Below are 71905 nucleotides of genomic sequence, written 5' to 3'. Positions count from 1 at the left end.
TGGAGCCAGTCCTGGTACATATTATGCTAATATTTTGGCAAGATGCTTCCAAACTGTTATCAAGACGGCTAAGCCAAGCCCAAGCTGCAAGGTTCTAATCTTTGGTTAGCCATGCCTCTTGCAGAAAGAGGTAAGACTAAATTCATAGCCTGACTGATAATGAAGCAACTTTCTCTTATGTTAAAGTCTCACTGCTACATACTAAAAAGCAGCAAATATGAGAACAAGTGATTCTCTTTTAAGTAAGATCTAGAGAAGGCAAAGACAGTAGCCTTGTGATTTCTTTTCAGTACTCTCTTGGTTCCCTTTAACATGACATTAGATTGTCCCAGGAACACACAGCTCTGTCTCTAACAGGTTACAGCTCTAAGAAGCAGCCTGAAGATTTGTTTTTTCCATGGTAGGGAACCATTCCTCTGCTCAACAAACTGGCGCAGTTTGGTTCTTCGCGGACCAAAATCCCTGTGGAGAGAAACTACCCAAGGATACAAAGCAAACATAAACCTCCTGCAGAACCCTGAACACACCCACTACGCAGGACTGTTAGCAGGGGTAAAACCCACAAATGAACGTGAGCTAAAATCAAAGCTGTTTAATGTTGCCATCAAGCAATTCCTTCTATCTCCAACAATAAGGGTCCTACAGCATCATGTGGATCTGGGTCACCAAGGAGCTCACTATTTCTCCCATCTACCCCAGGAAGAAAGTGGCTCTGTACTCATCCCCTCAGCAAACACCAAGACAGACTTGCCTCCAGTAAGACAAATCCATTGAGGATTTTGCAATAGAGGCCTGTCCCAAATTGGGTGGGATTCCATTAAAAGAGGAAACACAAGTGCTCTGGTACCAAGGCAAATACATGGCCCAGACTCTTCCCACCTCCCTACCTCCTGTTGGTTAGTAATTGTACTAAAGCTGTTTCATTACCAACCTGTGTCTCTCCCTAGGACACAGTAGGGATGTTTCTGGTATACACTGGAACCTCCACCACTAACTGCTGAGCTCTTTCATGTACTATCAATAAACAATTCGTTGAACTCCATAACCCTTTGAAGCTGAGGCTACGCTTGTTAGCCAGACTGTGTTGTGGCATACATCTAAGGTGTATTGCTCTTGGGGCCGTCGGCGCAGTGAGCAGCGTGGACTCAGCACTTCCCAGAATAGTACTCTTAACAAGTGTTCATTTTCGTTTGAACAGTTGCCACGAGCAGTGAGGCAGACGAGCCTCCTCCATGCTGTGCATGTTTATGTAAAAATGTAAACCTTTCTTACCTTTCATCTGTGAAAGCTGAAACATCACCAATGTCCTCGTTTACTGAAAACCCACATGCTGCTGCTGACAGAGAAGCAGCTTCCCACCCAGCATTACGTACGTTCCTCTAGACCTGCACTAAATTAATTTTGTTTTGTAATAAAAAATTGCAGTATTATTTTTACTTGAACCAGGGTGGCGATCACAATATATTGTAGTTAATGTGTTGTATAGACAGTGAAACACAGGAATACTTTTGGGGACTTCAAGCCATTTAAAAGATTAATCATCTCTTTTTAGAGTAGGTCTAGCATGGGGCAAGTATGTTTGGGTTAGGAAAGCATTTCTGGGCTGTCTTTTCACCTCTGCCTAAGATGCTACCGTTTCGTAATGTGTTTTGCATAAGTAATTTTGGCAAATTGCACACACAGCAATCAAGACAGTGAATTTTGCAATGGGACATATTAAAAAATCAAATCAGAAATCATTATGCCTGTTTAGCGTGTTAATCTTTTCACTTGTCACTTTTAAATAGATGGTGAGATTTCACCCCACAACAGTGTGTCTAAACAATAACAAATCTTCTGCTAACATAGAATCAACCCTACTTAGTGTCACTCTGCCTTAGGTTCAACAGTCTATCATGCTCAAGCAAATTCAGACCAACTACACATAGAACAAACACCAAGTAAGAGCAATAGCGGTAACTAAAATTAACCTGACATTTGACAAGAGAAAAAGAAAACCAGTGTCAGGGCCTTTTCCACACCCTACCTCTCAAATGCTACGCAGTGAGCCATGGTTTCAGTTTGTTCATAACATTGCTTCTCACAGGGCTTCTAGAGAGAAACTGGCCTTTAACATAGGCCACCTGCAACACGGTTAACTAAATTTTGAAAAGCACTAGTGGCATGCTTAGTAATTGTTGTTAGGTGTTATCTGGAAGAAGTCAAAATCAGGGAGGTATTGACCATAAAATTGCTTGTTGTTCATGAAAAGTGAGCTGTACAGTTTACTGTACACATCCTTGTGCCAGTGCAGGCTGTGCCACAAGATCCAAAGAGTCATCCCACTGTCCTCTGGGGAAGAGGCATATGGGAAATAAATTTTCCCACCTGGGGAAAATTTCAAAGAAATTCTCCACTCCAAATCAGGATAAGAACTGTTCATGTCAATAAAAAAAAAAAAAAAGATGAAATTACTTGGCTTTAAAAAGATATTTCAATTCAGTTTTGATGATTTTGTTTTTTTCACCATACAGTTTCAGTAGAGTTGTCTACATATACATTTTGAAATATCTGATTTCATATCTCCAAAACCAATGGTTGTTCAGATCACATGCCTCTGACCGTGGCATCCATCTATCTTCTCTTGTTCTAAATTAGGTGCTATGGAGGGGACAGAGATCCTTTTTTCATTCTGTGTTAGTACAACACCTAGAACAAGTCCTCAATCTACTACTAATAAGCCTTTAACTGTAAACAATACAAACAATAAATAATAATTGAATAATGAGGTAATTCTCCCCCTCTGTTTCGCTCTCGTGAGACCCCACCTGGAGTACTGCGTTCAGCACTGGGGCCCCCAACAAAAGAAGGACATGGAGCTGTTGGAGCGAGCCCAGAGGAGGGCCACAAAGATGATCAGAGGGCTGGAGCACCTCTCCTATGAAGAGAGGCTGAGAGAGTTGGGGCTGTTTAGCCTGGAGAAGAGAAGGCTCTGGGGAGACCTTCTAGCAGCCTTCCAGTACCTGAAGGGGGCCTACAGGAAAGCTGGAGAGGGACATTTTACAAGGGCAAGTAATGATAGACGAGGAGTAATAGTTTTAAAATGAAAGAAGGTAGATTTAGATTAGATATTAGGAAGAAATTATTTGCTCTGAGGGTGGTGAGGCACTGGAACAGGTTGCCCAGAGAAGTTGTGGATGCCCCCTCCCTGGCAGTGCTCAAGGCCACGTTGGATGGGGCTTTGAGCAACCTGGTCTAGTGGCAGGGGGTTTGGAACTAGATGATCTTTAAGGTCCCTTCCAACCCAAACCATTCTGTGATTCTATGATTCTATAATTCTATGATTCTATGAACTGGAAGAACCAGGTTATCCTTTATGTCAGCAAGTCCTGAACAATGTAAAGCTTTACAAAGACAAAACTCACACCCGAAAGGCCATGGAGAAACTCAGAAGCAGTTAGTACATCACAATAAACTGATTCTGATTTGCCAATAACTTAATTTTAAAACTATAACAAGTAGCGGTAACAATAGTAAGAGTACTGCAGGAGAGATTTATTAATGAATAACAATATGGATTCAAAGCACTTTGCAATATATGGTACAAGTGGAAAATCTTGCATATTATTAGACAATATCATAAAGCAGAAGGTATCTAATCAAGATGTTGATCGGTCTTCAATTTCAGAATCACAAACCCAACCAATTCTCACAAGGTTTCTAACATAAAAGCCTTCAGTCCGTATGTCAGGTCACACGCCATAGCTGGGACTCACACAGGATCTCGGCTCTGCAGTAAAACAACTGATCAAAAAGCCCACTCCAAGCCTCCAGTGGGCCCTGCCCTGAGAATCTGGAGCTGCAAGAACAGTTCAGACTTGAAAATCTAATTCAGCTCTGTCTCCATAGAGAGGAGAATGTCCCATCCTTCCTCTCAGATGATTTTGAACCCAAAACATCAAAGCAGTAGGAGCTAAATATGCTTCTAGATGAACAAACAGTGGCAACAGTGTATGAAGTAAATTTTCTGTCTTTTGTTTTGGTTTCTATCTTTCAAACTGTGATGATTTTAATGTGAAATTCAGAATCCCAGGTTACATGTATGTGCATTATGGTCATTATTAGTATCACAATGCTATTAAAATCAAGGTATGATCAAAGTGGCATGGATTTACTGCAAATGCGATTTGCAGATACTCATGCATTCTCTCCCACTCCTAATATCAGTCTGGTTGTTTGCATTTTCTTTGTATTACCTTTGACCTGAGACAACTCTCTCTACTTGAAGTTTGTTCTGTTATTCTCACAAAACTGTTCTTGAGTTTCTTATAGATTGACACATGAACAATTAGAAGATTCAGAAACAATTATCCTCCATCATAAGATGTACTATAGTAATAAGGATTTTTTTTAAGGAACTATTATAAATCATTTAAGCTGTTTATAAAAATAGAACTGAAAAGAGTAATATTTCTGAACACTGAGCTACAATGGAGCATATTTTTAGATCAACTTGCTTTTTAGATATATGCAAAAAAATCCTCTCAGTATTCCTCCCCCACACATGAACTTGAAAATTTACTCCACAACTTCAAGAATGAAGGCAATACCTTCTTAAACTAGCGATCGAGATAATAATAAAGTTTCTTAAGAGCAATTCTGATGTCTTATTTCTGTGAGCATCTTTTTTAAAGCATTGTAGACATAAATAATCAAGAAACAGCCAGCACACTTTTGCTTACATGATGCATGCTGATTTTGATACTCTCCTACCAGGCCGTGTGGCTCACTGGTATTCAGCGCTCAGCTTTACAGTAAGTATAGCCTGAAGCGAGCATTACACAGCTGCATGTACTGCTTTTGCTTCAGTGGTGATGTAATGGAAGAGAGCTTTTCCTCTGATTAAGTTCCCCAACCACTGTCCTAAAAGATAAGCTGGGGTTCATGCAGTGGACATTTAATGCCATGCAGTCTCTCTTCCACCACGTGTTTAGTTTCGAGTTCCTTATTATGAGAACTACGTGAACCAGCTGGAAGGAGTCCAAAGAGGAACAAAAAGGATGATTTGAGAATAAACAGTGTTTAAAGAAATAGTGGGCTTGTTTAGCCTATAGAAGCTGAGAGGCAACATGATAAATAAGGGTAAAGGGTACAACAAAGAGGAAAGGCATAAATGGCACTCCATACCTGTCCAATGGATGAGACAGAGCGAAATGGCTTTCAATATAAGTTAGACATTAGGGGTGCTCTTTCCATCTCACATGGCTCTCATCATTTATCTGTAGACAACTGAATCAAGATCCAGATCTCCACTTCTTCTAGCAAAAACTTAGAAACCTACAGTATTTGTAGATATATACCAGTAGACATCTACACTTAGAGAATTAAACCCACGATGACTATTTTAAAGACTTTTCCCAGGGAAATTATTCAAACAGCACAGACCAGTCAGTGCTGGAGCCTTTTGACTACAGAGTATATGGTGTCTTCATCACCAGGCATTCTCAAGAAGTAGGACAAACACCTTCAGGACTAATTTAGGTGGAGATGATCCTGCTGTGGAATATAAAGATGGGCCAAATTATGTCTCTTCTCATACAGTTTCCTATGATTTCCATGATTCTGCTTATAAGCATGTACAAGGGTGGCCAGGATTGGGGGAAATAGGCCCCAAGATGCGCAAAGACTGGAGCAGATAAAAAGAATTATTGTATAAAGTCATTATTGCCTCCCGACTAAAACATAGACACTGGAAACTGTTCTGTCGGTTCAAAAATTGGAAGACAAATTGTGAACCAAAAAAGTGAACCAAAATCTGAGAACACGGATGCTCGGTCCCAACTATCATAGTGTTGCTATCTCAAATACAATGAATAAATAAATACTGAGACAATTTAATGCTTGTTTGCTTTCAGGGCTTTGTTCAAAAAAAGCAGGCAGAAAAATTATATAAATGGAAGGAATAAAGAAAGTAGAGATTCTCATCTCCCAGGAGATGAGGTATAAAGAACAGCAACCATTAGGAGAGAAGATATGACTGCTATCTCATTAATGATACGCAAAACCACTAAGAAAATGATAGCGTATAGTTAGCAGCTTTTGGCCAAATTGCGTGGTTCCTGAAAAAAAAACGAATTCTCACTGAAACTGAAAGCCATTTTTTTCATTTGTGGTAACTTGCTGACTTCAGAGCCATCAGGAAGCAGAACTATATACGAAATATGCTTCCCCGCGCCCCCCGAAAGAAAGCACAAGCATTGATTCTTTTTTTGCGTCAGTAAGATCAGACTTCAGCAAAACGAAGGAAACAAAATGGTATCACTTCATCTTACAAAAGCACCAACTACCCACGGCACTGAGCTATGAAACTTATAATAAAAAATACTGTCAGGTGAAGTAGCAGAATATGACTAAGAGGCATATTGGCTGCAGAAGGACAGAAAAGAGCTTGTTCCCCTGTAGTACTCTGCCAATTTTTGCCAGCTGTGAAGAAAATAAAAGATCTAAGGTTAACATTTGATTATCTGAAGATTATCACCCAAGTGCTCTTCCATTTTAATTTTTGGCATTTAAAATATTTTAAGATAAACTAAAGGAAATTTCAGAGTGAAAATTTCTTCCTAATCAAGGAATCAAAAAACCCAATTAAAGGTGGAAACACAAATTATTTTACTTAATGAAAATTCTGTAAAATTTATACATCCAAAAGTGCTCAATGTTTTAAGGTTTTTGACTCAAAATCTGAAAGTCTGTAGCAACTACTTTTGTTTGAATTTTCATTGCTTCAAAATACAAACACCAAATAGTAAATAAATGGGATGAAGGCATTCTACACTCCCATATCCTTCTCTCCCTTGTTCATTAAACAGCAGCATGACAGTAGAAATAGATGAATACATGGGGTAATAAAGACCTTCCTAAAAATTCTTTTTCTTATGCTAACATTGGTTTTCTCCACCACCTTCTCCCAGCGCTCTCCCCAGCCTAAAGGGGATCGTAGGTATGAAAAATCCTTCAGCACTACTCTTCCTCCTCTGGCTATACAGTGTCTCACAGTGCTCCAATGAGCTGCTGCCCGAGGTGAATCCTGTCCTTCCTGGTCTCCAGAAGCCAACATGTATGCATCCTGCTAGCTGAAAGCCTGTTTAATATTCCTGTCAGTCAGACTTCTTCAGACATCAAACTCTTGCTTTCCTGTGCTCTGCTGGGAAGAAGATTCCCATGCTAGTTTTCAATCATGCCTCTGGATGTGTTGACAGCGGACAATTCTCCTTCTTGCTGATGCTCTGGAAATTTTGAGAACAGCGAGCATGACCCCTGCCCTGGCCCACTTCAGTGACGTCTCCCAGCTGCAGAAAGTAGGTTTGCATCTGCTTGATTCACTCTCCAGCAAGCACAGCAAGGGAATTTCTTCATTGCTTCCCCCACCCCCAGCATTACTGACACATTTTGTGGCCTCAGAGTGCCTTAGGATTTTGCTTGGCTTTTTCATGATGGAGGAAAAGGTGATAATGGAGTCAGGTATCTGTCCACGCTTGTCTGTGTCCACGGATGTAAGAGGCAATCTTTTTTTTTTCCTGAAAAAAAAACCCCCTCTGAATTATCAAAGGCAGATTTCTGCCTCCTGCCTATTCTTTTGATCCCTTCCCAGGCTGTCTCCCACTGTGCTGCAAGGTTGCAGAAGCACAGCCCTGGACAAGTCAAAGGGTTTCAGAGCTTTCTCAGTGAGCAGGCTAATAAACAACAAAGTAAGAATGCTCACACTGGGACATGAATCTCGGTCCAGCCCAGGGCCGCTCTGTGACAGCAGCCAGCTGAAGACATCCTCTGCCAAACACAAGAACTAAACAAATGTATAAAGGCTCCAGTAGGGCGGGAACTTGGGGCTTAGGGCTGTCTTAGGCACTTGCTGAAAAAGAGAGCTCTGCACCTCAGTTTTTAACAGCTCTAGATGGATTTTTATTCCATGAACATATCCACTCGCTTTCCAAAAACACTGGTAGTTTCAGGGAATTTCTTCTTTTGTCTCTCTGAAACCTGCCATCTTGACAATTTTATCTGATGCTCCCTAACTCCTATATTAAGAGAGACAGTTGGTCTATTCATGGGGTTTATGCCATCCATGGTTTACAGATCCCTCTCACACACTCTCTTGGCTGTGTCCTTTTCAGGCTGAAGAGTCTGTCTATTCAACCACACCTCATGGAGAAGCTGTCCCGCATCCCTGGTCATCTGTATCACTCTTGTCTAGTTCTACTGCATCTCTTCTGAGAGATGAAGGCAAGAGCTGAGCTCAGCATTCAGAAAACTGGAGCACCATAAACTTGTACCGTGGCATAATGATGCTTTCTGTTTTCTGTTCTTTCCTTAATACCTATTTCTTTCATCCACGGCTGAACACTGACATTTTCATTACAACTCCAACATCCTTTGCCTCACATGAGGTCAATAGTTCTTCATTGCTGGATTTTAGATTTTATGACCCTGAGAAACACAATATTATCACAAATTTTTGCCACTTTATTCCCCGCCTCTTCTTCCACATCACCTATGAATATGTGATCAGCACTGGTGCATGGGCAATAGAAGTTTTGTGTAGAAAAGCACACTATTAATCTTTAACAAGAAAACAGTACAGGGAGAAAATCCTCATTCTCTGAAAGGATGACTATACAATTTGCCAAAGTTGTCCTTAAAGGGAAAAAAGGTAGGTTTAAACTCCTGATGGACATTGTCTTTAAAAGCCTCTGCAGTAATAGATTCAGCATTGGCAATATTACCAACAGCTTTTTATTCTAGGGTGCCCAAAATGTGCATGGCTCTGCTCTCACAGACATGCTGATTTAAGGCTATAACAGAAAAAGTTTGTAGAAAGAAGTAATATCTAATTAGACTAGATAACATGGTCAGAAAAATAGAAAACCTATCAGGCATGCGGTCTGTTGATTAGATCTGCCAAGTAAACAAATGACAATTGTTCTTGGTATAAGCTATTTATGTATAACTGAATGTTAACTACATTTTTTTAAATATACAAGACATTGCAAAAACAAATCATGCCTAGGAAATAAGTAACATAGTACAGTTCACATTAAAAACTTCTATGGGTTCCTAGCAGTGAAGACTGGACAATTTAGGATTGTGTGCATAAGGTAGGTCTGGGATATAATAACATTTTATGAATCAAGTAATTTTATCTAGTATATGTCTAAAGAATCTCAGATTTATGTTAACATTATGTGGGGTTTATGTGGAATGTGTTTGAATAGACCAACAACAGTCATCTAAATAATTTTTATTGCATGTTTGACTCACATGAAATTATCACAGTAACCTCATCAGCTCACTGTAGTACAACTCACCAGTCTGTGTCCATTGCGGGCTGCCAGGAAAATGAGAAAGGCTTTGGTCTTCAACTATACTCAGAGAAAAATGGGACAAAACATTTTTTGTCCTCCAAAGAACACAGGAATGACATGGGATCCTACTTGAAAACTGAATGTACAATGGGACTGGATAAAGGAATGATGATTAATGAGAAGCCTCAGATCATATATAATCATAGAAAAATAAGTTTGGAATGGACCTTAATTAGTCACCTAGTGCATCCTCCAATTCCAATGCCAGATCCATAGTACTTACTATTTGTCCAGCACATATTTAAAGACATCCAGTAATGGAGACACTATTACACCCTCTGTAATATAAAGCTCTGCCTCACTAATGTTACCATTAAAAAAGCTTTTTCTCCTTGATGCAATTTAAGTCCATTACATCTTACCCTACCTACCAAGAATAGATTATTCCCTTTCTCTTTGCAACAGCCTTTTTAAGTATATGCAGACTCTTAGCATGTCTTTCTTCTGCCTTCTTTTCTTTAGCCTGAACAACTCCAGCTCCTTCAGTCTTCCCTTCTGCTCATTCTTGTTGCCACCTGACCTGTCTCGTGTTAGTTCACATACTTCTTGAGCTATGGTGCACAAAAGTAGCCCTTTCACTGGTGTCCTACCACCACTGCATAGAGCCCATGGACTGCTTCCCACGCATGCATCTTCCTGGGATGTTTACTGTTTTTGCCATGAAAACACATTGCTGACTCATATTCAGCTTGCGACTTACGGTAGACTCCATATTCCTTTCTGGAAGATTACTTTTTCATGAGCTGTTCCTTTCCCTGAATTTGTGCAATTCTTTATACCTGCCTAGGTTTAGGAGCTTGCTTTTGTCCCCACTAAGTTGTGCCTTATGTTTTCTAGACCAGGTTTGTGTTTGCCAAGATCCTAATCTCCTCCTCCAACACGCCTGCAATTCCTCCAAGAACCAAACAGAACTGGGTTTAGATTCTAGAGGATCCTACTTGGTAGACCCATTTTGACACCAGCTGTTGATACCTACCCTGTAGGCACAGGTATCTACCTTGTTAAGCCCCAGCTCCATAGCAGCTCTACACAGATGACGTTTCCCTAGCTTCTTATCAAAACACCAAGGTACCGTACCAAACAGTGTAACATTACATTTTCACATGACTCAGTTGCTGTGGTAACATAAATTAACAAAATGTACATTGTCATAGCAGCTTTGTCATATCAAGTACGTAGGCTTTTCTATGCAAATAATGGCAGAAGCAGCACAAGATTCTGAGATGAAAAAGTTACTGGACAAAATGGGGTGGCTGAAAAGGGAAAATAATGGCAGGTGGAGGTTAAAAAGCAAGCTGGCAAATCATCTAGACATTTCAAGGATGCCAGTTTGGAATCAGGGATCATAACTGTGGCTAAGTGAAGAAAGGAAAGGATAAGGGTCTACCTGCAAAAGGTACTCAAAAGACTGAAGCAGAAAGCCAGCAAGAAGTAGACTTAATGTTAAGGATCTTCAAGTAACGCAGCAGTTATTTAAGAAGACAAAAACAACAGACACTAATAGTCATGGCATTCTGCTGAAATCAGTTATCTGCTCTGGCACATCTGACAAGCTTGAGAACAAGCTGGATCAAGAGAATTTTGGGCAGGGGTTGGTTACCCAAGACACCGGCGGTGTTGTGGATGGAGGCACGAAACGTGGGTTTCCCAGGCCAAGAGGGTGAGGAGTAGGTTCAATTACGCAGTCTGGCCAGCTCGTTGGACAACTGCAGGAATAAAAGAGGCATTCTCTGTGTCACAGGCAGAAAATATTCAAGTCATGGAAAACAGCTGTAGCTCATAAAGGGAGAGCAGAAATGACAGATGAAATGAACAACATAATTGAGAAGGTAAAAAAATTTTAAAAATATGAATGTGTGGGGTTTTTATTAAAAATAAAAGGTAACTGTGATGCAAAGCTGCTAAAGCAAGTCTGACTTGACAGAGATTCATAAAGAAGACAGAAGGGAAATCAGAGTTAACATGTACAGGCGTCCAGTTTTATAGAAAATGTATGGTTTATAAACTTTTGCTATTCTGTGTTGTTATGTTGTAGTTACGCAAATACAGATTCTGGAAACGAAAGAGGTTCTGGTTTCAGAATGGCGCAGCTGGTCCTGTTTTCCCTCTTCTTGCTTTTAAGTACTGATTAATCCCACGAGTGTGTTCTCATTTATTAACAACAACTTTTTCCTCCATTTGCTGACCAGGAAAGTGTTGTGCAATGTGTGAAAGTCCCAGAGAAGCTACGGATATCCTGAGTTTCAGCAAAATCTGAAGAACGGCGATGTGGGAAAGACTGTGGACATACAATGGGGAACCAAAGCCAGAGGAAGAGAGATGTGGGAAGTGCTGGAGGCGTATGAATCCCCAGCCCCTTACTGTCCTGCCCAGAGAAAGTCTTTTTAACACTTACAACCCTCTCTGCCAAGGTCCTACTGCTGTATTTGGGCGTTGTGGTCATGGGACAGAAAAATCCTGGATTCTGACTCCCACGTGTCTGTCTTAATCAGGAAGCAACTTGCTTCCTAAGGCAATAGAGAAGAAATGAGACTTTGCCAAAGAGCAATGCAGTGACATCAAGAAGCTCACTTCATTTTGAGTAAAACTCACATTTGAGCAGACTTAACTTGTGCTTATAACTAGAACACTTTAATCAATTACAAAGGTTTAAATGTTTAAAAAAAGGTAAGTTTAAAGAATCGCAACCTCTTCTAAACAGGAGATGAGGTCAAAAAGATCCTTTAGACAGACTCACCAGGAGCTATAGTATACTAAGGAAAAAAAAATTAATGTGAAACTCTCTTGTGACTTTAAGTAGTTTCAAAATCAATTCTACTCCGTATTATTCTGTTCTCTCTTATTCTGATAATTGAGAATCATTTTCTCCAGCACTGCAGTGCTTTTAACTGACTCATACGCTCCTCAATCACCGGCAAAGGCTTCCATAATAAGCAGCAAAGTAACACTGCAAGTGTCTAATTCTTTAGTCTTCCTTTCACCGATTTCCTCTATTAAATTAATATTCATAGTCACATTTGGACACCACTCTGACATTTCTGAAACAGCACCAGCATGTCTGGGACTCAGGGAACAAGAATTATATTTTTTTTTAGTAGAGGTCTCAAACTCCTTCTGCACAGCTAAGTAACTAACCAGAGCAGAGAGGCAGCCTCTTGCACCATGAGCTGAGCCCTCCAAACTCATGCCTAAGATGGGGATGAGATACACTGAGGAATTCCGACCTCGTACTGAATGAGTTAAGCAGACAAAATCATGCCATTGCACTTGCAAACTATGTCGGCTCTAAGAGGGGGGTTTATTGAAACATATATAGGAAAGCAACATAGCCCTGTTCCTCTACAATCTTTTGTCCAGGCGAATCTATCACCTTTTACTGGAAAAATAAAACCTGCAGAGTGGCCTTTCAGGCTCATATTTCTGTGTAGGATTTGTATAGATTAGACGCAAAATTTTAAAAATTTAGCCCATTTTCTGCTGGGTGCTGGAAGAGTTCTTTATGAACATCAGTAGTAGAATAGGAGCAAATAACAATTATATATACACACTTCAAGCCTGTGAGTAGCAGTATCTGTATGTCGTATCTTGTATATGATATGCTCAGGCAGCTCGCAAGCCGTAATTCACACTACCACAGTTTCATTCATATCTTCTACCCAACCTCCTGGCACTCAGCCGCCTCGGCAGGAGCGCAGAAGGCAGGGTGGGATGGCGAGAGGTAGATTACTTCATCTGCATGAAAGTAACTGCGGGGTGGGAGGAAACATCTCGTAATTAGACCATGGGACGGAAATTAAGGTTTCTACCAAGTCCGCCACAGACTGAGTTTGTGATCCTTGGCAAAAAGCTCCCAGACGACCTCCCTCTCTCCACCTACAAAGACAGACAGGAAGGCATGGGGGGACTTAAACATTAAACGTCCGTAAGCACCCGGAGTACATCTCAGATGGCGGCAGGACCTTTGCCAGGCCGGGAGGACCCGTCGCCCAGGCTGCGCCGCCACCTCCGGCCGGACCGCTTCAGCGGGCTGCCTCCCCTCTAGCCCCAGCCGGAGACGGTAACGAATGGGTATTTCGGGAGGGTGTTGTTACGGCGGCCTTCGCGCCCGGGGCGGGAATCCACGATACGGCGGGTGACCCGTGTCCCTCAGCCGTCCACCACCGATGGCCGCTGCGAAGGCCGGGCCCGGCCCTCACCACGCGGCGCCGAGCGCCGGGGCGGGCGGTTCCCCTGTCAGGTTTTGTCGCGCCCCGGCAGCAGGTGCCGCCCGCCCGGCCCGGCTCGGTTCTGCCCGGCTCCGCTCTGCGCTCCCCGGCCCGGCCTCCCGGCGGCGCGGCGGGAGGCGGGGAGGGGCGGCGGCGGCCCGGCGGCGAGGGGAGCCCGGCAGGCGGGTTGCAGGGCCCCGCGGAGGGCCTCTCGCAGCGCCGCTGGCATGAGGCGGGCGGCGGGAGGCGGCGCGGCGGGAGGCGAGGTGAAGGCGACCTTGCCGCCGCTCCTCCTGCCCGCAGCGGTGGGGCGGGCCCGCCCTCCTCACGGCACGCGGCTGCCGGCAGGCTGCAGGTGGGTGGCTGCGGGGGCGCGGGGGGCCCGGCCCCGGGCGGGGGGCGTGCGCGGCTGCCCGCGGCGATGGCGGGGAGGGGAGTGCCGTGCCGTGCCGTGCCTTGCCGTGCCGTGCCATGGCCGGCGGCGACTGCCCCGCTCCCGCCCCAGCGCCGCCCACTGCCGGGGCCGAGCCGGCGCGTGTATCAACACGGGGCCGCGGCGGCGGCCCTACCCTCGGCGCCTCCCCGAGGTCGCCCGGAGGAGGTCGCCCGGGCGGCGGAGGCCGCAGCGCGGCAGGGGAGGAGCCGCCGCCGCTCGGTGCTTCTCGGGGAGGTAGGAGATAGACCCGTCTCACCGCCTCGCCGCCCCGGGGGGCCGGCGCCGGCCGCCTCGTGCCTCGGCAGGCCCCGCGGCCGGCCCCTCGGCGGGCCCCAGCCCTGCGGAAAGTTTTCCTTGACCTGGCCGCTGCCGAGCTTGGCGGGAGCGGCCGAGCCTCCCCGCAGCGCCGGGCTGCTCGCGGGGCTGGTCCGCGGCGGCTGTGGGAGCTGCGGCTGCCTCGGGGGACACCCGTACCCGCGAGCGCCGGCACTCTGAGAAGGCATTTAAAAGTTATTTCAGGTACTCTACTTACCCCGTTGTTCCCCTGCTTCTGACTTTTGGGTTTTGGGGTTTTTTAATAATTGTGTGAGAATAGTGGAGATTTATTCTCTGCACTTCGGGTGAGAGGAGCGGCTGCGTGAGTTGGCTTGCTGTGCTTAACCAAACCGTAATAGACAGAAACCTCTAAAAGCGTCGTTTGCACCATTCTCGGTTCCAGCTGTGGCTTTTAAGTTGCAATTTCTCTTAAAAATTATTTTTCATTCACCTGTGTGTTTTGGACCTGATTCTGCAGGCACGTCTGAGTAACGCCGGGCATGTACGGTTGTATTTATGGAGCGGTGACGTTATTTTATAATGTCCCCGGGGGAGGAAACTCTGCTGCGCTGTTTGTACAGCACCTTCTGCAACCGGCCCTGGTCCTGTCTGGCACTCCCGTGCCTGACTCTGGTTTGGCAGCTTTGACAGGGCCAAATAGCCCTTACGCGATGGTGTTGCTGAAAGTTGGGTCGAGTAAACCCATCCCACTGACAGCAGACCACGCTTCTTCAACAGCAGATGTATTGAAATGTCTTGTTTGCTGTCTTGTCCTCTTTGTGTTTGCGAAGCGGAGACTTAATTCATGATTACAGCTCTTAGGGTTATGCAATTAACAACGTACTTAAGATAGCAGTAGCACGGTCTTTTGATCTGGAAAGAAAATAAACCATTCAAGTATGTCTGGGTTTTCAAAGTGGCAGGGTACTTCCTCTTCCACTGTCTCCTTACCACTTAGCATTTGCCCATATAGCAAGCCAGTGAGTTCATGCTGACACTTCTTCTAGTACTGTATTAGGTAAATCTTAATGAACTAAATTTTCTATCTGTTGATGCTCCAGGGTGAGATTACAGTTCAACAGAGCATACAGTAGTGAATGGATCAAAAATCGAGCATGTTGTCATTTTAAAGAGAATTTGTTGTGTCAGTATAAAACACATTTGCAACTATTTTAGGGAAATCGGGAAAGGTTTTGTGTTTTCTTTCTCTCCCCTCCCCTTTCTTTTTTATGAATTAGACCAATTAGTCTTGAGATTTCAAAACCTTCCTTTTTTTTTTTTTTTCCCTAATGGAGGTAGTTGAACCAATTCAAAGTATTTCTTTTCTCTACAAACCTTGCCTTATTTATGGTTTTAGTCCAACATGGTTATTACACCTTTATTACTACACTAGACTTCCACAGGGCAGCAGCCACTCAGTGGTCTTACAATTACTGTTACCACTTGTGACCCTTTTAAAAAGGCAGTTATTATTTACAGGGTCCTGATAGACAGAGCTCCACTAACAACTTTTTTCGGCATCTGCAAATCAAAACACGCTTTAAAAAATGTCATCTTATAACGTAAATGCAAAGAGAAATGGAGTTTTTTGAAGGCATGTAATTTAAAAACAAACCCCATACTCTCAACCTGACAGAGCATGAAGGGATTATCCAGACTTGACTCATCTGTGTAGATTATGCATTTCAGGCTGACTGCTGAGCTGAGCAACAGTCTGCTGGAGTGATTGCACTGCCTGCTTCTCTGGGTTGTACCAACCTTTAAAAACACTGTTGGCGTTCCAGAGCTGTTTATTTTTTTGAGGAAGACTAGGCTTGCAGTCAATGAGACTTGAAAAGATTGGAGATTCAGTGTGATATTTAATGAAACCTATTTACTGTTCAATTTACATAGGTAAGTCGAAAACCTTATGGGATTTTCTTCTGTGAGATCTTATACATCCTACCTGCAGTTGAAAATATTCTTTAAGCGAACTGGAAAAAGGCAGTTCAAAGTCGGTGTGAAGTGAAATGAGGAACTTGCTTGCCTCAGATCAGTTTTTTGTTGTACTCTGAAATGGCTATGGCTAAACAACTCTCTGTTCAGTAGAAAGGAGTTGTGTGATTTAGTTTGACTTCTTTCATTACAGAAGTCATAAAATCTGGTTTGGTGTTTTCTGCATCAGATTCATAACTTCAGCCTTGAACTAGTAATTCAAAAAAAGAAAAAATCTGCCTTTGAACACTTAAAGTCTGTGTAGTTTTTTTCTTTGGTTGCACTTTATTTTTTAATTAAAACAGATCCTAATCTGAATTTTTCTAGCCTCTGCTTCCAATCATGGATCTCTTCATAGTCTGTATTTTAAATAATTCTTCAAAACTGAAGTGCTTTAAAGAGGGTGACAGTAGTAAGGAAAGGCGGGGGGGATTATAGTAACTAAGAGGAGGTTAGAAAATATGTGATGTGTAAGGTTATGGTGTTAAACTCCTCTTTTTCCTGTTCTGTAAATATTATTCTGCTGCTTTTGCTGTTCTGTGAAGCAGTGTCCCACACGTACCTAGGAATTCATAGATAAGGGTTTTCTTAAGTTATTCAAGGGAGATTTCATCGTTCACTCATTTCCGTAGTGTTTGTTGCCGTGGCAGCTAGCCAGCAGCCTTATTAGTGATTAAGGTGGTTACACTTCATTTTTGTGTCTTGTGGTACTGGAAACTGTATCTGATGTACCGTAAGAAACAGATGTTGTACAAAGACTGCAGTAAGTTCTTTCTATGAAGAGGCTGAAATGTTTCTGTCCTCCGACTGAAGTTATTGTACAGTGATGCTTTATATCTCTTACTATGTATAGTTATGTTTAAAATGCCTCCTGTCTTCAAGCTTGCTAAATATTTAAGATAAATCTGCTACTTCTACCATATGTTTGAAGCAGGAAACACATTAATTGAACAAGCCCGTATTTTTATGGTTGAAAGAATGGACACTTACTTCATTTAGTTACTAAATTGTGTGTTAAGGGTAGAATATAACAAAAGCAGAACAAGAAGCAGAGTCATTTTGTGTACCTCCTGGTCTCAAACTGTAGTCATTTCCAGTTAGCAGACAGATAGAAAATCAATTGTAATCTGCTCATAATTGCCTTCCTGGTAGAGTTATGAGGCATTTCTCTCCCCCTAGCTTTGCCCCCGCCTCCACCCTTTCTTTTTTTCTTATTTTTTTTAATTATTTTTTTTTTCTCTCTCTCTCTCTCCATATTTTTTCCTCTGCATGTCTTGTGGAATAGGCAGCTCCCCAGAGTTAGAGGAGAAAAATACTGTATGGATATTTTTCACTGTAAAGCTCTGCATCTTTACATGTTTTTGTGTAACAGCTTGAGGCTCTGTCAAAAAGTATGTTCCTTACCATGTTGTTTAGTGATGAGCAGAAATTGAGGAAGGTTTTCATAACCTTGGGGCTTTCTGCTTAGATGAACTAGGCATTTCTCTTTTACCTATCAGGATTGATTACTACGGGGTAGATCGCATTTCTTGCGTAAAAGGCTGAGCTTGCACTACTAAAAACCCAAATTGTATCTTGCTTAGTATGAAGTGCTGGGCTTGACACTTGATGTTGACTTTCCCATTCTGCAAGGATATTGTATTCCCCAGTTAAGGAATTATTTTAGCTTTTTGGTAAACTCAAGCTCCATTCATTCTTGAATCATAGCTGCAGAATGAGAATGTTTTGAAAGAGTACTTTAATTTTAAAACTTGTACTTCTGCTGTCCCAACTGGAAAGGTCCAGACAAGACCTTTTCAAAGTTTGCCCTGGGGAGTAACGAAGCTCACCCTCTGCAACTGCAAGATTCATCGTTCTTCCAGGCTCACGTCACAGCACACGCCAGACTACCTCTCCTGACTGCCTGGCCATTTAAAGGTTGTATTTACTTGATTTATGATACCAGTGTAAAACTTTAAAGTTTGACATACGTCATCCTTCTCCCTAGGGGAGGAGGTGTCTGTTTATATATATATATGTACATGTGTGTATGTGTAAATGGGTAGACAGATACAGAATAGAATGCTAGACCTTCCCAGGGTCTGCTGTCCTTTAAATGTAGAAAGCTCCTATGTGCTCACAAATATAGCACCCAATACCTCTGTTTTAGACCAAAGTGATTTGGTTCTGAGTTCTTTCAGGATAAATGTCCGTTGCATAAAACTTCTGTAAGATCATGTGAAGTATTTAAAATGTATTCTGTGTCAAAATTACAGTTTTATTGAGGGTAGAGTAGTGAGGAAACTATCAGGAGGGGGGATTTTACTTAATAAGAAGTTGATCTTTTTAGAAAAGAGTGGGGAGAGAAGAGGGAGAGACAAAGCAAGACATTCAGTGGTTGTGAGCGCAGGAGAGTTTGGTGGACATTAATAATCCTCCCAGGGGAAGAAATACAGTAATTTCTTTTGGTATGAAAGGAATGACTTGGGAGGTGGTTGAAAGTTGCAGAGGAGTGCCAGAGATTGGGGAAGTCAGTGCAGCTGGAGGTGTTCAGCAGTAAATGTGACATGGGTTTTTGCAAATACCTGAAAAGCAGTATGTGGTATACCTGCTTGCTGTGAGTAGGTAAAGCTCAGAGGCTGGGAGGAGTCTTTAAATCCCTGAGTCCTTTACTAATTGACAAAAACTGTCGTGACAATTCCTAAATGACCATTTGTGTGAGCCGTCATCCCCTATGAGCTGTAAAAAGTAATGTGTTAAGTTGCAAAATCAATGAATCAGTGCCATCAAACTTTGAAGTTCTGCGATGAGCTGAAAATTTCTATTGTGCTGTCACTTAGACCTTTTATTTTAGGACTAATAAAATTTAGTGGTTTGGCAGAGATTAGCTGGAATAGGGACAGATTGCATTTCCTTGGACAGAAGCTACTTTCCTAGTCTCCTTTTGTTCTGCAAACTGTTAACTTAAGTAGCTGGTATCTATAAATCCTCATCTCTCTGCTTTCTAATCACCGTTATAGTTGGTGCCCTGACTCTCAACAGGTCTCTTCAGTCCTTTGTCATCTGTAAAGCTAATGTTTGAATCATTGTGTTATCTAATCTTTCCGGCATCAATGCATGGTCTCATCCTTCATGAGAGACATCTCTCTCGTGAAAAGTACCATCAGCACTTTCATGGAGATCTCCAGTTTATCTAAGTGGAGGGTCTGAGAACCTCATAGTTTGCAGCAACATCCCCTAAGGCCTTTCTACCTTAAAACATTCAACTGATTTGAAATCTCAGATGATTTCTCCTTCAGCAATAATTCCAATGCATACTATTACATCTCTGGAAATGGTTTGTTCTGGCTAGGGAAGGGCTGTGAAGTCCAAGTGCCCAGGGCTGTGCACCTGGGTTCACGAGTCTCTGTAGCAGCTGCTTCTGGGATTGCTCCTGCCATTCTTGCTGGGCTGCCAGCTGGGCTTTTACCGCTCTTGCCGAGCTGTGGGTTGGACTCATCAGCGTTTCTGGAACTGTCGCTGTTGAGATTACAGTCTGGGTTTCTTGAAGTTGTTGCTGAGCTACAGCCCATGCTTACTTCTGAAAGATTAAAATCAGAGTTTTCTGCCTCAGCCACTTGTTCGCTTGTCTGTTAATAGCTTTTTATTGCAGCCGTTGTGTGGAAGAAAATAACATCTGGTATCATGCATACATTCATGCAACTTTAATCTGGTTCCAGCAAAAGACTGCATGGCTCATAAATGTGTTCACATGGTGCCCACTAGCTGGAGCTTGACCTTATTACCAAGACTCATTCAAAGTTTCGACTTCTTTCTTGTGAACTCACTGACTTCTTCTCTGAATTGACCATCGCTTATGGTTATAAGTGAAACTTGGTAAACCACCGTTGCCTGATAAAGGAGAAAATTAAACTACAGACCTTCATGGAGATTTAGCATGTGTTTGCATCGTGGAATTACGCAGCCAGGCTTTTTCAAGACTCAAAATAATTGCTCTTTGGCATTGGTAAGTTTAACTGTGGAGAGGCATGGCCTCTCCATAAGGTTCTGTTCGGTATTTGATTATAGCCTTCCATCTGATTTATTTCCTAAAACCGGCAGCTCCAAAGTTTCACGAGGCTGTGGTAGCAGTCTTTAGTTACACGGGAGACCTTGATAAATTTCAGACGTTAGTTAGTATGTTACAAATCAGTTACCTTTTGATGTATACAGCTGTCGCAAGAGAGACCTCGGATGAGCAAACTCATTAGTGTGAAAACAAGCATCATCATCCTAAGACTGATCTTTCTTGCTGTGCTCTATGTACTTCCGTCAGCAGTTTGAATTGTTCATCTGCTGCTTGGATGTGCTCATCGGTATGCCTGTGGGACCTCTGGAGAGAAAATGTTTGTAGCGGGCAGACTGAAAACAGATGCCTCCAGTGGGCACTGTAAATAGAGTTTAGTTCATCTGCTGACATGGAATGCTTTCACGGAAAGTAAAGCCTCATCCCTTGATAAGTGCAAGATGATGTTGCAAAAATAGGTAATAAGGCCAAATAGGCTGTATTAGCAAGAGCATAGCCAGCAGATCAAGTGGAGTGATCATTTGCCTCTTTTTGGCACAGATGAGGTTGCATTTGGAGCTCAGTGTCCAGTTTTAGTCTCCGAAGGACAGGAGAAGACACTGACTTACTGGAGCAAGTCCAGTGGATGGCTACCAGGGTGATTAGGGGGCTGAAGTACATTACATACAAGGAGAGACTGGGAGAGCTGAATTTGTTCAGCCTTACAAAGAGAAGACTAAGGGGGATCTTACTGCTGTCTTAGAATCATAGAATGGTTTGGGATGGAAGGGACCTTAAAGACCATCTAGTTCCAACCCCCTTGCCATTGGCAGGGACACCTTCCACTAGACCAGGTTGCTCAGTCTTCAGCTGCGTAATGTGAGGGTATAGAGAAGATAAAGTACTGTATTTGGAGGCATGCAGCAAGCAGACAAGAGACAGCACGCACAAGCTACAGTGAAGAAATTCTGGTTGGAGATGAAGAACAATGTCACCATGAGGATACTTAAACACTGGGTCCGGTGCCTGGGGAGGTTGTGGAATGTCCAGCCTATGAGGTGCTCAGAAGTTGACTTGGAAAAGTCACTGAGCAACCTACTGTAGTTGACGTTGTGTTGAGTGAGGGTTTGTTGGACTAGCTGACCTCGGAGATCTCTTCCAAACTAAATTATTTAATTCTAAATGTTAATAGCATCACCAGTTCTGAATTGAGTCTTCCTATTTGCATCTGTCATTGTCAGATCTAACTTCATGGTGAGGTGGGACTCTGAAAAGCAAAATGTGAGCTCTGGGGGCCAAAAAGGGCCTGAAATGTTAACCTTAATGAAGGAATCTGTGCAGGTGTTTACACGACTAAAATCTAGTCAGCTTTCCAACTTGAAAAAAAAAACAAAAGGAAGAAAAAAGATTCATAAAATGGAGACTAAACATAAGGAAATTTGGTCTGCAGTATTAATTTCTACTTTAAAAGTTGCAAAATTCTAAGCTCAGAATGAAATGACTCTGAGACTCTGAAGACCTACAAAAGTATGTGAAATCACTAACAGATGGTTTGTCTCTTTTTGATGTATTCTGTTATTAAACAAAAGTGCGCAAGGCATTTTATTAAGGTATAGAATACTAGGATTTCAAAGCCTGCTGTACGTAGTTCAGTGTGGGGACTTCCTCGTGGTCTCTCCTGAGTTCAGGGATACAGTAAATCTGAAGAAAAGCCATACCAAAATGACAGGTAGTAAGACAGACTTCTGTGTAGCTATTTTCTTTCTATTTATTTTTGAACTTGGATTTGCAGCTACAGTAACCCACTTTCTGTAAGATCTGGCTATTGTTGCCACTTGTCAGGTCTATTAAAAGCTTCCCCAGAAAGTAAGAAATAATTATATACTAAGTGTGTCTTGACAAACCGCATGACCCTCTCTGTCTTCCCTGATTCTTAACTTGCTAAATCCGGGCAAAAAATTGGACCTTAACATATTTGGCTCTCTCATCCCAGTAGAGAGTAAATGGCAAGGCTGAAAGTCTTGCAGAAAATCCGCTGCTGGCAGCTCACTCACAGAAGGCTCCAGTCCAAAATGACAACTGCAGCCGTGTGGTACAGGCACAGGAATTGTTTCTCAATTAAGCATAACCCTGTGAAGCCATTTAGGGCAATGCAGAGTCCAACCAACACCTTGAACTCCATCCAGGAACCCTGGAGATTAGGGAGCTCTGTTGCCAGCAGCATGACCTGAAACACAACCTGGCCGTGTTGCTAGACAGTTTGAGAGGCCTATTTTCCTCTGACAAGCTTTCAAATTCTTAATAATAGTCTGTGGCAGAGATAAAAGATGTTAGGTTGACTAGCTAATTCTTTTAAATTTGTATTTAAATGAAGAGAATACTTTTTTTTTCCCACATAACCATGTTAGTTTTGTTAGAGGATTTTCTTCTGACAGAACAAATTTGAATAAAAGTACTTTGCTAAGCATGAGGACGTACACTTTGTACAGTTGTAGGCATTGTCTGGCGGCCCAATATTGTCACAGGGAAAGTTAATTAGACAGTTCAAATTTTCGTGCTCAGAAGGCATCCAGACAGCCTGACTCATTCTGCAAGTGGGAAGAGATCAAATCTGACGTGTATCGCTGGAAACTTTTTTTTCTAGAGTTCTTTGTATCTCAGTGTCTCAGCTTCAATTCATGAGTAATGAAATTAAGAAAGAAATTAAACAGAGTGCCCTCCAGTGATAATCTTAAAATGAACACTGTTCCGCCATTTGTCACAGAAATCGGCAGCATGTTCTGTGCTGCCCTGGTGTTGATGAGAGCAGTTGCTCAAAAGCCATCTTAGTGCATGGCAGGGATTTTCAATGCTTGCAAACCCCTGAAAACTTTCTGGTAGAGCTGAAAGGTCCAGCATCGAAGGAGCTGAACTGCAGGTTGGATTTTTTTGGGTTTCTTTGGCAAAGTGTGTCTATAGACTGGAATTTGAAAAACAGTGGCAGGTGATATTTTTCTTTCTTTCTTTTTAAGGATTTTTAATTTGGGTGATTTTCTTAATAACTTAAGTTATTTTAGGCTCTTACATCCCCAAAAAGGGCAGAAACAAATACAAGATATTGTATTAAGTGCAGTTTTAAAGAAAACTAAAAAGACTATTAGATGTACCTCTCCATGCTAGTGGCAGCTGTTGTATTTTTCCCTTATATTTGCATTTTTTAAAAAAATTAAAAAGGTTTTTTTTTTCAGACAGGAAACAGTAACTGAGGCCTCAGTCCTAAAGGAGGGCTCACAGAATGGGGTGGGTCTTATATGCGGCTGTATCAGCGCGGGGAATGAAAGGATCTACCCCTATGAGCACAGGCATAGTGGCAAAATTGAACCTTAACTGGCCAAAATGTGGAAAGGGTCATATTTCTTATGTGCCTAGTAAAGGAAAACATTTCCCTGACACATTTGGTGGAGTGCCTTTGGGCACCTGTTCCCAAAAAAACCTGAGAATTTCTGGCCACATGACTTACATCCCTAGGAAACAGGACTTCTGTGATCATGCCGTCTGTGTGCGCACGCCCTGGTGTACTTGTGCAGGTGTGGTCATAGTAGCTTGTGTGTTTTTGCTGGGTTTTAACCACACTTGAGTTGGAACATCCACTTAAAAGAGTCTAAGAAAGGGCCACAAAGCTGATGAAGGGGCTGGAGCATCTCTCCTATGAGGAAAGGCTGACAGGGCTGGGACTGTTCAGCCGGAAGAAGAGAAGGCTCAGGGAGATCTTATCAATGTGTATAAATACCTGAAGGGAGGGTGCAAAGAGGACAGAGCCAGGCTCTTTTCAGTGGTGCCCAGGGACAGAACCAGCGGCAGTGGGTACAGACTGACACACAGGAGGTTCCCTCTGAACATCAGGAAACACTTTTTGTATGGTGAGGATGACCGAGCACGGGCACAGGTTGCCCAGGGAGGTTGTGGAGTCTCCATCCTTGGATATATTCAAAAGCCGTCTGGACACGGTACTGGGCAACAGGTTGTAGGTGGCCCTGCTTGAGCAGGGTGGTTGGACCAGGTGACGTCCAGAGGTCCCTTCAAACCTCAATGATTCTGTGATAGTGTGGAAGGAGCATTGTTTAGAGATCCATGCCTACAATGGTTATCCAAAGTTACGGTGCTGAGGCAACTACTTTTTCATTATCCTCTTGGGTAAACAGAGGATTTTTGTCACATGATCAAAACTATTCACTTTCAATATGCAAGTCTGCTTCAGAAAACGTATCTCATTTCAGGAGCTACTTCTCAGTGTGATACTGACGGGTGATGCCAGTGTTTTTGCTGTTGCAGAATGCTGCTTTATGCTTTCTGTGCAGTTGGCTGGTGTGGCTAAAACCGGTAGGGCTCCTTACATAGACAAACTGTGCGGTTAGGTGCAACTGCAGATAGGCACCATGACATCTCGTGATGAACAGCTTGTGGTCATGGCCTTTGCTGACAGACAAGGAAAGACTGGATCTGTTTATACTCATGGTCAGCAAAAAAGTAATCACTACTTATGATAAAACTTAGGGGTTTCCTCTTCTCTTCAAAACATGTTAGAGGATGTCATGATAAATGTTGCAATGGTTTGCTTAAGTCTTGCATGCAGTCAGTACTGATGATCTAATCCGATTATACTAGAAACTGTAGACCTTCTAACCTTCTTTTAAGATGATGGCCTGCTGGAAAATGCATCTCTACTTTTTTGAATTTTAAGGGTAACTACAGACAGCTGAGTGATAGAACTCTTTGCTGTTTTGTTTTAATGCATTTGAAAGTGTGTATTTTTCTACAGAGAAATACACTGCATTTGAAAATGCAGTTGATCCTTTCTAAATAATTTTTTTTTAAAGGCTATTTATTCTGTAGGCAAAGCATTACTCATCTTGATCATAATGTCAGTAGTTTTTCTGAATTCTAGGCACTTTTTACTGGTCATTTAATTCACTCCTTTGCATGGCTGTAGGGTGGTGGTGGTCTTTTGTTTGGTTTTATGACTGTGTGTAGATACAATATAGAGCACCACTTACCATTCCTCAAAACTAAGTAAACTTCTTTCAAAGTGTTATACTTAAGACAGTTTGCATCTCTTAACATACTGACTGCAAAAGAAGAATTTCTGTTGTATTTCCACCTCATAATTTTAAAGATAAGCATCTCCCTTGCAGCTCCCAAGTCCAGCAGTGTATGTAGGATATTTTGCAGTGGTACAGCAGTGAGTTTTGTCTGGAGTGTACAACCTTCATCTCTGTTTCAGAAATGCAATGATATGTGATTGAGTTAACTTGTGCAGTGTATTCTTGCAAATGCACCATTTATTACTGGAGGTTTAGCATAAAGTTCTACAATAAAAGATAATTAAATACTTTAATGTGACAAGTTGTCTTTCTAATTGCTGCAGTAATACCAGTTTAGTTACAGAATGACCGTTTGGTATGCTTGCATAAAATAATTTCTTTTTAAATAAGGCTTTGTTTTCAATGTGATTGAAACAACAAGAGTTGGCTGGAACTAGCAGCTTTTTTTTTTAGGGTTTTTTTTTCCCCTTATAGTAGTGTTTCCCTAATGTCTTCAGCCTATGCTGTCTGAATTTCCCTGCTATTCCAGCTCTCCCTCCTTTGGTCTTTCTGATCCTCCCATGCATGCTTTTCATACCAACCCGGGCAGCAGCGGGGAGGGGATGCTCTTCTTCCCACCCCTTGCCCAGCTGAGAGTTTCATCCTGGTCCCTGTCCCGCTGTAGCATCCCATCACCTTGCTGTGTACTGTTTGGAAATCTCCTTCCACCTGAGTTAGCCCGTCACCTCCAGCCAATTCATGGTTCTGTGCTGGCCTGCTGTTTATTCCAGTGGCGTTAGGGACCTTATGAGCACTGCACACTATGTCCAGTCTGTAGGAGCCACAAAAATAGGTGTTTATAGCTTACTGATCTTGCAAGACCAGAAATTTGAAGAGCTGTTACTTTTGCTGTATTTTGGTGACTGGATTTAACTTACTGACTCTTTGTATTTTAGATACGGTAATAGGAGATGGTTGAACTAGTCAGGATATTGGATTTGGAGGTTTTAACACAAGAAGTAGAGACCTCTTTGTTCATTCACACTGTGTACCTTCTAGTGATGCTGTTGCAGCCCATCACAGATGAGACGGGAGAGCCACAGTGTTTCTTACTGAGGTTTCTTTGGTGACCTCATCATTCTCGGTAGGAAGCCTCATGTACTGGTTAAACCTTAATACGAGTGCTTTTCTGTCATAGAATCATAGAATTCTGGAATAGTTTGGGTTGGAAGGGACCTTTAAAGGTCATGTAGTCCAACCACCCCCCCGGCAATGAGTAGGGACATCTTCAAGTAGATCAGGTTGTCAGCACAAGCATGATTTAAGAGGACGATCTGACACCTTGTAGACCTTGGACAGCCCAAATTCTCTTAGGGAAGAGCTGAGAAGATGCTTCTAGAACAAGCAGCTGCTTTAAGTAACTGACATTGTGCACAAGCAAATGTTTTCTTAATTCGTGTAACTAAAGCTTGATAGGATATTTTGCGTAAACGATATAACATAAGTCTTCAGATTGTATCTGTTCGAACTTTGGTCATAGTCAGTGCTGCAGCGTGGCATTAGCATGAACATTGATCTGCAACTAAAGTTTAGACCTGGTTCCCTGAAGACATGCCCTTGGAGTATGGCGAGTTGTTTGGGGCGGGGTGGGGTGTATTGTTACTGTAGAAGACATTGAGGGGGCATATCTTCTCAATTGAATTTATTTTCAAGGCAGATTTTAAGCCAGATTATACACTTGCCCTAGTTGTGCATGTAGAGCCCCGAGTACACTTCTGTACTATGGAGTTCTCAGTTTGTTACAGATGTACGTAAAGGGTATCATACATGTCCTCTGCCAAAACAAACATTTCTGGTATTGCAAGAGAAGTGCCTGGCTCTAATCAGGAAGATATTCAACTAATGACCAGCCGAGTGATCCTGCTTGCATTTAAGAGTAGTTCTTGGATGTAGGTGAACTGGACTGGCTTCTTATTTTGCCTACAGAAGTTTTAATATGCTTAACATTATCCAATACCAGCAACTGAGGCAATCTAAATACCACAGCAGGGACTGATTAGCTTTTTCAGATCACTGCTTTTCTTCTGTGTTTGCAAAGAGGCTTAATCCAGTGCTGGAGATCAGGCATCCCACTGTGCTCGTGGGTAGCTTTCTCTCACTCTTTGTGTTCACGGTGGCAGAAATTAGTGAGGAGTCTCCTTCTGCCTCCGACTTAGAAGCTCCAAAATAGTGGCGTTAGTAGTTAGGAGTGTTTAATGGACAGTGCAGAGAAACTATAGTTGGTGTTTCTGCTTTGCAGCTTGGTATCTGGGCACGTGATAAATGCATCAGTGTAATAGCATGATGGTATGTGGTTTCATTTACTATGTTGAACAGCTTTAATATCCACATCAAGCTTGGGAAATTACTCAAAACAGTTCTAACAAACCTATTCACATTCTTTTTTGCTTTTAAATCACAGTAGATGTTTCTCAGCAGATTGCCTATCCTCCCAAGCAGGGGAGGACAGCTGCCTCTGTGGTTCTCAGTATTGCTTTTAGTCATGTAATGATGCTGAAGGTCAGTAAATATACTTTTGTAGTCGTCCTTCAGATGAAGATTTGCAGATGTAGAATCCCCTCCTTCTCTGTGCTGAGATGTCTTCACTGAAGTTACCATCAATGGCAACTTTTTATTTGGAAGTCCACATTGCTCCACTTCTTCTATCAAGCATCAAACCTTGCTACTGTTCTATCACCGAATATGTGTGTTGCAGGGCTTGGTGCTGTTGGAACTGCTGGGCAGTGAGGGGAGGGGAGATGTGGAGTTTGTGTTTCCATGTGGTTTACTTCAATAAAAATAAAACCAATAAAAAGCTGGCTATGGCCTAGCTCCTGACTTGCAAAGAGACAGGAAGATCTTGGCATCTCAAAGAGATCTGAGAAATAAAAGGGAAAGCAGTTCTGTTGCAAACAAATATGAGTGACTCCAGAACAAAAGAGTGGTTCCGTTGTAGTTCCATTCTGTCAAGTACCCTAATGTTTCAATGCCACTAATAAAAATATCCATTATTTCACGTATTAATATTACGTGTTTTTAGTTTAATCAGTTTCACCTTCCATTGAAATTACCCACAAGTACTCTTTTAGAGTTGTGTGTAGATGCAAGCTTATTACATTTATTGACTGATGTACTAAAGTGTCAGGAAATTCAGAAAGTGGTTTCTGAATACAGTTCGATGTTTAGTGTGGGCTCCTTTCATACCTCCTTGCACTTTGTACCAATATGATTAATTTTGCTAATGAGAAAAGGGCAGTACAAATAGCTACTGATAGATTTATTTCTCTTTAATATTTTCCCTTACAAAGAACTTACTGTTTCCATAATAGAAGGGATTATGTTTCTTAAGACTGCTATATTTTAATAGGAGCTCACAACTTTTACTACTTAAAAATAATTCCTTTCTTTGTTTCATGAATTAGAAACAATGAGAAGCTGAAGTCTGCCCAAGCCAGGTGTTTCTTGTTGGCAGCCTGCTCCCTAATGACTCTGGCTCTCATACAGCAGCTGCCTGCTAGTCTCTTTTGTATGGCCTATTGTTGCTGCACACCCCTTGTTAATACACATGCTGCCCGGGGCAGACCCTGAGAATGACATCAACTTGCTTATCTTAGAAACCTCCGAACCTGATGCAGGATGGGGAGGTTGCCTTGCATCTGCCCGGCCAACTAATTGTGAGCTCTGCGGGTCGTGATTGGCTCCGCGTCCGCTCAGTAATAGGTTAAGCAAAGACATCGCGGGTCCATCTGTTCGTCCATTCATTGTTCTGCTCGCTTGCCTGAAGTCTGCAGCTGAAATCGTGTTAAGGAGTTGCTTCTGGAACAGCTACAAGAAACCAATGTCTGTGTGTTTTCCAGCAAACGTAAGTATATGGGCTTCTCTCTGCAGAAACGGGACGTTTCACATTTCTGGTGTTTCAGCCTATCAGTTTGCATTTGGACAACGTAGCAAGCGTGTGTGTCAGCTGAGATTCGCACACGTTGGGTGTCTCTTGGAAAAAGAGGGAAAGAAAAACGGTTATGGCTGAAGACTTAAGTATATTAAAGAGCGATGATCTCTCCCAGCATGTTCCATTAAGGAACTTTCAAAAGCATCGGTAATGGTGTATTTCCAAGAATTTGAAAATGGTAGGCAGCAGCCTTGGACAGAATGAATTTTCCTCTAGTCCCCTGGGGGAGAGGGAAGGTTTCAACTTAAGTTGTAGGTATTTATACTTTTTTTTGCAAATAAGCTATTATTTACTTTAATTTGTGACAAGCAGAAAAAGCTTCTAAGAAAAAAAAAACAAAAAACTTTTCCATTGTACCATACAATGGATGAAATTTCCTGTGTTTGTGAGAATAGGAAGAGCTCCATTGTGGGCTGTCTGAAGATACTGTAGTGTGAGATAGAGCACTAGGATGCTCTCAGGTGGAAACATGTTCCAGTCAAAGGTTTTGTGCTTTGAAAGCTATTCGTAAGTGTGTCAGATCTAGCCTGGCTATTTTTATAAAGTTTCTAATCTGTTGTGTTTTATATTTTGAGTTCAGATGTTAGGCTGAAGAACAAGCACTGTATACTTCATGAGCCTGTGTTCCAAGGATCCTGTAAAGAAAAAAAAAAACAAAGACCTTCATATATCAGTTGGGAGGGAAAGAGGGCATATAAAAGGGTTAAAAAGAGGTTTGCATTTCTACCACATGCCCTATTGTGTGAACATATGCATGAGTCTATTGAAAGTTTTCAGAAGATGGGCAGGCCACCAGTTGCTGGTCTCCTGCAGTTCCAGTAGACATCTGTTGCCCCAGAGCATTAACCAATCTGTTCAATGGGACATCCTTCCTTTGTTGGATAGAATGATGCAGACAGCAGGACTCGCTGAAATACAATGGTAATTAAATACATAGAAACTACAGCGGTAGGTATTTATTACATATTCATTATTTTATTTGCATTGTTGCAGTATCTTTATCATTTGGATAACCGATACGTTCATTTTTTTTCTTTTCTGATCAGCTCTGCACTTCTACTTGTGACAAGTAGTGACAGTGTTTGAACAAACTGTAATTTCAGTATTTTCCATTTTGTGTTTAGAAGACTTAGAAAAAGTCTGCCTATGTGAAAACATGCTGAACTATTTCACTGTAGAATGTGTCTTCAGAAACTTTTGACAGTCTTTTGAGAATACACAATTTCTGTTATATGGTGCCGCACGACACAGTGTTTTACTCCTTGTTATTTTCCTCTGTGAACTAAATTTGCATTAAACTGCTTTTCTTATGCTCAATTTTAAGTGGAAAATATTCTAAATACACATTAAAAGATTAGATGATCTACTTGCCCACATCCCTTTGAGAAATATTTGTGGTTTGTGTGAAGGTGAATTAATGAGCTGATTATTGTTAATGCTTGGTGGAAAATAGCGGTGACTTCTAAGAAATGGGAGAAGGTTACACTTTGACAATGTAGTAGCACAATGCTCATCCGAAGCATTACAGTTACACTTGATAAATGTCTTTCTTTGACTTAGTAATACAGTATTTTAGGCCTTTAACAGTTAACCTAGTGTGAGATACTGTAGTTTTAAACAGTCTATAGTTTAAAACTTATCTGGTCATAAGTATGTCTAAATTGGGAGTTACCCGTTTTATTAACTTTTTCATAAATACAAATTCTGTTACTCAGCTGTGGTGAGCATAACCAAAAGACTTTATTGGCAAGAATTTTTGACCAATTTTTGTTTGTTTGTCTCTCAGTTGAGTCAGAATTCGTAGCAGATATTTTTCTTAGCTATATTGCATTGTATCAGTAAGCATACTTTAAAACCATATGTGCATAATGAGAGTTCCTTGTAAATAAAGAGTGCAAGGAGTTGTTCTTATCTGATGTTACTCCTTGGATAAACGTGACCTTTTCTGGTTTTCATGAGCTTCATTGTCCTGTATATAGGTACACTAGTGTTTATTTGGAATACGCATTCATTCAAATAGACTGTCTGGCATGTTGTTCTTCACTAACCAAATCAAGATAAAATAATCAATTCCAGCAGTGTTCAACAGTGACATCTGATTTTCATGGTTCTAATCAATGAATCTCATGAAGGACATCATGTTGGGAGCTACAAAGTCTAGTGTTTCTAAGAGATGCTGCTGACCACAAATACAGTGTACAGAGTTCACAGATGTTGTAAAAAATTGCCTGAAAATAAATAATTTGCATGCAGAGTTTAGGCCAAATACCAGGAATAGGGTACTGCTTATGCAAAACTATCTCAGAAATCTTTAGCTTTGGATCTACAGGCTAAACATAATTTTAACTACCCTTTTAAAGCAATAGTATGATGACTATGTACTATCTGTGGCAGATTTTAAAGCTGCTGCTCTTATTACCCTCTTTAAATAGTTTCTGAAAAACAGTAGAGTTCTGTGCAAAAGAAGCAGTTCTATATTGGAGCAAGATGGAGATTGACAGGAGACTTAAAGCAGATAGATGTGAGGCTGATTATGTATACATTCCCAACAATGGACAAAGCTCAGTTTATGGTCATTTTTCGTAGACAGTTGATGTGCAAATCATCTAAAGTATGTTGCATATAGTGCCTGATCTTCAGACACATTCATATGCTAGTGACTTCTTTGAATCCCACTGTAGGGTGTTATGATTGTAGTTGCTGTAAAGCACTTAAACTTCAAGGAAGAGGCAACTAGAGAATGACTTAAGTATTATTTTAACTAACACTAAAAAAAAAAACCAAACTCTTTCTGATCTGTGCACATCAAGCTTTGTTTATTCCATGCTGTTAATATGCAACCTCCTCCTCCCCCCTTCTAAAAAAAACCCTCCCTCTACTTTTAGTTCAATACTAAAATGACATTTCACAGTACACGGATTTAGGCAGTGACCCATTATCTCCCTGTATTCTGCAGTGGTGGTACATGAGCCAGCTCAACTTTTCAGTCCAGCTTAAAAGTGTTGCCCATTAACTAGACTTCCTCGAGTCAGAGCAGATTGTGGGGTTGGTGGAACAATGATGTCGGGGCTTCCAGATCGGTTTGGCAGCTGCATTGTTCTCCGAGGGGAAACCAGACGCACTTAAGTCCCGCTCTCTTTCATGGGCTTTTGTTCATACCAAATTATTCTTTCGCTGTGCTAGTATTCATGATGGTATGTTAAAGGAGCGCATCCTAGCAACTAAAGGCTGGTTGCTAAGCAGCCTTGCTTCCAATAGGGGTTTCTTGTTTGAGATTTTTTTTTTAATTTTTTTTTTGGTTGTCAGTTCTATGAAGGCGACAGTATTGGTTTTTTTAACTGTATCCTTTTATTGGGATTTTGTTGTGATTTGTTACTAGCGCTGTGCCATGGAGTGCATTATGTTAGTTAATAAATCACTGTGTGAAAAGGTTCATTTCCTAAATTCTCATTGTGTTTAGTCTGTGGTGTTGCTTGAAATCCTAAAGCTTCGAGTGAAGAGAAAGTAATATTCCTTGATGCTTGAAAGTATTACAGCCCTACTGCCTTCTAACAAGATCAGATCTAAATAAAACTTCGGAGTATTTTCTTTCCTATCAGTCTTGCCTAGATTAAGGTGTTGGTGATGAAAACGCTGATGATTTATTTATTTATTTATTTATTTATTTAAACTAGAAATGCTTAGGTAAAGTAAGTTTTTGTGCCCCATAACCAAAAAGCTCCACCACAGCAGTGATGTCTTGGCGCTCAGTGCCTATAGAGTCTGCTTTTACTGAACCACCAATTGGATTTTTTACTTGATTCTAGTCTTAAGCCTGGATGAATTTCTCTTGTGTGCACCCTCAGATCTTTATCCCAAGAAGAGGAAAGTACAGTGTATTTTAAAAATACTGGGTCATTCTTAAATGCTAACCTGTAAGGTGATAGGAGAGTTAATGTATTTGCTGACAAAGATTTTGGCTGTTTGTGAGTAATACCTGTAATTAGTATAGATCAAGAGATTCTGTTTGACATAATGTTTTTTCTCAGTATATCCTCCTTGATGAAATTTGTGTCTGTAACGTATCTGTCAAGTTCAAGTGAAGTCATTTGCCTCTGTCTTGCTTTTATATTCTTCCTTGCAAGACGGAAGTTTGAAAGAACTCTTTGTTTCATAGTCTTTCCTTAATGTAAATTCTTTTTCATGGTAACCTTGCAGTACAATTGGTCCATATGGTCCATTTTTATCTATGAGAAATAATTTATCTTTTACTTTCTTTATTGAAGCAGTTAGCAAAGATTCCTGTTTAAAAGCACAAAATAAGAGGTTGCGATCCGCCTTTAAATGTGGATTGTGGAAGTAATCCTTGTGATGACTGGGTAGGTAACCTCTGTGTAACTACAGTTATGCAAAATTCCTCCAGAAAAACTGTGTCAAGTGTATGAAGGCCAGAAAACTGCAACTTTTCTTCTTCCATTCTTCCTATATGAATTCTATCTATATATTTAGTTTTGATTCAGCAAAAGTCTTGCCCAAGTCTAGTCCAAGAGTTGAAATCAGCTTTTAATTTTGTTGCCTTGTTGGCTTGATGAATGGTCTGTTGCAATCAGTGCAAAGACTTCCATTGGCTTTAATGGCCATTAGATCAATCCGTGTCTCTAAATGCTGTATGTGTTAGTAATGCAGCACTCTGTTGAGAGCAGTTAGTCTTTCTTGACTTAATTATCATTTTATAAGGGAATTCAGAAATAGTTTTGAGTGTATTCAGTTGAACTGATAGTGTCTTTTTGGGACGATAAGTTTTTATTTAATCATGTTTTCTGTTACTAATTCATTTTATGTGCTATGATGTCTTATATTTGCCTAATAAGCTGGAAAATCTAGTGCTAAGCTAATTTCTTTCTATTCACCAGGAGAGTTTAAGGTATTTAGTTTAAAAAGCTTTTCTAGCACTTGTATTTTATAGCTGCATTTTTTTTTGTTGTTACAATACTGTCTTAAGCTAGAAGAAATATCTCGGTTCCATTAAATTGTGTCAAGTTTTCTGTCTGTGCGTTACAGTAGGTAAACTTGCAGTGTTTGGTTTCCTATTCTTTCATAAACCCATTTCTAGAAATGTTTAAGTAAAAGCATTTGATACACTCGGATGATCAGTTGTTTATCCGCTTATCTGTGGATGTTCCTTGAGAAAAGTTTTTCCCAAAAAAAAGTTTTCCATGTTTAAAAACAAAAATGTCGTATTTCTCTGCTGGGAGAGAATAAATGCAGTTCTGAGGAAGCAGCAAGAAAATACAAAACAAGTAACGTGTAACCAGTTGCAACATTTTTATTCTCTCTTTAGGAATACGGAACACTTTATATTCAGGAATACAAGAAAAACAGCAAAGTGGAGTCAAGTACATGCAGCAGCTTCATGGGCTTGAAGGATCATCTGGGGCATGACTTAGGCCACCTTTATGTGGGGAGCACTGCCACACAAATAAATGCAATTGTACCTTGGTCCATGGCAGAGAAGCCAACGATGGATAAGGTTAATTCTAGGAAAGAAGATGTAAACAAGGAGACATCTGAAGAGACTTCTGGAAGTTCCAACTGTGACTCTGAAGAAAGCACAAATTCTGATAATGATTCTGAGAGACTGAATAATTCTGCACCAGAATCGCATTCATTGCCTAAGACTCACCGACAGCTGTGCCAATCTCCTTGCTTAGAGCCTCATATACTAAAAAGAAATGAAATCTTGCAAAACTTTAGGATAGAAGAGGCTCAGGTAGTACCTAAGGAAGTGAAAAAGCCCCCTGATGTGGTGAAAGAATATCAAACCAAACTGGAGTTTGCACTTAAGCTGGGTTACTCTGAAGAGCAGGTTCAACTTGTACTAAATAAACTTGGTACTGATGCTTTAATAAATGATATTTTGGGAGAACTTGTCAAACTTGGGAATAAAACTGAGACTGATCAGACTGTAACTAATGCTAACACTAGTGTAATGCGTGAAACGTCTTCCATAGAGTCTCAGAGGTCAGAGTCTCCACTGCAGGAGGATGTGACAGAGGATGGTGACAACCTGAGGCCAATAGTTATTGATGGCAGCAATGTTGCAATGAGGTATGTGACCATGAAGCTTTTGCTTTTATATTTAATGGAAACAGAAAGACCTTGTCCCTTTCAAGCACTGATGTTCAGTATAATTGCCTAAAACTGTGTGCAGGTTCTCTCGCGAGCGTCTTCGTCGACCACAGAGTGTGCCAATCTTGTAATAAAGCTAGAGGTCTGTGAGAGTTCAGTGGTTTGTACTCACTGTCAGAACAACCGTAGGTTAATGCCGGTCTCCCTTTGTAGGCAGCTATCAAATCTCTCCTTCCCACTGCCAGTCTAGTACTTAATTAATTTTTGGTAGGCACCAAACTGCTATGGGCAGTTGCTGTATCCAGTTACATACAGGAGGTTAAAGCAAATGTAAGATTCCTTAAGATTATAAAATAGTGATTTAGAATTAAGTGGCTTAAGGGATACTTCTGCTTGGTAGGCTATTCTGTGATAACTGGTCTGTCTGTAAAATTGGTCGTGGTTATCAGATTTGGAGTTAGGTTTTATTGCCATTAATTCCTGAGATTACTATGCTTTAGACTTCCACTTCCATGCCCACAGATAACACATTTACCTACAGCATTCACCCATCCTGACCCATGTAATTTAGGTGCATAGCAAGAAACTTGCTGTCAGGAGGCAAGGGGTTCATGTTTCATAGGTGATTAGAGAAAGAAGGAAATGGCAGAGAGACATGCGGAGAGGTGGGTTTTTTATGGCTGTATAAATGATTAAATGACAAATTGATTAGTAACTAATTGTGTAACTCATAAGGATTATCTGATTACTAGCACCGTGGTTTAGAAGGTCAATTGTAGTCTTCTGACGACTTGATGTGGTTTTCATTAGCTTAGTAATAAAAGTTCATGCAAGAAATTTCTGGGCTAAAGGCCCAGGGTTTTTTAGCTCCTAATCAAGTCAATTACCTTTAAATGAGGCTTTTTAAAATTAAATTCAAATACAGCTCTTATGTATGCCAATACGATAGTTTTTGTTTATTTAAATAGATGGGTTAGCCCATAAAGGAGGATATTACTTCTTTGTAAATGGGGCATTCCTGTGCGTTCTTTATACCTGATGTGTCTTTCCTAATCTTTTTGTTCAACTTGAGCTGTAAAGGAAATATATCCAGTTGAACAAACACTATTCTGGTACTCAACCAAGAAGTTATCCAGAGACTTCTAAAATGGGTTTGGATTGTATTTCACATAAATCCAAAACAGTTGTATAAGTGTTAGCTAGTTAGCACAGCTCAGACTTGGTGGGTGGACTTAGGTTCAACTTCTCCCACAAACTGCACTGAACACATTCCAGGAGTAGCTCCAGATCAGTCAGTTTTCCTTAATGTTTATTCCATTATTAGCATAAATATTTAGGACCTGCCTTCCTATGCTCAATTTACTTTCTTGACCACCTACATAAAATGTGCCAAATATGAATGCATGCTACAGGGCCTTAAAACAGATGAAATTTGTTAATATAACAGTCTTTCTGTATCCAAGAATCAAATTAACAGGCCTTTACTTGTTTTCTACCAAATTTAATCACAGAATCATTCAGTTTGGAAGGGACCTCTGGAGATCTAGTCCAGTCCCCTGCACAGAGCAGTGTCAATTCAAGGCCATGTCAAGTTGGGTTTTGAATGTCTCCAAGGATGGAGACTCGACATACTCTCTGGGCCAGTGTTTGAGTGCCCTTACTGTAAGAAAGTTTACTTTTTTATGTTTAAACAGCATTTCTTGTATTTCAGTTTGTGCCCATTGCCTATTGTCCTGTCACTGGACACCAGTGAGAAGTCTGTTTCTGTCCTTTTTATTCCCTCCCACTGGATGTTTCTACACATGGATAAGACCCCCCTGAGCATTCTCTTCTCCAGTCCCAGCTCTCTCGGCCTCTCCTTGTATGACAGGTGCTCCAGTCCCTTGATTAACTTTGTCCTTCACTGGACTCTCTCCAGTATTGCCCATGTCTGTTTTATCCTGGGGAAGCCCAGAACTGAACCCAGCACTCCAGATGTGTCTCCCCAAGGCTGAGCAGAGGGGAAGGATCGCCTACCTTGACCTTCTGGTAACACTTTTCCTAATGCAGCCCGGGAGGCTGTTGGCCTTCTGTGCTGCAAATGCACATTGCTGGCTCATGGTCAGCTTGGCATTCACCAGAACCCCAAGGTCCTTCTCTTCAGAGCTGCTTTCCACTTGGCTGGCCCCCAGCCTGTACCGATGCCTGGTGTTAGTCCTCCCCAGGTGCAGGGCTGGTATTCCCCTCTGTTGAACTTGCTGAGGTATGTGTTGGCCCATTTCTCTGCCCTGCCAGTATCCCTCTGAATGGCAGTACACCCATCTGGTGTACTCTTCCCAGTTATGTGTCCTCTGCAAACTTGCTGAGGGTGCACTCTGTCCCATTATCTAGGTCATTAATGAAGATGCTAAGCAATGTTTGCCCCAGTATTAATCCCTGGGGTACACCAATACTGACTGGCCTCCAGCTGGACTTTATGGCACTAATCTTAACCCTTTGAGTGCAGCAGTTCAGCTAGATTTCAGTCCACCTCTCTGTCCCCTTATCTTGCCCATACTTTAGTATTTGTCAGTGGGAGTGTTATAAGAGACAATGTCGAAAGCTTTGTTAAAGCCACAATAAACGTCATCCATGGCTCTCTTAATCCACTGAGCCAGTCATCTCGCCATAGAAGGCTATGAGATTGGTCAAGCATATTTTCCCTTCATAAATCCATGCTGACTGTTCCCAATCAGCTTCACCCAAGCTACATAATTTGTTAGGAAAGGGCTTCCAGGAGGATTTGCTCCATCACCTTTGAAAGGATCTGGGTGAGGCTGACCAGCCTGTAGTTCCCTGAATTATCGTTCTTGCCTTCCTTGAAGATAAGAAGGGATACTTGCTCTCTTCTAGTCCTTAGGAACATCCCCAGTCACCACAACCTTTCAAAGACTACCAAGAATGGCCTCACAATGTCATTAGCCTGCTCCCTCAACACCCATCAGGGCCCAGCAGCTTGGGAATGACCCGTTTCAGTGTTCCCTAACCTCTGCTGAGGGAAAGTCTTGTCCTGTCACTTTTGTCCACCTTCCTGCACATCAGGATGGACCAATCTTGAGCTTGGCAGAGGTGATCCTTGAAAATCAACCAGCTCCCCTGGGGCCCTTTTCTCTCCAGGGTCATATCGCATGGGATTCTCCTGAACAGGCCAAAGTCTGCTCTCCTTAAGTTTGGGGTTGTGATCCTGCTTTTTGCCTTGCTCTTTGTTCACAGGATTGTGAATTCCACCACTCATGGTCACTGCAGCCAAGGCTGCTCCTGACCTTCACATCTCTGACCACTTCTTCCTTGTTTGTAAGTATGATGTCCAGCAGGTTCCCTCATTGGGTCCTCTGTCACCCATGTTAAGAAGTTACCATAAGTGCACTCCAGAAACTTCCTGGATTGCTCATGCCTCGCTGTGTTGGCCAGCCTGTTGGCAAAGGCACTTCTGCTCTGCTTTTGGTCAGCCAGTGGCAAAGATGCTTTTGTTCTGCTTGGTCAAGTGGGTCCCACCTTTTCCTAGAAATCAGTCCTTGATTAGGAAAGACGGTCCCATGTTTGCAAAAGATGAGTCTCTGTTGCTGACACCGGCTGTGCAACCAGTTGTTTACTGGCAGGATCTGTCCTTTCCCCTTCAAGAAAATAGGTAATAGTAAATAAACACTTTAAAAGGAAACATTTCAGCTTTTACACGTAAAAGAGCTATGTTCAAAGTACTGGAGAAGATACAGGAATTCAAATTTCTGTATGTAAATGTCCAGGATCCTGTTATGAGTAACTAACCTATAAATTGGCACAGTTTGTTCTTTTCATTCCTCTTTGCTTTTCCAACTGTGGCCAACGAGCTCACTTTGGAGTTGCTAACAGGAAATGGGCCTGTGCCCTAAGCAAGATTACTGTAGATAGTCTTTCGAGACATGTTCTTTGGAGCTCTGTCGTATGTTCTCACAGAAATGGGTAGACTCTGATCTATATTCTTACTCCCATGTTTAATACATGTAGTTGATGATACAATTTACTATTAGAATTATTCTAGATAAGAACTGCTAATTTTCCTTTAAGGGATGTATTTGATGGGGAAGTTTTGTGGAGAAGGTTGAGGTGAGTGATGTCCAGTCATACAAGTAGGATGAGACAGCTGTCCTCTTCTGGAAGGATCAAACACTCTATGCTGCCCTCTCTCTCCATTGCAGAGGGAATTAAGGATGCAGTTTCACAGAACATCTAATGAGTGACACAGAGTTGACTGACTTTCAGCCTCGCCTCTGTCTCACTGCCAGGGATGCTTTCCTACCTGCATCTCATCTAGTGACTGCGTGGCTGCAAAATGAGTTGATTCCGCTTCCTAATTCAAAAAGGATTATTTTTCCATTAGACCTGTAAATGAAACCCGATGTTTTTGTGATTGGGAGAACAAGCTAGGTCTGACACAAGGGAGGAAGGATGTATCTGATTATGTGACTGGATGTTCATATTTGTCTAACTGGTTGCATCTAGTCAAGTGATGATGGGTGGATTTGTGTTCCTTGAGGGCAGCACAGATCAAAGCTTGGGCCAGAATTACTTACTCCGGCCAGCCAGAGCCAGCGTGTGTGCTGATCTAGTCTGGTGACTGCTCCTGTTCCAGGCAAGCTACTTCAGCAAGCTGTAGTAAAAAAAAAACAGCTCTCAGTTTTTCTGCCTTTTGGTAATGCTTGGAAAGCTTTTCTTATACTTCAAGATGGCATTGCTTATCATTCATGCCTTAAACTGAAAATGGTTGATCTGATGCATCTTGTGTATTTCAAGTTTAAAGCTCCAATATTGGCTAAAGAATATGAATTGGTTAAAGTTTTAAAAACAAAGCAAACCCCCCTCTTTCAACGGAATAGCAGAAAGGTTGCTTTTGCAGGCTGTAACTTGAAGAATTGCCATTTAGTTTCTATGGTATGCTTCAAATCTGGTCTTGTTCTTTTGTTATTCTAGCTTTCATGGTGTTGACTTAATCCTTTTCCAGAAGATGACTATGCGTTTAAGCCTAACACACACGAAGTCTTTTGTTAGAATGCTCTTACAGATGGGTCTGATTTTTCTCTGTGTGTGTGTGTAAACTTAAAATCAGAGCTGAATAACAAATTAGATAATCCCCTAGAACAGCAATGGAGCTCTTCATAGACACTTCCCACAGCTGAGAGTGAAGCTGGACTAAGCGATAGGACCCGGCGTTCAGTTGTGCCATACCCGAGCAGTGACCTATGTCGGCTTTCCAGAGAACCGTGTAGCTCTAACCCTGCTTCATAAGGTGCATTTTTTTTGCATGTAGATGATGATGATGTAATGCAAAATCTTCATTTAGAACCTTAGTCCGTGTGAGTAAGAAAGGCATTTGTCCATTGACATAAAAATGCACTCAGGATTTTATTTAGTGTAAACTGCACAGCGTGGATACTAGACAGGTAACGCATTTCAGTCAATAGTAGTTCTGTATCCCTGTGTGATGAGATTTAAGCTACCCTAAATTTTCCCTTTACGTAACTGAGGTAGGCAAAAGAAGATGATCTCTGCCCATCTAGCAACAGCAGATCGTCAGCTCTTCACCCCTACATCTGTCTGTCCTCAATGTGTTCTTGGACCTGTTCTTCATGCATTCCCAGCTTCCTCAGCTGAGCCTCCGCAGTCTGGAATAGAAGGGAGAAGGTCCTATTTCTCCATGAGGCAGCAGAGGCAAGGTTTTGGGGTTCACTTTTGCCCCTTCATTTTAGGACTTCCCTTTACTGCTGAGATTGAGAGGAAGTGAGCTCCTTCTCAAGAGAGAAATATACTGCAGCATATGTGCACAGTCCTTTTCCTTTGCTTGTCCTTTTCAAGGGTAAGGTTGGGATGCTGAAAATTGACTAAAATTGGTTATTACTGTGATACTTCTCTTTGCTGGAATCAAAGTCAGGCTTTTGCCACCAAGAAGTAAGGAATAAGGAGCAGAGTTGTTAGTTACAAAGACAGTGGGAAAACTTTAACTATTTTATTCGTTTGCTTCTGGTCCGTATTTGTTAGTTTTCCCTGGCTACCCTGGGTGCCTTCAGACTTTCTTTGCTAACAGCGAAGAGAAAGAGTTTCATATTTAACATAAATATATATAAAATTTTATGTTGAAAACATATAGGCAAAAAAGAAATCTGCTGTGCTTACAGAGAGCACAACATGAAAATAACACTGAGAAGCAAATAACTGGATATTTTACTTGCTGTATTATAATTTTTAGACAGCCAGTTTCAGAATTACATAGGCAAAACAACTGAAGTATTTTGATCACATGCCATGTGGGTTTGCAAGTTGAAATCAATGAATCTTGTTTTGAGCAATTAGATTCTTCTCAAAACTTTACCCTTAGGATTCCCAGGCCGTGGAGGTGATGCGCTTCAGTTTCCCCGTTTGGAAAACCTTGGCCTGTATATTTAAATGGTGCTTGCCGGTACTTCATTGCACAAGGGAAAACGCAACGTGACATAACCATTGCACGCTTAATTTTTATTTGTGAGAGGAAGTTGCTGATTTTGGGGGGTTGTTTTTAGTTAAATACACTCCCACTTAAGACAGGTATTTTACAGTTTTCTTACAACTTGCATGCCCAGCCAGCCCTCCAGCTGTGGATGTTCTAGGTGCTTGGTGGAATCAGAAACATACACCCAGGCCTGACAGATGTGACAGAGACCCCAGTGCCATTCAGGAGTGGCATTCAGCTGGAGGAAGTGTGAGATATCCAAATGTACCTAACCAGCATTAGACATCTCTGTTTAGACAACTTGTCTTGTCCCCGTGCATTAACCATGAGGCAGGTCATTTGGCCGTAATAAAAGGTCCACTGATACCCTGCCTACATAAAAGTTTTTCCACAACTGCAAATTGTGTCAACCAAAGGATCACAGAATTATAGAATTGGTTTTGTTGGAAAGGACCTATAAGATCATCAAGTCCAACCATTAACATAGCACTGCAAAGTCCACCACTAAACCATGTCCCTAAGCACCACATCTACTCATCTTTTAAATACCTCCAGGGATGGTGACTCCACCACTTCCCTGGGCAGCCTGTTCCAGTGCTTGACAAACCTTTTGGTGAAGAAATTTTTCCTGATATACAATCTAAACCTCTCCTGGCACAACTTGAGGCCGTTTCCTCTCGTCCTATCATGTTTTATTTGGGAGAAGAGACTAACACCCACCTCACTACAACCTTCTTTCAGGTAGTTGTAGAAAGTGATAAGGTCTCCGCTCAGCCTCCTTTTCTCCAGACTAATCAACCCCAGTTCCCTTAGGTGCTCCTCATAAGACCTGTTCTCCAGACCCTTCACCAGCTTTGTTGCCCTTCTTTGGACTCGCTCCAGCACCTCAGTGTCTTTCTTGTAGTGAGGGTCCCAAAACTGAACACAGTATTCGAGGTGCAGCCTCACCAGTGCTGAGTACAGGGGGATGATCCCTGCCCTGGTCCTGCTGGCCACACTATTGCTGATATAAGCAAGGATGCTGTTGGCCTTCTTGGCCACCTGGGCACACTGCTGGCTCATCTTCAGCTGGCTGTTGATCAACACCCCCAGGTCCTTTTGGATGGTTTGATTGTCTTGTCTATGCCATATGTAGTTTTCATATGGCAATTTAATTGCATATATATTTTAACAAACTAACAATTTAGCTACATTAGCCTCTTCTCAGACAGTGTGTTGCTGAGCTTGGTAGGCACGATTGTATCTTGGTACCTTGATTCAGATGTTCATCTTTCATTGGCACCGGCTGTCTAGTTTCTTAGGTTATTTTGAGAAATCACTTTAAGGAATAGATAAAAATGTTTCTCCAACAAGTAACAATCATGTGGATAGGAGCTTGTCACTGGCAGCTTTGAGTATAACTTCTCTTTGCCTGTTTTGACCTCTGACTGCTGAGTGCGTGACTCTTGCTCGGTCAGACACCCACGTGCGTGTCTGTCTGGCGACTGCACTTGCCGTACTCCATAGAGTGCTTCGGCGTTGGAAGTCCTACAGATGAAAGATGTTTTGAAAGATGTTACAGCTTCCAAGGCTTTTTTCCCTTCAAAGACCTCAAAGCACTGGAGTAATTTGTCATGGGCTAATGGAAAAAAACCCATTAGGGAACTGTTTCATCTGCTTCATGTTGGCACCAAAATATATATATATATATATATATATATATATATATATATAAAGAACAAACGCAGGACTGATAGAAGGCCTGGGTTACTGAGAAAGGCTTTGGGACAGATTATTTCTGTGATTAGGAAATTAATAGACCTTTTAAAGAAAAAAATTTAAAAAAGAGATGAGGCTAGTGACAAAACCAGACTGCCAGCCTAGTGAGTCACTAATATGATACAAGGTGGAAATTCTTATCTCTCTATGCTGTGAACTGAGCACTGTTTTCCTCCTATGACATGATAGAAGTAAATAGTTTGGTAACTCTCTAAATTTACCAGGCAGATCTGTGTTTTAGTTTCGTTCTTCGCACTTTTAATCAATATGCTTTTACATGGGAAGTACCTTGATGTGTCCAGATTTCAGTTGTATAAAAACCTGTATGTGTGTTACGACAGACATTATTGTAGACCTCAGCTCTAATGTCTCTTGTCATCAATGTGTATGTTTTCTGTAGCTTTCAAAATCTCAGAGCTCCGTGTTGGTGTGAATATTGCATTACAACACATCAGAAGTCTTGCAACTATTATAAGTAGTCAGTGTTTTAGGAGTGTGTACCACAACTCTTTTCAGGACAGTCACTTGAAAATCTAGTTTAGGGGCTAGGAAGGTAACAGAGAAAATTAAAATGTTCTCATCAGATGTTTTACCACTTTCTACTAACTCTCCTAGCCTAGAAAACGCTTGATTGATTTTTGCTCAGGAAGTGCTATAATACTACTTTTTTTTAATTTAAAAATAAAACCACAGCTATCAACAGGCCAAATATAAAAGTGGTGATAAAAAGAATCATTCATGGTATGAAAGAGAAATAGATACTTCTTAAAGAATATGCTTTTATCTTCCTTCAACTAAGAGTGGTAGATTAAACATAGCAAGCAGAACCAAAGCAGTATACACCAATGTCCCACACAGGGCTGGAGCTGTCATCTTGACTGCTCTGAGCTTTCACATACTTCTAATAACTGGGAAGAGATTTTTAAAAGAAAGTTTCTTGACAAACAAATACAAACATTTCTCCTCTTAAAACTAATCAGAAGGAAAAAAGTCAGTAGCAGCAGCATGATTTCAGTCTTTTCACCATATGATGATAAAGCTGATGAAGCACAAAGATCCCAAAAAGCAGAGCATCAAATCTGCATGACAACAAAACAGAAGAAAAGAACAAATTTTAATTGCACAGCTTTTTCACAGACTTTCTCACTAATCATTTAAATTTCTTGGAGCTTGTATCCACTCAGATGCCAGCTTAGGCATGTGTCTGAAAAGGAGCGGAAAAAAATGTGAAGATTTATACAAGCTATAACTCCACTTGCTCAGCAATGCAGAAAAGCTAGTATGCATTGTAATGCATTTCCTATTTCTGTTTCATAGAGTTTAAGTATATTTAGAATTTATGTTCTAGGTTAAAGAATTTTTATAGTCTGTATTAGGCAAGAGAAAACTAAGGAGCTGAACTGCCTGATCCTCCCTCTGCCTTTAAAAGTGTGGCTTGAATTCCAGCCTGATGGAAAGCAAGAACGTCCATTTCTTTCAGAGAGGCCAGGATTTCATTCCTGAAATGATTTCTCAGGCTTACAGGAAGAAACATATTGTTACTAAAATGTCATCTAACAAAACTCTTGTTCGCTGTCAGGAGTGAAAAGTGGTTTTATCCATTTGAAACCATGGAGCTTGTTTAGAGTAATAACAGTACAGTGATTTCACTGGAATTTAGTAGCTGGAACAAGCCCTTCCCGACTGTTTTAAAATGGATTGCAATGTGTTTATGGTTGCACATGACCTGCTATGATAGCATGAACAGTAACTTCCTTGTATCAGGCTTTGCAAAGGAGGCCTCATGGCTGCCCACTGGGTACTGAACACACAGCAAGAGTCCTGGTTTTGTGTTGTTGCAGGGAGATGTAATTAGACTTGCCATGGCTGGAAATACTGTTGGCCGTTTTTTCTATGTGTGTGTGCATGTGCATTTTAAATGTAACGTATCTGTGTGTGGTTTTGTTTCCCATTCCTGGGAAGTTATTAAATACACGAAGATACTACTCTTTCAGCCAAACAAGCACAAGAATAATTGTATAGTATAAAACAATGCCTAGAAAAAATATTGCTATGTGTTTTATTATGGTGTTATTACAATGTAATAGTGTATTACATGATATTATCATACAAAACAGGGAATATATTATTGCAGAGGCCTATAACCATGGCTAAACAGGATACTGAGATACATACATATCTTGCTGCTGACAGTGTTCCTAGTATCGCCCAATAGGCACTGGAGATGGACTTAAACTATTCTTGGAGTACCCTGTGCCAGCTAAAATATACAAACTTTGATTATTATGGCCAGCAACAGTTGCAATATCTTAGTATATAATCATGTTTCCAGATCCTGTGTCCAGCATCATAAGAAAAGTAGTACAGTTCTGTTCTTAAGTCCAGACAAGGGTAGTGGGTTATTCCCCCCACCCCCCCCTTTTTTTCCTTTTTTTTTTTCTTTTCTGTGGGGCCTGTGACCTTCTGCAGAGCCTCTGCTGAGGGTGGTGCTTTGTGGGAGGTGTTAGCCATGACTCATTCTCTCTCAACACCTAGACACAGGTGAACGTGTACGCCACCTCCTTCGCAGGCTTCTGGAATCTGAACGTTGTTTCAAAATTCTTCTCACTTTTACTGTGGCACTTCATCCGTTGCACAATTACTCAAGCTCCCTCAAAGTATCAAGGAATGTACAGCAGTGCTATGTTTTAGAAAGCTGGAAATAGTAGGTACTTTAAAATAGTCCTCCTAAAAAAAAATTTTTTTAACTAACTTCCTGGTGTTTTTATTTACCTCAAAACATGGAAGTAGGGGGAACTTTTAGTATCCCTGTGGCTATCCGTCATCATGTTGTCCTCTTCACAAATCACTCCACAGTGAAAGCCTCCTTTGTGGAGCCCTTCTCTGGAGATATTCAAAACCCGCCTGGACACAACCCTATGCAACGTGCTCTAGGGGAACCTGCTTTGGCAGGGGGTTGGACTAGATGATCTCCAGAGGTCCCTTCTAATCCCAACCATTCTGTGATTCTGTGAAAGAATTGTCTTTTACCTTTCTGGAAAGCATATTGTGGCATACCTGCTATGCGTGACAAGCCAGCCAAGTGAAAGGCAACGACTTGCTGACATGCCCCTGCTTCTTCTGCTACATCGAGCTGTGGGATTGGGAGAGACCTCACAAAAGTTGCTTGTCTCCTCCTGTGCATGTAGAACCCAGGCTGGCCCCAGAGGAACCGTCTGATTTGTTCTGCAAAGTGTCTGGCGAGGAGATCCCAAAATTCATGGGCAGACTGTCCCATTGATCAGTTAGACAGCTTTTTCTAACGTATTGCTTAACTGTTCATTACGCTAGTTATGGACTTTTCTGTCCTTACCCAGCAGGACTATGGTGGGTCAGCCGTGGCTGGCACCTGGGCACCCACCCAGTTGGGTGCTCGCTCACCCCACCGGCAAAACGGGGGAGAAAACAGGAGGAACAGGAGCAAGAAAACTCATGGGTCAAAATAATGACAGGGAAATCACTCACCAAGTACTGTTTCATGCCAAACAGACTCAACTTGGGGAATTTAACTTAATTTATATCCAATTAACATAAATATTTAATTACTGATTCAGGTAATAGGAAACAAAAAAAGGCAAACGTTAAAATACTTAGAGGAAAGACGTCTATTCTCTCCTTTCCTGGCCTCACTTTGCTCCAGACGCCTCTCCTCCCCCTTGTCATGGCTGCAGGTGACACTGGGTCCCTGCAGAGAGGCAGTGAGTGGTGCTGGGACTGTGGTCGGGACAAGGCAGTTTCTCTCTGCTGCTCCTTCCTCCCGTGCTTTTCTTCCTGTGCTCCACAAGCTGCAGTCCCGCTGGGGGAACACCTGCTCCCCATGGAGCACCTCCTTCTCCCCTGGCCTTGGTGTTCCCTCGTTCCCTTCTCCTCCATTGTGGAGCTGGCTGGAGCTAGGCATGCCCGGTACAGAGCAACCCCTGACCTCTTCTCATAGAGGCCACCCTGCAGCCCTCTGCTACCAAAACTTTTCTATGGACACCCAATGGTTGATTGTTGTCCTCTATTTTAATTACCTCTGATATACTGAAGATTGTTTTGTACCTCCACAGGCTGCCTTTTTTCTCCAGATTAAATGCACCTCCTTCAACCTTTCCCCATAGATCTTCTTTCACTTTCTTTTGGATTCTTTCCAGTTCCTCTGTGTCTTTTGTAATATGTCATGCCCAAAGCTGGATGTAGAAGTTGGCTGAGGACTCATCTGCCTTTAGAGAATGACATAATTGCGTCTCTTGCCTTACCTCAGACAGTTATTGCACAACAGACGCACATCTTTTGTTTTGCTTGTGTCTGGTCCATTTCTGCTGAACTGTCTCTCCACGGCTTTTTTAATACACAATTAATTTGTCCTTCTGAAGCACAATGCTAAGCAAATTCTTAGTTCTGTCATGTTGATTTTGGACAGTGTCTCCAGTTTGCCTAACCTGTCCTGCAGAGTGCCTGCCACGCCCCTGGGCTTGGAGTCCTTCTCCTCTCTCTTCCCTGTTCAGATGGGACCTTACAGAGCTCCTGCAGCCAGGATCTGCTGTCTCTTCCCCTGGCGCCATGCACACTGGTGCTCGGTACTCATCTGCCGGCATTTCCTAAACATGTTGCACTCTTTCACATTGGTATTTCAGGCCTCCTGCGTTCCCTCATCAAGTCTCCGTGGTGCCTGTTGTACCCCGTACTTTTGGTTGGGCTATGAGGATTTTTAACGCTCCCTACTTATATTTTTCCTTACTTGTCAAATCTGTGTACAAATGCTAAAAATGTTCAGCAGATTCAGTATCCCTCTCCCACACCATTTTGCAAGTGATGGCAGTGTTTGGGCAAGGCTCAGACTGACTCCCAGCTGCCTTTAGAAAACACGGAGCGAGTGAAGAGCATGACTTTGAGCTCTGCGTTTCACTGTGCTCTGTTTATGGTTATAGAAAAGCAAAGTCACATAATAAGGAATTTTAATGTGTGTTTCAGCCACGGGAACAAAGAAGTATTTTCTTGTCGAGGAATCAAACTGGCGGTAGACTGGTTTTTGGAAAGAGGCCACAAGGATGTTACAGTGTTCGTGCCAGCATGGAGGAAAGAACAGTCGAGACCTGATGCTCTTATCACAGGTAAGCTCTGTTCTGCCTTTGCTGGTTTGTTTGATGGTTTGCACAGCATGAGTGCTACTGCTCAAATGAACACATCTTTAGAAATGAAGCACTATAATAGAAAGTCTGTTTGGTGTAGTAACCTCATTGCAATCTTCAGAAAGGAAAAAGACAAAGCAGTGCCCTCTCCAAGTCTTCCTTTTCTGCTCACCTCATAAATTTTCCATTAACATTGCTACTTATTTCTTGAGAATGTAATTGCTATTTTTTAAAATCTGTCACACCCATGTAGCATTGGCAGCAAAAATGTTTGAAGTTAGTGATTCGCTGGGTGATCTTTCTTGTGGTGAGCAGATTCTTCCAGGCTGGCCTGTCTGCCGGTCACCTGCGGTGAGTCACTGCCCTCGCTTGGGGTTACGGGAATCAGCCTGACAGAAAGGGAACAGTTCCCCTTTTCATCATTATTATTAAAAAGTGAGACAGCTTTTGAAAATTTTAATTTTGAACATGTTTATCTAGGAAAAAAATTTGGTGTAGAGGCATTAATTTCTTGATCAAACTGATTCTGTGTGAAGGCTAGAGAGTCATCCTCCCTTTGCCCTAAAGTTGAAGCAGAGGAGAATTCATGATTTTAAAAATCAAAGAAGGTTTATTGTATCTTCTGTAAAACAGAGGTTCTTTAGTTCTCTTCTCAGGGTGCAGGGAGCCTGTTTGCTACTAGTCTTGTGAATTGCTTTGTGCTGACATTCCATTTGCAGAGACACGCACCTGAAATATGCAGCCACCTGGAATTTTGAAAAGTCTTAGGTTACTAAAGTGAGGATGATTGTAGACTGTCAGTATTTTTGAGAAGCTTCTTGGATTAAACAACAGCTGAATCTTTCTTATTATTACCTATGTTAATCATCACATGGCAGGTTTTTTTCTTCCTCTTAGCAAAAAAAAATCATCTTCCATCACACTCTTATTCATCATTTACCACATGGCAAGGGGGGTGGTGGTGATGAATACAAAAAGGTTGGATTTAATTTAAAATTAAATTTTAATTTTAAAATTAAATTTTAAATTAAACTTCAGCCTGGAGAAGAGAAGCCTCTGGGGAGACCTTCTAGCAGCCTTCCAGTACCTGAAGGAAAGCTGGAGAGGGACTTTTTACAAGGGTATGTAGTGATAGGAGGAGGGGTAACGGTTTTAAACTGAAAGAGGGTAGATTTAGATGAGATATTAGGAAGAAATTATTTACTGTGAGGGTGGTGAGATACTGGAACAGGTTGCCCAGAGAAGGTGTGGATGCCCCCTCCCTGGCAGTGTTCAAGGCCAGGTGGGATGGGGCTCTGAGCAACCTGGTCTAGTGGAAGGTGTCCCTGCCCATGGCAGGGGGGTTGAAACTAGATGTTCTTTAAGGTCCCTTCCAACCCAAACCATTCTATGATTCTATGCTGATTCTAGAATCTTGTGCTTTTTCTACTAAGGAGATAAATACTTGTATCAAATATATTGCTTATATATAATATTAATGCTGTATTTCTTCCTGTTAGTCTTTTTTTTTCCTAGATGGAACATGTTCCCTGTCAAGTTTCTTGTGCTACAAAACAGTTGAGTTATTTGAGATCTAAACCATTATTAAGAGCCGTGTCTCATATTCACTGTGCAAGCATCATCTTCTGCTGTTTTAGATATTGCCTAGCTTTTTATTTGTTTTTCTTTCATAGCTTGTCTGCTCTGAGGAGACCGATAGTTAGGAGAATCGTGTGTTCCAGTGCTAGGTGCGCTGGTGCAACAGCCAGAATCTTAGTTCAGACCAGCCTCCTTAGGCCATCTTTCAAAGCTCCTCAGGATCTCCAGGTCCCACACAGAGAAAAAGAAAATTATTTTGGATAGGTGATTGACAGAGTGAGTGTAGGACAAGAAGGCATTCCATAAAATGTTAAACACACTTATTTAGCAGGATTAAAGAGAAATCTGTTTGGATTTGGTAAGACTTTATATGTAAAACTGTAAAGCCTTCAGGGAAAGATATTTCTGAACTATTACTGGAGGTAAAATAGATAAAATACCCCCACATTTGCTCACAAGATGACATCAGACATCTTTTTAGGAGATGCTGTTAACATTTGTGAAGAGCCTGAGTGTTTGTACAGAACGTGGGTTTTCTAGTCCTTGTGGGTCCTGGTAGTAACCCCTTCTCTCAATGGGCAGAGACTTTTGTGAGACAGTCCCATTAATGCGAGCTGCTGGAATTATATCAAAAGATGTTTCTTGCTGGGTACCACAAAGAGATGGAAAAGGTCTGTCTTTACCAAGGAGCTCAATTACGGGAAACCCTTGGCTGTAGCTGGGTGTAGCCCTCCTGTTTGCTGAAATATTCAGGAATGTTTAAAACCACCCCTTCAACCAGAGGAGTTTTTCACAGGCATTTTGCTAAGTAGTGTTTCTTTTGAACCACAGCAACATGAACAAGGTCCTCTGTCTTAGTCTTAGAGAAATGGTGTGGAGCAGGAGGTTTTGATTTGTTTGTGGGTTTTTTTGAAAGTATTGCCAGCTGACTGCTGACCATAACTTCAGATATCATGTATCAGACACCTTCTGCTGGACTATAACCATTTAAGACATGTTTAGTCCTAAATGCTTTAGTCCTAAAGACATCCTCAAATCTAATGTCTTTGGAGAGTAAACAAACATCTTTTTCTTTTTGAACTTTTGATTCTTACTCCTTGTAGATCAAGAAATCTTGCGTAAATTAGAAAAGGAGAAGATCCTTGTGTTCACACCATCCCGCCGAGTGCAAGGGAGAAGGGTGGTGTGCTACGATGACCGATTTATAGTGAAGTTGGCCTTTGAGTCAGATGGCATCATTGTTTCTAATGATAACTACAGGGATCTAGCTAATGAAAAGCCTGAATGGAAGAAGTTCATAGATGAACGCTTGCTGATGTATTCATTTGTTAATGACAAGTAAGTCATTCTATCTTTATATGTGCCACTAAAATAATTGAGGAAGGGACAGTTTGAAGACTTCTATGAATTTCTTACACCCAAATCATTAGGTACATGTAGAAAAACAGGAGGAATAGCCAATCATAGATTTGGTCTTCTGATTAAAAGTACTAAAACTCTCGTTTTTGCTAGAGCTTTTTTATAACGATATCTTTATATTTGTGGATGCCCCCTCCCTGGAAGTGTTCAAGAACAGGTTGGATGGGGCTTTGAGCAACCTGGTCTAGTGGAAGGTGTCCCTGCCCATGGCAGGGGGGTTGGAACTAGATGATCTTTAAGGCCCCTTCCAACCCAAACCATTCTGTGATTCTATAATTCTATATCTTTTTATGCTATTTTTTTCCCCTTTTGGTGTGTGCCAGTGTATATGCGATGTTTGGTGCATGCTATGGTATAATATTCCAATTCTCTTGATATACTGAGGCAGCATTTTTGAATGCGTGTGGTTAGACTCCGAAATTCTAGAGTCATACAAAAACCCGTGTTGGAATGAACCTCAGGAGGTTCATTCTCTAGTTCAACTGTCTGCATAGATGCATCTATGGTATCTTCATACCCTAGCATACAGATCAACTGCAGTTACTACTGGTGGCTTCTTGTAGTGGGAGGGATTCAGTACTCTGCCAAGCAGACACATGTATTTGAGAGCCTAAATACTGATGCAAGAGTCCTGGACAATGAGCATGGTTTTGCAAAGTTATTTGTGGCGCTTTAAGAAATCGCTGCTTGTATTGCTGCCCTTACTTTGATTTAGGAATGGATTGTGTGCAGCCCTGCTTTGCCGCAGAGCAGTCAGCTGAGCTAGACTGAAGGTGTCTGAAGCAGACTAGAGGTGTCCACACAGTATTATTTCTATGACTTATCTCTCGTGCAGTACCTGCAGCAGAAAGGTGGCCTTTCAAAACAGCTCTCAAAGTACCCAGGCTTAAAAACGTCAGCATGGCAGGTTATGGCGTAGGACACAGTCATGAGGTTCTTGGTCATTGCATGAGGAATATGAAAAGGCCTGTTTGCTTCCATAATACTTTTTTTTTTTTGCTATATAGATTTATGCCTCCTGATGATCCTCTTGGCCGCCATGGTCCAAGTCTGGACAATTTTCTTAGGAAGAAGCCTATTGTGCCAGAACATAAAAAGCAACCGTGTCCATATGGTAATTTGATTTAACTTGTCAGTTTTCTGTACTGCTAGGACTGGGGACCAAGCTCCTGCTTTATTTTAACACTGCCAAAAAGAAAAGCTTTTAAACAGAGGTTTTTACATTGTTATCTTAGCCTGAGAATGGTTGAAATGCTGAACTGATGGTGGAAACTGAAGTGATTTTTTTCATGTGCTAGTTAGAGAACATTTCTGTCTACTGGTTGAACTAAAGGAGCAACTTTATTAATCATTCATAGGAGTAGATCCAAAACAGCACCTAAAGTCTGCAGGCTCCAGAAAGCCCTTTTCTAATGTGATTTGGTCATAAGACATCTAAGTTTTCTTCCAGAAAATTGATTGAGCTGTCTGAAGTTTAACTACTGAGCATCGCTATAGGCACACCACCATCTTGACTGAGATGAAACCTTCTGATCTTATGACTCTGTGGGGCTTTCCTATTAAGTTTTCTGCCCTTATATCTCCTTGGCCCGGTACAGCAGGTGTGTACAGACACACTGCCAGTGTCATGTTCAGCTAAAAATGTGGCTGGTAGTGTTGGTCTGCCTTCCTAGAGCACTAGCTGCAGCACACTACTGCTGCCTCTTTTTCCCCACAATACAAGAGCGGAGATCTTAGATCTCACCCTGTGTCGCACAAAACTAATTGCAAGATCTTTCAAATCATCAGTAAAACTTTAAATTAGGGGCATTTCCATTGTTTGTTGATCAACAGATTTTGGTTGAAGTTTTTTTTTAATCTGATTATGTTTGTATTAATAGGGAAGAAATGTACCTATGGACACAAATGCAAATACTATCATCCAGAAAGAGGAAATCAGCCTCAGCGATCTGTAGCTGATGAACTTCGTGCCATGTCTAGAAGCACAGCTGCCAAAACTACAAGTGAAGGAGGACTGGTAAAAAGCAATAGTGTTCCTTGTAGCACTAAAAATGATGGCACTTCTGAGCTGAAGCGTGCTGCTCCAAAGAGGCAATCGGATCCTAGTATAAGAACTCAAGTCTATCAAGACTTGGAGGAAAAGCTTCCCACCAAAAACAAATTGGAGACCAGGTCTGTACCTTCTTTAGTTAGTATACCAAGTTCCTCTGCTGCAAAACCCCAAAGTACTGCACCTTTAACTAACGGCCTTCCATCCGGAGTTCACTTCCCACCTCAGGATCAAAGACCACAGGGACAGTATCCTGCAGTGATGATGGCAACCAAAAATCTCGTAACGCCAATGCCTTATGACCAGTATCCAAAATGTGAGTCTCCTGTGGATGTAGGGTATTACTCTATGCTGAGTGCATATTCAAATCTAAGTATATCTGGTCCACGTAGTCCTGAAAGGCGCTTCTCCTTGGACACAGATTATAGGATTAGCTCTGTAGCTTCTGACTGCAGCAGTGAAGGGAGTGTTAGCTGTGGCAGTAGTGATTCCTACGTGGGTTACAGTGATCGCTCTTACATGAGTTCGCCTGACCCACAGCTAGAGGAGAACTTGAAGTGCCAACATATGCACCCCCATGGCCGCCTTAGCACTCAGCCCTTCCTCCAGAGCTACCACGAGCCTCTCACACGAGTGCAGAGCTATAGTCACGAAGAACCAAAGCATCACCACAAACCTCCAATTCCGTACATGGCTGTGCATCTACAGCATCCAACAGTCGGTGCTCGTTCTAGTTGTCCAAACGACTACTCTACATCTCCGAGTTCGTCACATTCAAAGACCATGCATCTGGGGAGAGCCCTCGTGTCCACAAGAATAGACAGCATTTCAGACTCGCGTTTGTATGATAATTCTCCATTAAGACACAGAAAGCCTTATTCTGGCCAAGATGGGCTTGGAAGTTGGGATAGGCAGAGTTACGGGATGGATGCGTACGGCTACCGCCAGACCTACTCCTTGCCAAATAACCCCACACAGCCGTGTTATGAGCAGTTTGCCTTCCAAAGCTTACCTGAACAGCAGGACCAGACCTGGCGCGTACCTTACTGTGGAATCCCGCAAGACCCTCCAAGGCACCAAGACACCCGGGAGAAGGTTTACATAAATCTCTGCAACATCTTCCCCCCTGATCTTGTGAGGATTGTTATGAAGAAGAACCCTCACGTGACGGACGCTCAGCAGCTCGCTGCGGCCATCTTAGTGGAAAAATCTCAGCTAGGTTATTGAGAGATGATGCATCTTTGTGGTGTCTAGTAGTTTTCAGCTCAGCTCTAATGCTGAGGGAGGTTTGCTACAATAGCATTTGGGATCTCCTTCTCAGCAAGGAGGTTATATAGTAATCCGTTTATGTGAAATACTGTATCATGGAGTCTGTATGTATAGCCCCATGCATCAGAAGTACCAGATATGTTTGTGTTCTAGTTTGAAAATTTTTAAATGGCTATTTTCACAGCTGGAGAATGTTCCAGTTTAAATTAATATATATATATATCTCTATATATATAAAAAAAAATCTGTGGTCTCTGGTTATAATCTTTGGTGCATCAGGGGTTTATATGCAGCACTTTCTATTCTTGTTACGTGTTGTTGGGATTTTTGTTTTTTAACTTGCTGGATGTTTGTCCTTGGGCTGCGTGGTATTAAAACAACCTGCAGAAAGAGGATTTCGCTACTTCTGGCAGGCAATTTTCAAGCCAAGTTTTTGAACTTTTTACAACACCATAAGTATGAATGTTTGTTTGTTTGTTTGTTTGCGTGAGCTTTTTTGTGCTATAATCATCTATTTATAGGAAACAAAGATTTACGACAGCACTGACTTCATTTTTTTTAAACAAATAATTAAGTTACCAGTTAAGGGTGAAATGGGTAACAATATGTTAGTAATTTATAGTATGGCACTTTTCCTTGCTTTCTTTGTTTTGTTTAAATAGTTACATGTTTTGTTGATGCAGTCGATAAGTAAGACCGGATGCAATCAAAGGAGGAAAAAGAAATCTTTTTTTTTAAATTATGGGTAAGGTAAAAGCCTTATTGCCTGATTTTCAAAGGTGCTGAGGATTTGCAGCCCCCTTTGAACCTAGCAGCTGCAAACGCTCAGAACCTTCCCAAACCAGGCCACCCTGTTTCAGTTCCCCTGTGGTTACCCAGCACTGTGTATTTCTGGTCAGTAGAAGGGGGCCTGAAATCGTAGGGTCCCATTTAGTTGCTTTTTGTGTTTTTTCTTTGTATTGCTGCACAAGTGTACTGGATAAAATACGCTTTTCATAAAATATTTACCTGTTTTTAAATGAATTTAATTATCTCAATGCAAGTTTTGTATTTAAGATACTGTTTGATTTTTCTTGCTATTTATCAAGGCTGGCCTGAAAAGGTTTTGTGTGTTGAGGATATGCAACGTTTATTAACTGCACTATGGTAATGATATTGTAGCTCAAAATAATAACTTAAACTTTTTTTTTCCTTCTGTTTTGGTTGGGGCGGGGAGGGTTGTGGGGAGAGAAGATACTGTATGTGTTCCTTAAGTTAGTTTTTGGCCTGTTGCATCGTGTAGGCCTGATTCTTGCCACAAATAGTGTAGTTTTAGAAACAGACAAACCAAGTCTGTTTTAGTATTAGTAAGGGATATTTCTGGTTTTAAGTCATGGGTTTTACTAGCACCTCGTAAGCTTTTAGTTATATATAAAGTAGAAATAGATTTTTGCAATTGATGTCAGATATACTTACGTGACATAGTCAGTTGCCGACAGTTTTAGGTTTCCATCCATTGTATCGATGTTCAGTGTTAAAAAAAAATCACTAGTTCACACTATTACTGCTGATAATTTTGGTACACTTGCTGGAATTTAAAGTAAGGCCCTGAAGAACCAGAAAGTACCTTTTACTGTTGATACAAATTGTATCTTTTTAACTGAGAACTATTTTGATTTGTAGGTTTAGTAGGAACACAAATGTATAATTATAACTAGTCTTTTGGGCAACATTTTATCCCTTATTTAAAAATTAGAGATTTCAGACATAGAATAGACTTAGGCAAGTACAAGTAGGTATTTATTTAGGTGTCTGTCTCAATTTCACATATTAAAAGAAAAAAAAGAAACTATTGGCATCTTCTTCCTTCGTAAATCTTTGTAGTGGGAACTCACCAAAATAAAGGTAAAATGCTGCCTGAAAATGATGTCCAAGCACCTTTGAATACGAAGACATTTTCACTACTTGTGCGACACCGTGTGTTGCAGCGAGTAGGGTTTGGGTATACAGTAAATGCTTCTAAAGAGCATTGTGCTTATAGACATATCCAATAATCTGAACCATGTTCAGCAAACCGATTCAGGACGTAGTGCTCATGCAGCTTCCACTGCTGATGTGCTGCGGGATCTGCCGTCGCTCGTCCCTGCGGCGATACCGGAGGGGCTCTACGCCATCTGTCCTGCGTTGTCTGGTTAGGGAGAGGGCCTCTTCACCTGTGGCAACAGTTTTTCCCTGGATTTGGTTGGTCACCATCAGTAGAGCATGTTTTAATGTAGAGATCGATGCAGCGCTGACACTGAGGTTCAGACTGGCAAAAGGGTCTCATCTTAGTTGTACACTAAGATTTTTTTTTTAAATTGAATTACACTTAAGTACTACACCATAGTGTAGATGCAGCTGTTTTAATAATGCATTTATTATATTTGTGTTTTTAATGGGTTTCTACATTTATTTTTTATGTAGGAATTTAGTTCTGCCAAAAGTTGAATTCCTGTAAGCATGAACAGAAACGTGTATGTAATAGAGATGTTTCATCTTTTTCCCTATCACATGAGCATCAGAATGCTTCCTACTACCTACATGTAGCAGCCTGGCCTAGAGCATTGGCTCAGCAGGCTTAGCCACGTTGTTAAATCGGTGCGAGGAGACGCGTGGGACTGTGTGCTGCAGCGCCCAGACCTGGGTTATCAGTATTGATTGCCTCTGCGTACGTTTGATGCAGTATTGAATCCCTGAAAGTGTGTTGATTGCTAGAGAATTCTTGTAATAGGTTCTGTGCTTTGTACTCAAGTGCTGAAAATGCTTTAAAAGTCTATGAACTGGAGTAATTTGCTGTTTTTTAATGTTGTGCAATGATGCGCTCGTTCCCTATAGACTCTCTTATGTTGGGTAAAGCAGATTTACTGTGGACAAAATATTGGCCTTGGAGTTTCCTTTGTTTTTGCTGTGATAATAGAGAGAATGAGGAGTTGCGTGTGAACTCCACGATGAGGAGATCTATATATTTAACAGCCTATAGAGAGGACACCAGTAATAAACATGAAAGCAATGATACTGGTCAAAAACTACATTTGTCAATGTGATTGCGTTGATGCAAATAACTGAACTGTAACGTCCCTTGTTTCTCAAGCAGTAGAAGGTAGCTCAGTGATACTGTCTTTCCCCTAGCTGGGTGCTAGAACTGCAGTGAAGGATAAATACCTTTGAGTTAGGCCTGTCCCACCACTAAGAAGAGGGCAACACTTTCCTTTGTCTTCAATACTTGAGAGTTGTTTTGATACTTACCAGAAACTCCATATTTTTAGATACAATCCCAAACTATTATAGCTGCATCAGAAATAGTGTATAGATACACAGTATTTTGAATGCACATTTACATTAGGCATCTGCCCACAACTGTTTTGTATACAACAATGTGTTGCCAATATTTAGAGTTTTTAAATATGTCCCACAGATACGTAGCTTTGCGCTAAATACGCCCAGGCTATGACAGTATTAATCGCTTTGTTGTCTTTTTCTTTTTTTAAAATGTGTCTGTGTGTGCGTACATACATACATACATACATATGCACACACACGTACTTGGCAGGTGGGTTTAAAATGACTGCTAATAGTCTGAGGTAAGATCATATCTTTTCAGGTGTTCTGTTTTCTTTGGTATGTTTGAATTGTAGCTCAGTCCGCCACTGCAAAACAGCTCTGGGGAGAGCCAAAAGCCTGATGTGTTCGTGTGACACCCCAAAGAGAAGGCGTGCCGGTCTGATGAAGCCCTTGAAGGGGACTTTTGCAGCCTTGGAGTACACGGGCTGTTGTTGTTGAGCTGTTGACGATCTTCTGCTGTGAAAGTTGTAGCTAATGGTGAACACTTTTCAAAAAATGTCAAAGTTGTCGGTGTAAACCAGAGTACCTCACTGGGATCGGAAAGTGGGGGCATCTGCCCCAGCAAGGTGAGCGCTGGAGGACTAAATGCCTTGGGTGAGAGATACTGCAACATCTTGCTGCAGTAAGAGACTACCAAAACATTTATCAGTTTTATCAGTTTTATCAGTTGATGGTTTGACCGAGGTATTTTCCATGTTTAAAGCTTGAAAAATGAGACGCAATGCTTTTGTACTGTCTGGAGCATTTAGAAAAATATCCACTGACTTTGCATTGCTACTGAAAATCTAAAAACACTGTGCAATTAAAGACCATTTTTAAAAATAAAAATAATTTAGAAATTATTTATTTTGATTTACAGTGTGAGTCTTGCTAATTTATTCCTTGCATTATAAGGCCGTGGTGGAGTGCCGTTTGTATTTTTTATTTATCATAGGTACTAAAACCACTGAGAAGAAAAAACAATAGATTTAAACTTAAAACCCTATGGCCTTGTTTTGTTTTTTATAAAAGGGCTGAGGTTTTATAAGTGTCAAATAGTGTGTTTTATATACTTTGTGAATTTTAGAGAAGCGTAGTTTAAGAATTTTGTTCAAATTAAATACGTATGTGCACATTGTTTAGACTAACCATGTAACTAATCCTAAAATCATCTGTATTGAATGATTGTTCCAGCTGACCATTCACTAGGTAACATGAGAGGTGTTCAGACTTCATCTTTACGTGTTCTAGGATACATTTTGTATATCTTAAGGTTTTTGTCAGAAACTGGTGGTCTAGTCACCTTATCACACGTGAAATGTCTGTTTGCACGTGAATCACCCTACTGTAATGCTGGGTTTTCCTTGCTGTGCGTTACAAGGTCGTGCACTGGTACATGTGAAGTACATAGTAAGTGTTTATACAGGCACTATCGAATACAGTGCGTTGTTCATAGTTACGAGTATGTTTTAAATAACGTCCCAGCTACCATTTTCACGTCCTAAAGGGTTGTCATAACTTGTGCTTGAAGTGTTTATGACTCTGTCTACCCTTTAACCCAAACGGCTGCAATAGCTCTCATCCCCTCTTTTAGACTTAATAGCCATTCGAGAGCCCAGACTCCTGAACGCTTACACATATGCCCAACTTGAGCATAAGTAGTGTCTGGGATGATTTTAGTGGCATTGGAGAAGACGTGGCATGTTTGTAAGTGCAGGAGGACTGGGGACCTTGAGGAGCACAGCTAGGGAACCGCCTGCCCCCAGAAAGCGGTGGGATCTCACTGGTGCTGGCAGGTCCTTCGGCCAGGATTGCACTTTGTGGTCGTTGGGAACACCTACAAACCAAATCTGCCCAGATGTTTAACCACATCCATCCTCAGTGTTTCAAAGGTGTAACAAGCTACTCTTCACCTTGTAAAACAAAACCTCTCCACTTTTTGTAAGCTAGCTTTTTGTTTTGGTCTCAGATGAAGTCTGATTTACCAGGTTAGGTTGGCTGGTTGGTTATTTTTTGTTTATCTGAATGACATTCTTAATGCAACTGATACTTAAAAACTGTTTTACCAGCATATTACAGAACATCCCGCAAGGGAACAGAAATGCAGATACAGCAGCAATAATTGTGTTTTGTAGTTATTTTTCCACTCATTATCTCTGTTCTTGTGTTGAGTAGGTGAGACTTTAATATTGTCCTGGAATCTGCTCTGGCAAAAACATTAGTTAAAAATAATGTTTGGACTACTTGATAAAGCAATTGTCAAACTGGCTCTTCGTTCCTTCACTGGTTGTTCTGTGTTATTTCTGTGATGTGACTATTCGCATCTTAAAAACACCTTCTAAACCATACAAAAAAAAATGTACATGGATTCTGCTTTCAGAGAAAAAAAATAAAGATTCGTTTTCCTCATTGATGGGCTGCTTTTGTTTCGTAAAAAAAAATAGTCTCAAGAGGAGCATAGAAGGTAGGAGTGAGTTGTAGACAGCTTTGTGTTCCTACCTGCACAACAAAACTGCTCACTCTGAGTAAATTTAAACAGATCTTCAAACATAAAAAATTATTATAGATTATCAGTTCATTTTTAATGCAGTAATTCATATTTAATAGGTGCTTTCCTTCCATTTCGCTTACTGAAAAGACTAAAACTTGGGGGTTAAATGGCAATGTCAGTCATTTAGTCGCAGAATTTGGTTGGAGACTTTATGCCGGTGGAGCTGGTCTCCTTTCAAGTACTGCTACACATCTGTTCATGTGTCATTGGGTATTTATTAGTGGCCTAGCTTGCAATATTGTAGGGTAAATAGAATAGCATTTAGAATAGAATAGAATAGAATAGAATAGAATAGAATAGAATAGAATAGAATAGAATAGAATAGAATAATTAGAATAGAATAGTTATCATCTGATGAATGCAAAGATAAAGCAGAAGCTGCTATATGCTGTGATAAAATGACTATTCAAAATTCATAGAGCTGTTGAATTGTTTTTTTGCCAAATTGCATTGCCTGGCTACAGCTGGCACGCCAAAAAACGGGCCCCCTTTTCCTTCCCTCTCCAACCCTCTGAGCAGGCACAGGAGCAGCCTGCCAGCCCTGCAGCAAGGAGCAAAGTAGGGTGATAGGAATGCAAATGGAATGAGCAGTTGGCCTTAAAAACAACCCTTCATCGGTTGCCCTTCATCAGTTGTGACCACTGGTAATTTGCTTAATGCAAATGTTTTGCACAGCTGTGAACATCTGTTTTACAGTATCCAGCCTGGGCGTGTGGTGTGACTGTGCCTCCTTTCAGGGCAAACGGGCCACTGGAGTGAAACGAAAGGTCCCTCCCCAGCAGCCGGGTGGAAATATATCAGCGATGTACCTCCGGGGATGCTCATCTCAAAACTTGTCGTCATGTGCGTGAACCATGACTGATCACGATGGCAGTGGAGCGGAGGAGCGATAGGAAGCTGCATGCCTGTAAGCACTTCCCTGGCTTGCGGGGTGAAGTGGTCCCATCCCCAGAGCTACCTGTGCTGCCTGCACCACTGCTGATACCCTGTGGGGCTTTAGGTGGTGGTGGTTCCCTTGCAAGCTCTTGCATGAGTCTCTAACATACCATTTTGTGCTTGCGTTGCATTTTTCTGCTCTGCTGCTGGGCTCTGAGCACCTCTGTTGCCTTGTCCACAGTCAGGCTGGGGTGTGCTGGGGCATTGCTGGTCCAGGTGCTCCATTGCCTTCAGCTCAGCTGAGCCTTCACCTTCCCCATGTGGAAATACACCATTTATTTCTGAAGTGCTCTTTGTATTGTTGTAGATGCTTTTCAGTAAATCAATGCTTGGAGCTTGAGCAAAGAGCGTGTATGTAAACAGGGAGAGGGCTCTGGATAGATGATCACGTCTCCAGCAAGAAGAGATGGATCAATGACCTGAGGTGAGGTTTCCTTGGCTGCTGATCTGCACAGCGCTGTCGGTTTCTTTGGGCAGCTGCTTGAAGTCTCTCTCTAAAGCATTTGCATTGTGTTTCCGCATGATAGATCCAGAAATCTATTTGCAGCAGATGAGGAAATCCTCTGCACCCTTTCCCTTATGCTTTTTAAAATACTATCATGTTATTCTCCTGGCAAGAAAATGCAATTTTGGAAGGCAGACGCTCCATTCCCCCAACACAGAGGTAAAGGACGGACCCACTTCATGGTCTCAGAGGTGCAAACTGGTGACGCTGTAGTTATCAGACTGAGCAGAGGTGTCTGGAGACTCCACAGACATGTCTCTGAGGGCCCTATCCTGCTCTGCTTGACCTGCAGCCTCTACCCAGATGAGTTAAGGAGAAGATGGGTTGCTTTTCCTGCAAGTCACTGTTCCCTTGATGGCGTTGCTTAAGGCAAGGGAAGAGAAAAACCCATTTCACCCACTTCAGATGCAGAAGCAAACTGCAGGTGGGACATACGTCGAAGCTGAGCTGCTGCAAAGCTGAGTGCTGTAAATCCAGAGAGCTGAGGAGCAAAAGGCAGGATTGAGGAGGTGCCCACAGCCTGACCATAACCATCAGCTGCTTGGCCCCACAAAGAGCGAGAGGTAACAGGGCGTAGAGCATGTGTAGATGTGGTGCTTAGGGACATGGTTTACTGGTGGACTTGGCAGTGCTGGTTAATGGTTGGACTTGATGATTTTAAAGATCCTTTCCAACCAAAATGATTCTATGATTCTGTGTCCTGATCTGTCACCAGGCTCAGGTCATAAGCCCCGTACAAGATCTAATAAGGAGGTTATAACTTTACTGTTATGTGGTTGCTTAGCTCACTGAAGTTCTTTATTTTCTAAAAAAGTAGTTGCCGCTTGCCTGGTTGTGCTGCTCACTTCCCTGTTTAACTCTCGACCATAGGATGCTCCAGCTCTTGCTCTTGAGCTACGGGATCCTGGCAGGGGACACTGGGTGAGCATCGCGGTCCTCTCTCTCCTGGCAGGGGGCCAAGCACCCCCAGAGCGCAGCTTCCAGCCAGCTTTCAGCTGCAAGTGCCCTAAAAATTGCTTAATTACTGAACTCACTGCTTATGTTTATGGTCGTGATGTTGCATTCAGCCCACTGCAGCATGTGGAAGTAAAGATCCACCCGCTCTGGTCCATACAGTGTGTTCATCAGTGGGCAATGTTAAACCACTGAGGGGATACTGTGTTCAGTTTTGGGCCCCTCACTACAGGAAAGACATTGAGGTGCTGGAGCGAGTCCAAAGAAGGGCAACGAAGATGGTGAAGGGTCTGGAGCACAAGTCTTAGGAGGAGTGGCTGAGGGAACTGGGGTGGTTTAGTCTGGAGAAAAGGAGGCTGAGGGGAGACCTTATCACTCTCTACAACTACCTGAAAGGAGGTTGTAGCGAGGTGGGTGTTGGTCTCTTCTCGCAAGTAGCAAGTGATAGGACGAGGGGAAATGGCCTCAAGTTGTGTCAGGGGAGGTTGAGATTGGATATCAGGAAAAATTTCTTCACTGAAAGGGTTATCAAGCATTGGAACAGGCTGCCCAGGGAAGTGTTTGGGTCACCATCCCTGGAGGTATTTAAAAGACGAGTAGATGTGGTGCTTCGGGACATGGTTTAGTGTGGACTTGGCAGTGCTGGATTAATGGTTGGACTGATGATCTTAAAGGTCCTTTCCAACCAAAATGATTCTATGATTCTAAGTGCAGCAGAAGTGCTGCAGCTGATCTTGACTGAGGGCCTGCTTTAAACATCAGTATTCCCAGCTGTAACTCTTCTCTTCAGTGAGACCTCACAGCTGCTACCGGAGTCATGCTCATTCCTCATTTTTTGAGGAAACTGGTATGCTGGGTAGTTCAGAGGAGTTGCAAACCTGTGCGATGTAGTATGTCCCTGGACACGCAGATCACTTCATAGGTGGTTTGCTGGCACAGGCTGGATTTCATTTTATGAGATTGCTTCAAGAATGTGAAATCCAGCCTTTTTTTGCTCAAGACAATGAGCTGCTGGTGCTTGTGTAATCTGGTTTGGTCCCTTTGGATGGCAGTCACAGCACTGCCTGAGGCCTCTCCTCCATAGCTCTGATTTCTCCCTTGGGCTGATCAAGGAAAGTGAGTTTCCCCAATTCAGTCGAGTCTTTAAGTCCCACAAGGCCCCTCTGCTTTCCTGCATCACGTAGGGCTGCCTTGGAGAGCCTGTTGTCAGGTTATAATTTCTCTTGTGATGGCTTTAGCAAGAGCCCATGTGAGCCTGACAGGCATGAAGTGCTGTTATGTTGGAGATGAAGGGGCTCTGTCAGTGATCCTGGAGCTGAAACCTGAACTAGACAACCTGCATGACCTTGCCCAGAAGAGCTACAAGGGAGGCTGTTGTACAACCGCACAGGGATGGTCCTTGTGAGGCCATTTCCAAGCAGGAGAAAGCATCACTTTGGGCAGTGTCCTCCAGCCTCACAGGATGGTTGAGCTCATTCTGTGCTGTAGAATTGTATGAGAGATTTTCTGCTCCAGTGCAGAAACTGTCCCCTTTGCTCCAAACATTTGCTGACTGTAAAGAAGAGCTGGCAATGAACTGGGCACATTAGGAGCGTCCACATCACATGCCACCCTTATCCTGCTCTTCAGCATAATGACAGAGGACCTGTGTCCAGTGGCCCCACTCCTGAGGGGACCCACTCCTGAGACCCCAGCGTGGCAGAAGCAGCAACGTGTTGAAAATGATTGAAATATCCTCCACTGATCAGGTTTGTTGCACACCCCGTTTCACCATGTCTTCCCAATCCCGTGGCAGGCTCCCAGGGTCCTACAGCCACCACCAGGAAGGAGCTGCTGCCCTGGTTTTCTTTGCCCGTCCTTGGGGACATATCCGGCCCCATAAACCTCTCCAAAGAGAGCTTGGGAAAAGCCCCAGGCTGAGGAGGAGCCTAAAACCAGCTTGTGGGAGACCAGTCCTCACTAGAGTCCCACAGGGCAGGACCAGGGTGTGGGCTGAAGAGCAGGGTTGCCCCTCTCCCACCATGGCCAAGAGCCAGATGCTGCGACATGCATGTGAGCACCCCATGGTAGGCGTGCAGAAGACGTTCCTGGTGTGTCTCTTTTTAATGGCCTCAGAAGGATTGGGCTTTTTCCTTCTTCTTCTCCCTCCCTGTTCCCTCCCACCTCCACTGGACTTGCCAAGAACAGCAGGCAGGTATGACGGAAATTAAACACCGCTATTAATTTACATGAGGTGGGTGAAGTGTAAGCAAGAGGAGAGTGGGAAATAAGGAGTTGGCAATAGGTGTTCACCAGGCAGGTCCCTTACGTCAGACCCCCAGTTGCGGCCTAGAACCAGAGCTGGGGGGGTAGTTAGGGGGACCTGACACTCCTCCCCTGGGGAAGCAGCCTGAAAAGGGGAAAACTGCCCTGAGGTCTTGCCAGGGGAGAAGGAATTTGGTTTTCATCCACCTAATCAAAGCTTTGAGGCATGCACAAACCTGGATTTAATTTATATTTTGCCAATTTCAGAAACAGAAATGCTCTTTTTTTTTTTCTCCTGGGGGAAGAAAAATAGGCTGAATTCAGTAGCAAAATTCCCCTTCTCGATTTTCCTACCCGCTCCCTGCTGCAGCCATCTCACAGACCACAGCAGCGCCTCTTGCTGCCCCAGCAGTTGCTGGTGGCTCTGGGATGAGCCACATATTTGCAGACTGGCTGTAACCATCGACCTGCTGGGGCTTGGCCCCAGTTAAATGGGCCTGGGGAGGGGGGGTGCAGACCATGATGACCCTCAGCCTTAACCTGCCCCCAGCATGGCAGGGGGGGTGCAGACCATGATGACCCTCAGCCTTAACCTGCCCCCAGAATTGGGGGGGCTGAGGCTCTGCCCTGGTCTTACCACAGGCACCATGGCTGAGAAGAGGCAGATGCTCCAAGAGCTGCAGAGAGGGATGATGTTATGTGTGTTTATTGATTCATTTTATACAAGAAGAAACGAGTTTCCCTTAGCTCCTTCTGCGATGCAGTGATTTAATTAATGCTGAAACTCCGTGCACACGGGACACAGCAGAGCTGCTCATGGTTGACATGGGCTACGGCTATAGAATTATTTCAGAGAAAGGAAAATGTCAGCATGATAAAAATAGAAAGTGTTAGTGTGCCACGTGCTGCCAGGAAATGGGGCTGTGACCCTGTTCTAAACCTGGATCAGACTTTTAATGAAATTTAACATGTTCACCCCACCCTTTTCTTTTGACATTTAAAATTAATTTAGTGGGACACCATCCCCCTGCTGAGGGCCAGCAAGAGCTGCCATAGGAGGCTGCTGGGGCTGGGGAGGCATGCAGGCTTGCATTCACTGACTTGTCAGCGCACATCAACTACGGAAAGCAGAGCGGCAGCAGAACTTGTAGAATCATAGAATCGTTTTGGTTCGAAAGGACCTTTAAGATCATCGAGTCCAACCGTTAACCCAGCACTGCCACGTCCACCACTAAACCATGTCCCTAAGCACCGCATCTACACATGTTTTAAATACCTCCAGGGATGGTGACCCAAACACTTCCCTGGGCAGCCTGTTAAGAAATCTTTCCTGATATCCAATCTAAACCTCCCCTGGCACAACTTAAGGCCATTTCCTCTCATCCTATCACTTGCTACTTGGGAGAAGAGACCAACACCCACCTCGCTACAACCTCCTTTCAGGTAGTTGTAGAGAGTGATAAGGTCTCCCCTCAGCCTCCTTTTCTCCAGACTAAACCACCCCAGTTCCCTCAGCTGCTCCTCATAAGACTTGGGCTCTGGGCCCTTCACCAGCTTCGTTGCCCTTCTCTGGACTTGCTCCAGCACCTCAATGTCTTTCTTATAGTGAGGGTCCCAAAACTGAACACAGTATTCGAGGTGTGGCCTCACCAGTGCCAAGTACAGGGGGACGATCACTGCCCTAGTCCTGCTGGCCACACTATTTCTGATACAGGCCAGGATGCTGTTGGAACTTAAGTCATGCGATCACAGAAACTGGGTAAAAAAAACCCAAATGGGTGTAGGTTTATGATATTGCCCTCCGCAGTCAAGGCAGCTGAGCCCTGAGACCCCGGGTGTCTGCACCCAAGCCACCGTGTGCCCACCTGGCCCTGACCAGCTGCAGCCCGGCTGCTTTCGAACCCAGACCTGCTGTGGCCCCAAATGCAAAGACCACTTGTGAAATCAGAGGAAAGACCCATGATGAACTTCTACAAGGACCAGCAAAGCCACCAGCTAGCCACCAAGTGTGGAAATAGCACGAAGGCAAGAGATGAGGGGGACAAGGCAGGAAAACACCACTTCAAGCAGTGATCAAGTTGCTTTCTGCCTTACAGAGCAGGCACCGCTCTGTCATTCCGGGTGTTCACAGCCATGATTGAATTCACGCTCTCCTTCCCTGCAGGACAGCATCTTCCATCATACAACTCTGCTACAACAACACAGAATCACAGAATGTTAGGGATTGGAAGGGACCTCGAAAGATCATCTAGTCCAATCCCCCTGCTGGAGCAGGATTACCTAGATCATAACACTTCAAATGGACCTTTACCTACGGGTAAATACCAATCTGCTGTTTCAACAACAACCACCACCTCCTCACCAGGGCAAAATCCTGACCTCCCCCAGCCCAGGGTGACTGTGAAATCTCCTGTGGCCTTCCCACAGGCATGATTGTCACCCCGTGTGGAAGACCGTGACAATTTTTGGCCATCAAGGCTTACTCAAAGCAGCTGCTGCAGCACAGGAGGTGATGTCCCCAGGCTGGGTCCTCCAGGAGGCATGAGCTGCCACCCCTTCCCAGAGCAGCTCCTGCCGGCCCCCAGCAGTGGGTGTGAACCTGCACGTCCCAGATCATGGGCAGCCAATCTGACCCGTTACAGCTGTATCAGAGCAGCTACGTTTTTAACAAAGCTACAGTCAGCAGTGAGAAAGAGCCCAAAGCTTTCATTATGTCCAAATCACTTCAGTTAAAGTTCCTATTTTTAAATCTGGCCGCTGAGGCACATCGCCCTTCATCTTGCACAATTGCCCCTCTGCAGGACATCCACCTGAGAACATCAACGCTGACAACAGAGCCAAAAAGCATCATAGGCAGACATCAGCAAAGGCAGCACCACAGTGGATCAAATCCTCGGGAACATTTTGCCGTTGTACTGAAGATGTATCTGCATGAAAGGGTCTTAGTACCTTTTACTGTTAGAAACCTGAAGTAAACACCATCCTGGAGAAGGCTGCTTCAGGTTGCAGTTAGTGCAGAAACACTTTAAAATCTGGCTAGAGATAAAATTCACAGAGGCCACCGTGCCTTGGTTCCTCTGAGCACCAGGAACATCTCTAACCCTCCCATGGGTCACACAGGGAGATAGAAGCCGCAGAAACAATTTTAAAAGAGTAACCCAAGTGCTGAGCAAGTCAGTCCCGAGGCACCAGTGCTGGCCTAGACATGCAAAGCAGCCCCTGAAATACCACAGCTCTGGACTTTATGTTCCTCTCAGGGTCCTGAACCCAAACCTTGCCCTCCAAGAGCTGAGCCAGGGTCTTGCTTCAACTGGTGGTGCCCTGGTGTAACCCACCCCCAGTCAGAGGTGGGGGAAGGCTTCCTTCTGCACAGCCCCTCAGCTCTGCAGGGGTTTCAGCAGGAGGCCACAGCCCACCCTGCCCACCCGCAATCCTGAGGAGTGGCGGAACATGGCCCCAAACCCTGACAGGATGGGGACCCCACTGCACACAGCCCCCCCATCAGCCAAGCTGGAGGGCTGCTCCCCACCCGCAGTGGTGGCTGCCCGCAGCAGGCATGGCAGCGAGCACCGAGGCAGCGTCCTAGTTCAACGGGAGCCTTGCAGAGCACTGGGGCAGCTCCCCCGTCAGGCAGTGGTCAGCTAACTGTTTCAGACACACGCTGTGAGGCTTTGTCAGCCACTGTTTCAGATCGAAGTCCTCTGATGGATCTACCTGCACAGGTCCCAGTGCAGGAGGCCATCGTGCAGGAAGGCACCGCGAGAAGCACAAATGAAGCCAGGAGAAGCTGTGCTTCAGTACCGATTACCTCTGAGGCAGCTCTAACTCCTTCATACGCTGCCAGTATCTCTTTTTCATTTGGGGTGTAATTGGCCTCAGAGCCCTTGTATCCTCGACTCCAAAATCCTAGGGGTTGACCTCGAGTCTCCCCTGGCACTTTCTGCCAGAGGCTCCAGGTAGGACCATTGTCCCCAGCTGCGGTGTACCGACGACAATATCGCACCAATCGAGACTCCCTGATCCCCATTCATAAACTGATTAGACAATTAGAAAATCAAGGAGTGATTAGCAAGACTCGCTCACCCTTTAATAGTCCTATATGGCCAGTACAAAAGCCTAATGGAGAATGGAGATTAACTGTGGACTATCGTGGCCTAAATGAAGTTACACCACCTCTGAGTGCTGCTGTGCCAGACATGCTAGAACTTCAATACGAACTGGAGTCAAAGGCAGCCAAGTGGTACGCCACCATAGACATTGCTAATGCATTTTTCTCTATTCCCTTGGCACCAAAGTGCAGGCCACAGTTTGCTTTTACCTGGAGAGGTATCCAGTACACCTGGAATCGACTGCCCCAGGGGTGGAAACACAGTCCTACTATTTGCCACGGACTGATCCAGACTGCACTAGAAAAGGGTGGAGCTCCAGAACATTTGCAGTATATTGATGACATCATTGTATGGGGTGATACAGCAGCAGAAGTTTTTGACAAAGGGGAGAAAATAATTCAAATTCTTCTGCAAGCTGGTTTTGCCATAAAAAGAGGCAAGGTCAAGGGGCCTGCCTGGGAGATCCAGTTTTTAGGGATTAAATGGCAAGATGGGCGTCGCCAGATCCTGATAGAGGTGATCAACAAAATAACAGCTGTGTCAACTATAGACCAGTCAGCCTCACCTCCATCCCCGGAAAGGTGATGGAACAACTTGTTCTTGATGCTGTCTCTAGGCACATCAAGGATAGGGGGATCATTAGGGGCACTCAGCATGGCTTCACCAAGGGGAAGTCATGCTTAACCAACTTGATAGCCTTTTATGAAGATGTAACCCGGTGGATAGATGATGGTAAAGCTGTCGATGTGGTCTATCTCGATTTCAGTAAAGTGTTTGACACGGTCTCCCACAGCATCCTCGCAGCTAAACTGAGGAAGTGTGGTCTGGATGATCGGGTAGTGAGGTGGATTGTGAACTGGCTGAAGGAAAGAAGCCAGAGAGTGGTGGTCAATGGGACAGAGTCCAGTTGGAGGCCTGTGTCTAGCAGAGTCCCTCAAGGGTCGGTACCGGGACCAGTTCTATTCAATATATTCATTAATGACTTGGATGAGAGAATAGAGTGCACTGTCAGCAAGTTCGCTGATGACACAAAACTGGGAGGAGTGGCTGACACAACGGAAGGCTGCGCAGCCATTCAGAGACCTGGACAGGCTGGAGACCTGGGCGGGGAGAAACTTAATGAAATATAACAAGGGCAAGTGTAGAGTCCTGCATCTGGGCAAGAACAACCCCATGTACCAGTACAAGTTGGGGGCAGACCTGTTGGAGAGCAGCGTAGGGGAAAGGGACCTGGGGGTCCTAGTGGACAGCAGGATGACCATGAACCAGCAGTGTGCCCTTGTGGCCAAGAAGGCCAATGGCATCCTGGGGTGTATTAGAAGGGGTGTGGTTAGCAGGTCGAGAGAGGTTCTCATCCCCCTCTACTCTGCCCTGGTGAGGCCGCATCTGGAGTATTGTGTCCAGTTCTGGGCCCCTCAGTTCAAGAAGGACAGGGAACTGCTAGAGAGAGTCCAGCGCAGAGCCACGAAGATGATTAAGGGAGTGGAACATCTCCCTTATGAGGAGAGGCTGAGGGAGCTGGGTCTCTTTAGCTTAGAGAAGAGGAGACTGAGGGGTGACCTCATTAATGTTTATAAATATGTAAAGGGCAAGAGTCATGAGGATGGAGCCAGGCTCTTCTCAGTGACATCCCTTGACAGGACAAGGGGCAATGGGTGCAAGCTGGAACACAGGAGGTTCCACTTAATACAAGGAAAAACTTCTTTACGGTGAGGGTGACCGAACACTGGAACAGGCTGCCCAGAGAGGTTGTGGAGTCTCCTTCTCTGGAGATATTCAAAACCCGCCTGGACGCGTTCCTGTGTGATATGGTCTAGGCAATCCTGCTCTGGCAGGGGGATTGGACTAGATGATCTTTCGAGGTCCCTTCCAATCCCTAACATTCTGTGATTCTGTGATTCTGTTTCCAAGGTTTGGTAAATTCCCAGGGGATGCTAGTTGAATTTGGCAGTAATTCAGGTGTCCATCTACTCAATTACCAGCTGCCTTAATTACCAGCTCCCATCTTTTCCTTCAAGAGTGATCCATTCTTTGCAAATCCAGCCTCCCACGGCTTA

At 42.7% G+C, this 71905-nt stretch overlaps 1 protein-coding gene across 4 annotated transcripts; it reads left to right on the top strand.

The window, feature by feature from the left end:
- Positions 1–14201: 14201 nt before the first annotated feature.
- Positions 14202–60958, top strand: ZC3H12C (zinc finger CCCH-type containing 12C). 4 transcript variants are annotated; one of them, XM_068422936.1, is made up of 6 exons: positions 14202–14558; positions 34721–35487; positions 48737–48876; positions 51576–51810; positions 52899–53005; positions 53772–60958. In XM_068422936.1, the coding sequence occupies exons 2-6, from the start codon at positions 34793–34795 to the stop codon at positions 55166–55168; spliced, it is 2574 nt and encodes an 857-aa protein (XP_068279037.1). In that variant the 5' UTR covers positions 14202–14558; positions 34721–34792; the 3' UTR covers positions 55169–60958. The 4 variants fall into 4 exon arrangements, with proteins under 4 accessions (XP_068279037.1, XP_068279052.1, XP_068279057.1 ...); XM_068422944.1 differs by lacking the exon at positions 14202–14558 and adding an exon at positions 18159–18245; XM_068422956.1 differs by lacking the exon at positions 34721–35487 and having other exon boundaries at positions 14413–14558.
- Positions 60959–71905: the final 10947 nt, after the last annotated feature.

Source organism: Nyctibius grandis, chromosome 2 (assembly GCF_013368605.1).
Source record: "Nyctibius grandis isolate bNycGra1 chromosome 2, bNycGra1.pri, whole genome shotgun sequence".
Lineage (NCBI taxonomy): Eukaryota > Metazoa > Chordata > Aves > Nyctibiiformes > Nyctibiidae > Nyctibius > Nyctibius grandis.
Note: the sequence above shows the minus strand (reverse complement) of the source record. Positions and strands in the feature narration are given on the sequence as shown.

Coding starts and splice junctions, on each gene's coding strand:
- ZC3H12C (XM_068422936.1), top strand. CDS start 34,793: ATGGGCTTGAAGGATCATCTGGGGCATGACTTAGGCCACCTTTATGTG. Junction 48,877..51,575: donor ACCTGATGCTCTTATCACAG/GTAAGCTCTGTT, acceptor TACTCCTTGTAG/ATCAAGAAATCTTGCGTAAA. Junction 53,006..53,771: donor AAAGCAACCGTGTCCATATG/GTAATTTGATTT, acceptor TTGTATTAATAG/GGAAGAAATGTACCTATGGA.